Source organism: Podarcis filfolensis (genome assembly GCF_964270895.1).
Source record: "Podarcis filfolensis genome assembly, chromosome: 4".
Classification (NCBI taxonomy): Eukaryota; Metazoa; Chordata; class Lepidosauria; order Squamata; family Lacertidae; genus Podarcis; species Podarcis filfolensis.
Genome location: NC_139607.1, coordinates 84,839,825 through 84,911,913, shown reverse-complemented (window position 1 = coordinate 84,911,913; position 72,089 = coordinate 84,839,825). Strand labels below are relative to the sequence as shown.

Genomic DNA, 72,089 nt, shown 5'->3' with positions numbered 1-72,089 from the left:
GGGCAGGGGAAGGTGAGCACTGCCACTGCTCACTTATTCGGACTTCACCACCGCTCTGCTCCATCCTAGTCCTGACAGGTGGCAGCAGTGCCATGGCCAAGAAGTTCTCGCTGCTCCGTCTCACTCTCGGTGGCTGGATTCTTAAGCAAAGGTTGGAGTTTCGCCTCAGTGCTGCTGCTTTTCTAACTGACATATGATTTTATTCTCTGTTGTTTTTAAAACAAAATAAAAAAAATCCTTCCAGTACCACCTTAGAGACCAGCTAATTTTGTTATTGGTATGCGCTTTCGTGTGCATGCACACTTCTTCAGGTACACTGAAACAGAAGTCACCAGACCCTTATATATAGTGAGAAGGTGGGGAGGGGTATTACTCAGAAGGGTGGTGGGAATGGGGGATTGGCTGATAGGTGTGGTAAACCTGTCCTGTTGACGACTGTTAATGACTGCAATAGTCTTACAGGAAAAAGCAAGGGGTGAGATGGCCAAAAATAGCTTTATCATGTATAATGAGATAAGAATCCAATGTCTCTAGTCAGACCAGGTCTCTCCATGGTTTTAAGTTTGATAATAAGTTGCAATTCAGCAACTTATTACCGAACGATTGCTGTTTATACTGTACGCTGCCCTCTAGTTCGATCTGGAGGAAGAACTCTTGAAAGAAATAAAAGCAAGCATCTACGTTATTACCGTAAAGGGCCTGGATCCCTTTCACGTCATCTTTGGGGAGATGGAAGCCATATGGATGTTGGTATCTATATGTTGGATACATCAAAGCTGACGGGTCGGCCGAATGGGCAAGGCCCAAGGCGTGGCCAAATTCATGAGCCGCCACAGTGAACAGATTAAACCCTATACGATACAAAACAATATATTTCATATAAGCAATGGTGAGTTTCTCTCTGATACATATTCAGTTGTCTGTGCATTCTGCCATACGTGATTAGCTGGGGACAAATTGCTTTCTTTGGGTGCTTTCGGGTCATTGTGTGGCTTTGCACCTACCATTCATTCCCATTGTCCACTTCTCCGCGTTGTCAAAATGAGTGTCTCCACCCAGTCCTTCCCCAGGTGCAAAAGCGTGGGCTAGAGTCCCCCGCGGGCCGTCAAATGGGTAGGAGTCCCCATGATCTAACACAGAGTACAAGGAACATCATGTGACTTTGCAATCATGGCAGGTGGTGTAATGGTTAGATCAGAGAGACATAAGTTGCACAGTGCGTTCCGTTGTGGTCTCAGCGGCTCCCACAAACAAGAGCATGTCAATGGAATCTGACACATATTGCAAAATCTCTTCCAAATCTGCCAGTGTCTGGGTACAAAGACCAAGATCTTGTATAAGTCACTATGTGATTGCCTGAAATGGTCATTTTTCATATACAGTACATACAAGGCTTTGAGGCCCCTAATGCAGAGGTTTTCAACCTTTTTGAATCCATGGCTCCCTTGACCAACTTCATTCTTTCTGCGGCACCCCTGTGGGGCTCAGGAGCCCACTTATGTCACCCCTTGCCTGCAGAGCTGGCAGCCTCTCACCCTTTGTTGAACACCCTCTCTTGTGGAGTGTTCCCTCAGCCTCCTCCCCCCTCTCCTTGGGAGTCCTCTGAGCAGCTGCAGCTGCCGCCCCTGGTCTCTGAGCTTCCCCCCTACCCCAAAGAGAGGTGCCTCTTCACACTGCCCCACAGGGGCCTGGGTCTTGTCTGTCCATTCCCAACAGCAAGGGCTGGCAGACTGGCTGGCTGGACTCCCTCACATGCTTGCTTGCTTCCTCTGAGGCCACCTCATCTCCTGGCAACCAGCCCCCCCTGGCCAGCCCCAGAGGCATCATCTGCTTGTAGCCAGGGCCGCTGCAACAAACAGCTGTGCAAGCCTTTGGGAGGCAGAGACGTGAGAGGGCATCAGAGGAGGGAGGGAAGGAAAGAGGGACAGAGGCCAGTGTTGCCTGCTGCATCGTTCAAGGCACCCCAGGGTGCCACGGCACACTGGTTGCACTTCTTTCAAATATTCCCTGTTAATATCTCAGGTCAACAGCAACAAAATCAAGGTCAGCTGTACAGTATACACCCACACCATTCCTGTTGTACTTCTTTCTCTCTTTCCCTACTCCCTGCCTCAATTCTCTCCCTAATGTCAAATTTTGGATTGTAAGCTCCTCGGGGTGGGTTCTTCTCCCTTTACTTACAAAATGCAGCTTACGTTGATAATGCCTTATGGATACGCTGTTGTTGTTGTGACGGCTGCTGCTGCTAAGAACTGAACTCTGGCCCTAACACTGAGTGAAGACTTGGAGGGGGTGGGTGGGAAGTAGCAATGCTACAGGAATTTGGGAGTTTGTACACAGGCAAACCACATGCAGGCACTTCCGTGTCACACAAACAGCACTTCCATATGAGCTCTGTGGCAGCCTTCCTGAAGCACATGCAGAACTGTGAAATGTGTTTGCCCATGAACATTTTCAGGGCAGAGTCCAGCTTTTAAAAATATTTAGAAATGTTTCCTTTTTGTTACAGCTGCCCTTTCACCCTCTAGCCGTTTTTGCCACTTTCCACTTTCCACTTGCCACTTCCCCAGGGATGGTTCCGTGCATCTAAACCAGCATAAATAAATCACCTTATTATTTTGCCCAGCTTAACCTCTTCACAATAGCGCAAAGGTTGAGCAGCTAGCACCGCAGATTTTAGCGATAACAATTACCTCCGCTTTGGAACGATATCATGATATCCGCTTCTCCCGAGGTGGCCTTTACAAAATTCAGAGGGGCAGCCGCGCTCCAGGCTTTCAACCCCATCTCCACGGCCTTGTCAACATCTGCGTGACTCAGGCTGGATGTATATTTTGTTACTCTGAGGAGGGAAATGACACATTTCAGGATGCAGAAAGAGTAATACTCTGAACTAGGAATGGAGGAACCTGCAATTTAAGTTTCTAATTTCACTCACATTTCTGCACTAGTTTGCACTTTTTTAAAAAAAAATCTCATGAAAATTCACCAGGATTTTATGCAATTTTGCCTAACATACACATTTCCTCCTAAAGAAATTCATTTTTGTATGTTGCACTTAAATGCACACTTTCTCCAGATATATGCATTTCTGGTTTGGAGAACAAAATTTGGAGAAGTGTGATTTTCGATGGATAGCTGGGTTATGGCTGGTGTATTGTTTTGGGAAGTGTGAATTAGGTACTTTTTTTAATGCAAAATGTGATCCAAACTAAATTTCCTAGTCTGATAGCAATCTTTGGAAAGGTAGACGAGCACTCCCATAAAACAGCTATGATAAAGGGCACTTTCCATGTAAAATGTTAGCGGACAACAAGGCTTGGGTGTATTTTCAATTCATTGCGGTTTAAGAACATTTGTTGAGAATATAACGCAATCTTTGTTGTGTAACAACTCCATATAGCAATCAGAATGAATGCTCCGTAAAGACTGGACATAGTCTAACTGCTGCAGAAACTTTGTGTGAGAAAATCAGGATAAATGCTTGATAAATAAGTTGTCATCCCACCCCCCATGTACCAGCTACATTCTACAGAGTGGTCTCCCACCATACAATTTGCCTCCCTAGTACTACAAGGTGCTTCCAAGGATATTAGGTAGGTCATGGAGCTCAAGGAAGGTCCATGCAGGATCCATAATTGAGTTGGCTGATGGTGAGGACATGTTGCCTTGCTGTCAAGCATCCTTCAGGTGGGGCCATTGTCATTAATAAGAAAAGGGAGTAACTTTGTGGTCAGCCCTCTATCTCATTCCAAACATGACTGATGCACCGCTGTTGAAAATCCGCATTTTCTAAATCTGTTTTGTTGATTGCAGCCCTCCATGGTTCCATACCAAGGCTGGTTGTTCACTGTTCTCATATTGCATTGTACTAGGGCTACCCACATTTAAGGGATGCGGGTGGCGCTGTGGTCTAAACCAGTGAGGTTCTTGGGCTTGCCGATCAGATGGTCAGCAACTCAAATCCAAGCTACAGGGTGAGCTCCCGTTATTCTGTCCCAGCTTCTGCCAACCTAGCAGTTGGAAAGCACACCAGTGCAAGTAGATAAATAGGTACCACTGCGGCGGGAAGGTAAACAGGATTTCCGTGTGCTCTGGCACTCATCACGGTGTCCTGTTGCACCAGAAGCAGTTCACCATGCTGTCCACATGAACGGGAAAGCTGTCTGTGGACAAACGCTGGCTCCTTCGGCCTGAAAAGCAAGATGAGCACCGCACCTCATAGCTGCCTTTGACTGGACTTATCCGTCCAGGGGTCCTTTACCTTTTGACTTTACACATTCTGCCAATTTCTATTCCACATCAAGAGTCATGTTGATGATTTTTAAAAACCCAACCATGGACCCTTCATAAGCAGTCTATAAGCACTGCTGAAGCAGCCTTCTATCTGTGTTTCCAGATAAAATAAGGAAAACACACACACTCTGCTTGATTCTCTCTCTCTCCCAATCACCACATATTTTTGAGGCATTGTTAGATGGCTACTACGCTCTGACTTTCATCCCCGCAACTCCCTAACAATGTGTTTCAGCAGTCAGAATTGCTATCTCACCCTGCTATCAGCTCTACATTTGCTCTGAGTACATTCATAGGAGAATGGCACATCATTTTTATTTTTTGGGGTGGGGGAAATATGTGTCTTACAACAGCTGCCATCCAGTGAATAAAGGAAAATCCAGCCTGTGTTCTTTATTGACTAACACAACTCACAGCACAATCTCAGGCATTCCTACTCAGACGTGCGCCCTATTCAGTGCAAAGGAACTTCCTCCCGGGTAAATACACCCAGAAAGGAGAAGAAGGTGCACCCAGAAAAGAATTGCAGCAACAGTGAAAAAGAAGGCGGGTGTGTGTGTGAGAGAGGACTGCATGACGTGGTTATGGGCACCAACGAGGAGGCAGGGTCTGAAAGCAGACAAACCCAATGTAATCCAAAAACCGCAATATGCCAAATGCATGAATGTAATTGTTTTAGAAAACCTTTTTGCACTGCTAGTGGTTAGGCAAAATGTGGGTTTTAGTTGCAGGAAAAATGACATGCCATCTGGATAGTGTCATGTAGTTCATACCCCCAAAAAAGCACAAACAGGCAACCCACAAGGCGAATTCTGATAAGATAAGCCCAGAGTCAGTCGGATAATTTTGACAGTAGAAAATGCATGGTGTATACAGGTGGCAAGCATTTTGTGTGGGGATTCGGTTTGCGGCCGACATGTGTGTCAGTGGAGCGTGCCCTGCCCCATCTCGCCCCAGTTTTGCCTTCTTCCAGGTCCCAAAGGACCTGTGCATTGGCGATTGCACATAAATTGGATACGCCAGGAAGAACCCAAAAGTGGAGCTATCCTGCCCTTGGTCCTCCCATTCTGCCCTGCCTCTGCAGGAAATAAATCTCCTATTTTGGCTTCTTGACCACTTGTTGTGGTTGTTTCATTAGCCTTTTGCCTCTTTACCTCTTCCTTATTTGTTTGCCATGTCATTTCCCCCCTCCCTTCCCTTTGTTGAAACAAACCAACCAACAAAAAAAGGCCCTAGATGCACATCCTAATGAAACATGCCACACTGTACACTACAACGAGTAGTCATAATCACCATCGTCTTTCAAAGCCGACCAAGTTGGTGGCCATTGCTGCATCTTGTGCAGATTGCCAGACAATGAGAAAAAAACTCCTGGGGAGAGGGGACAATCTAAAACATTTCAAGTACGCTTGATGTCAGCCAGTTTGTTACCTGTATGTCAATGTGTTCTTTTTCCACTTCGGTTCTCCTGGGAAAAGGCGATAGTTTGCTACGTCAGGGACGCCACACCGAGGCCTCTTCATGACTCCCATGGTGCTGTAGTCCAATTTCCCTGTGACACGTAAGCCAAAGAACGCCTGCATCTGCTGGACCTTCCTGGTCATGGAATTGCTACCGCTGGTCATTTCTCCAACGTGATGTTCTCCTTTTGGGGTGTAATATTTGTCCAGGTATTCCTACAGGCAGAGAGAAAGAGAAAGAAAGGGGTAAGGAAGACATTTTATCCCCACTTTTTTTTTTTTTTTTTGCTTTGATATCCATACTTATGAAAGGCAGGGCAGGGCTGAGATGTTTGGCTCCTGAGAAAGAAAGTCCATATTTTGGCTTCTCCGCCTCAGGTCAAAAGGAAAGCAACACCAACTTTGGGCAGTATTCAACTAACTCAATGCACAAATGAAATGACTTGCACGATGGGACTCCCCACCCACCAGCCATAGTATAACTGTGCTTTGTGAAGAAGGGCCGTTGTCTGTCTGTACCAAATCTTTGGCGTTCAATTTCACTGGGTGCCCATGAATTCCATGACATTGGGGGAATGGGGACACCTTTCTCCACCCACACATAAAAAGTGAGGGGCGATATTCCACTCAATGTAGTGCAGAAAATAAAAATCCCACCATTCCTAGCATTTCTACTCTGCCTGGAATAGTTAAGCTGGTTAGAGTGTGGTGCTGATCACGCCAAGGCTGCAGGTTCAATCCCCATATTGGACAGCTGCATATTCCTGCATTGCAGTAGGTTGGAGAAAATACCGTATTTTTCGCTCTATAAGACACACTTCCCCCCTCCTAAAAAGTAAGGGGAAATGTGTGCGTCTTATGGAGCGTATTATGGAGCAAATGCAGGCTGCGCAGCTATCCCTGAAGCCAGAAGAGCAAGAGGCTTTGGATTGCTTTCTTGTTTCTTGTTTTCCTCCTCTAAAAATTAGGTGCGTCTTATGGTCAGGTGCATCTTATAGAGCGAAAAATACAGTAACCCTCAAGGTCCCTTCTAATTCTATTATGATTCTACTTGCCTTTTCTCTAAACTAAAAAGCATCTGCAGCCTTTCCTCACAAGGAGATGCTCTCCAGGAGTGTGGTCCATGAGCTGGACCTAACTGCTGCGCCAGATCTAGGCTAATGCAGTGGTTTGCCTGTGCACCCGAACATCTTCCACCCTGGCTGCTGCTCTGCAAAGCCTTGCTGTGCTAGGAGGGACTTAGCATCACTCCCTAAGCCATTAAGATGTGCAAAGCACCACCAACCTGGGCCAGGTAGAAATCTTTCCAACCGGCTGTCCGTGGCAGTGCAAAAAGAGCAGGGGCGGCAGCTGAATACGTCAACGAAAGCACGAGAAACCAAAGTGGGCACAGCATCCAACAGAGCTCCATTTCTTCCTAGATGTGCAACGGGTGGCTTGAGAAGAGCAGGTAGAGGGACCTTGCAGCCCCTTTTATAGAGGGAAGCAGCTCTGGGCGCTCAGAGCCAAGGTGACTCATGTCTCAGAAGGTAATTACACAGCTCGGTGTTTTGATGAAGGGGTAACACAATAGCACTTAAACAGGGGGAAAGCTGGATTCCTCTCGAACTTATCCAGAGGACCAGCAAGAAAGAAACATTGTATAGTAGCCAGGGAGATGCAGCAGCTGGAGTCAAGAGCAGCGCTTCCACAATGGGGCTTTTCCACCTCTCTTTTCCTGAAACAGCCACTTTGGCCCCTCCCAAACAGCTGCTCCTGAGGGTCTTCCTGAACTACAGGTGTGGTGAACCTCAGGCCCTGGTCTTTTGAACTCTTCCCAGTCACACTTGCTTTCTATAGGCCACTCCCTCCATGAATGTTTTCCCCGGAATGTGCCCTGGAACTCTGATATTGATGAATACAAAAACTTAAGAAGTACAGTGGTACCTCGGGTTACATACGCTTCAGGTTACAGACTCCGCTAACCCAGAAATAGTGCTTCAGGTTAAGAACTTTGCTTCAGGATGAGAACAGAAATTGTGCTCCGGTGGTGCGGCAGCAGCAGGAGGCCCCATTAGCTAAAGTGGTGCTTCAGGTTAAGAACAGTTTCAGGTTAAGAACGGACCTCCGGAACGAATTAAGTATTTAACCTGAGGTACAACTGTGTGCAGAAATGGCAAAACTTACCGGAAGAATAAGAAATCAAGATAACAAACTTTTTATAAAAGAATGGAAATGGTTTATTGAATATTTACAGTTAAATTAAAAAAAAGATAAAAAGCATTGGCAGGATTATTGTAATAACCTGCAGTTTCACAAGAGTATATATTTAAAGTAGATAATTACATGAATTTGGATATGCAGAAGATATTTTAAAAATTAATTTAAGGAACAGCAGAAAGAGGGGGAAGGAAGTCAAACTTTGAAATCTTAAACTGATCGTAAAACTAATGAAATGCATAAACTTGAAAAGTATAAATAAAAACTTTTTAAAAAAGAAACTTTGATGTTGACTTTTTCCTGCCTGCATGGAGGCAAATGAAATTAAATGTAGGTGGTTGAAGGTTCAACCTCTGGTATATCCAGGTAAGCTGGTGAAGAGCTCCATGTGAAACTCTGGCAAGCAGCTACCAGTCACTATTTTGGAAAGGCAGCTTCCTATATTCTTCAGATAATGCACTTGCCAAATGTGAAGAAGCAACTATCTGTTGTTATAGGTGTCTTGCCTAAAACACACCATTTTGCAAAGCAATTTTCCCAAATAGATTCTGTACAGTCATACCTTGGAAGCCGAACGGAATCCGTTTCAGAAGTCTGTTCATCTTCCAAAACGTTCGGCAACCAAGGCGTGGCTTCCGTTTGGTTGCAGGAGCTTCCTGCACACAATCAGAAGCTGCGGAAGCCACGCCGGATGTTCGGCTTCCAAAGAACGTTCGCAAACCGGAACACTCACTTCCAGGTTTGTGGCGTTCAGGAGCCAAAGTGTACGAGTGCCAAGGCGTTCAGCTTCCAAGGCACGACTGTATATTTTTTGCTAATATATGCACTTTATAATAAACACTTTGCCCCAATATATGCATTTTTGTAACTATTACATGACTGCAGAACTGTATTAAAAAAATTCAGAGAAAAGCAGATTTTGAAAGATGATTGTGTTCTGGTTTGCATATTGTTCTGGAAAGTGCACATTAGGTAGCTCCACTTTTTAATGTGAACTGAATCAAATCCCTCCCCCATCCCTAATGGGTAAACAGAGGACCTTGTGTGTGGCATTCTGCAAGCATTTCACCCATAATGGAGACATCGGTTTTGGGCAGTGTTCTGCACATGACACATGACTGAAAGACACTTCACAATCACAACACATAATCAAGTTTGGTGAAATAAAAGGTTGCTTTCACTGCATGACATTGCATCTACACATGTCTGCTGCGTTGGAATTTCAGCTATCAGTTACTCAACAATATTCCAAATAGCACTTGCCTTTGCGGAGAAGGGTGGTAAGTGTGTTTGCTCTTTAAGAAATCTGAAGTCTGTTAAACTCCCGTTACTGTTAATTATCCTTAATGTAAGTTTACTGGGTTATATTCTGAAAGATGCCCATGAACAACCATTACAATTATAGCCGGGTTTGGGTGTGCTATGAAAGAAATCACATACTGGATGCATTGGCAAGCTGTCGGTTCATTGCACCGTTACCAGTCTCCTAAATTATAGGGTACTTTGGCATGTAAATCAGCATTTTCTCTAAGTGAAGTTGACATCTCTCCAGCTGAGTTTCAGCATCATGCTGGAAGAAACTATTTTGCAATAGCTCTTTATGGGGTCTCGAAAGCCCTGCATGGCCACGGTTACAATCCCCACTCTCTCAGGGTGGAGAGGGAGGTTGGGGTTTGTTGTTTAAGCACTTATCTTCTGAGTACCTCAGAAACAAAGAAATCCTGTGGTAGGAATATAATAACACCAGGGCACCGTAGGGGGTTGTTTTAAGAATTATAGTCATACCTCGGGTTACAGATGCTTCAGGTTGCGTTTTTTCGGGTTATGCACCGCCGAAACCCGGAAGTACTGGTACGGGTTATGTCAGGGAACTGCCATCGGAACTAGAGGAGGAGGCGAGGCTCCGCAGCGATGCTGGAGAGGGGCCAAGCAGGGAGAGAGGCAGGTCTCCGGCTGGGGAAGAAAATCAGCGCAACACCAGGGATAGAGGGGGGCCAATGGGGAAGCAGAGAGGAGGCTCCAGGACTCTTCTCAGGAGACCAGCGAGGAGAGCACAGGTCCTCCGCTGCCCACACCCACCCTGCGCAGAAGACTTCCGAGCAGGGAAAGTAGGCGGTGACTTGGCGTCAAAGAACTTATTTGCTGGAAGAGGTTCAAGAAACGCCCACTGACGGATTCTGCCAGCGACTGAACAGCCACGGAGTGGATGGCTGTCCAGACAGAAACGGTTTAACCAGGCAACCTAGCCCAGAGCGGCGGTAACTTACGCACGAGCAACCCCTAAAGCCATTACAGGTTACTTCCGAGTTTCGGAGGTCACCCATGCAAAGAAGCACTAAATCGTGCTTTGGGCATGTGCAGAAGCGCTGAATTGCAACCCACATGTGCGCAGACGCGCCGCTGCGGGTTGTGAATGTGCATCCCACATGGATCACGTTCGCAACCTGAGCGTCCACTGTAATGAGATAATGTTTGTCAAGGAGGTTGTGAGTATTTAGGACACAATTCAGTGCCTAGCTGATTCCTTCCCTCTCCTGTTACTCTCTAGTCATCGACTTCTGTCCTGTTGTTGTTGTTGTTTAGTCGTTTAGTCATGTCCGACGCTTCGTGACCCCATGGACCAGAGTACGCCAGGCACTCCTGTCTTCCACTGCCTCCCACAGTTTGGTCAGACTCATGTTTGTAGCTTCGAGAACACTATCCAACCATCTCGTCCTCTGTCGTCCCCTTCTCCTTGTGCCCTCCATCTTTCCCAACATCAGGGTTTTTTCCAGGGAGTCTTCTCTTCTCATGAGGTGGCCAAAGTACTGGAGCCTCAGCTTCACGATCTGTCCTTCCAGTGAGCACTCAGGGCTGATTTCCTTCAGAATGGATAGATTTGATCTTCTTGCAGTCCATGGGACTCTCAAGAGTCTCCTCCAGCATCATAATTCAAAAGCATTAATTCTTCAGCGATCACCATTCTTTATGGTCCAGCTCTCACTTCCATACATCACTACTGGGAAAACCATAGCTTTAACTGTATGGACCTTTGTTGGCAAGGTGATGTCTCTGTTTTTTAAGATGCTGTCTAGGTTTGTCATTGCTTTTCTCCCAAGAAGCAGGAGTCTTTTAATTTCGTGACTGCTGTCACCATCTGCAGTGATCATGGAGCCCAAGAAAGTCCTGTTAGGTTTCCCCTTTCTCTTATTGGCACCTCATGCACAGAGAGAGATACACAAATGGAAGAACTGCAGAAAAGGGATAGCCTGAATTGTACCCTAAAAGTACTATGATGGATCGGGCATACTTGTATAATGATGATATTGCCACTGGGGAGGGAATCTGAATATTCTTCCAACCACAATTTCACTCGCCATGGGCTTGTAGTTCAGTGATAGAACATTTGCTCTGCATGCAGAAGGTCCCAGGTTCAGTACCTGGCGTCTCTAGGTATGGCTGGGAATGTTCCTGCACCAAACCCTGGAGAATCACTGTCAGCCAGTTTACGCTATACTAAGCTAAATAGGCCAAAGAGAGGTCAGTCATACAGGCCTCTCTCACCCCATCAGTACCCTGCTCCTGTGACAAACTCCAGAGGTAAACGTTACTCCAGAATGACATCAATTTCCCTTCTGTCATCAACTGTGCAGCAATAGGTCCAGCACCGAGGGCCTTCTGGCGGTTCCCTCGCTGCGAGAAGCCAAGTTATAGGGAACCAGGCAGAGGGCCTTCTCGGTAGTGGCACCCGCCCTGTGGAACGCCCTCCCACCAGATGTCAAAGAGAAAAACAACTACCAGACTTTTAGAAGACATCTGAAGGCAGCCCTCTTTCGGGAAGCTGTTAATGTTTAACAGACCACTGTATTTTAATACTCTGTTGGAAGCCGCCCAGAGTGGCTGGGGAAACCCAGCCAGATGGGCGGGGTATAAATAATAAATTCTATTCTATTCTATTCTATTCTATTCTATTCTATTCTATTCTATTCTATAGGTGGAGCATTTCCAGAGGCCATTTGTGCAGAGCTGTCATTAGTACACCTGCACGAATTTGTGAAGGCTCGTGCATGCATTTTCTCCTTGGATTATTTGCATCCAGTTCAGAGACTGCAGCTCCCCCCCCCCAAATATATATTTTTCCTCTGTTGGGAATATTCCAACTGGTTCAGGATCTATGAGAAGAATCCACAGCATCAAGATGCATTTGTTGCTTATAACCTGAAACTCTCTTGATGACACCCAAGGGCATATTTTGACTTTCCATATGTGGGTATCATTCTTTCATCCGCATCCTAGCACTTAATGTACCATCTCAGCTGTTTCTGGTAGTGCATCTAAAAAAGCAAACAAATTGACAGGCTATCCTTCGCAGCGGTCCATTTTAGGCCTTGTAATTATACCTTGGGACATGTTTGCGTTTCTGAACCACAGGTTTAGTCACGGTCACGTGCCCTTCCAGAAACGCATGCATAGATCAAAATGATTCAGTGATGTGCTTTTCCCCCTTTATGCTACACGTTTTTCATTAGATCAGATACCTTTATATTAGAGAGCATAAACAACACAGGCACAAGGCCGTTATTTATGTATTTACTTCGAATGCTTGAATCCTAGTCTTCATCCCATGGACTTTCAGAGGCGCTCACATAAAATGGAGGAACGAAAAACCACAAGAAAAACAACATATTGAAACTGCAGAGCAGCATAAAATGAAATCCGATGCACAGCCATCATAGGCACCAACCCTCACTCCCCCCAAATGGAACAGGTCTGAGGCTTTCCCCCCCAAACTTTGAGGGGACGGGCCTCACCAAGTCTCGCTGCAGCTGCTGTGGGCCTTTGCCAAGCCTTGCTTGGACCCTAGGACCTTGGACCTGGCTTGGAGCTGCAGAAACTTCACTGCTGCCACCTGCTGCCTGGAGTTCCTTATTGCAACACACTCCGTTGGCTGCGGCAGTCTCTCAAATTGCAATGCTCTTGAATTTTGCATCGACTCCTCGGTTGCATCACCAAACTGACTGTGCCCCCTAAGAACAAAGATTTGCTTTGGCACAGCTGGGCCTTGGGAGACTCAAATATGTTTTTGTACTGTTCTCTATGTTCTCTTGTTGAACCCCTGTTGCTTGTTAGCTGAATAAAGTCATTGCTTGCACATAGCTTAAGGAATGTGTGTGCTCTGAGGGAAGGCTGCTCCTCCGACATCCTTATTGGAGTCTGAAGTTTCCTGGTTGGGGCTTGAGCCAGAAATTAATATAATATGGATACCCTCTAGACCAGTGATTCTCAACCTATGGGTCCACAGATGTTGTTGAACTACAACTCCCATCATCCCTGAGCTCTGGCCTTGCTAGCTAGGGGTGATGGGAGTTGTAGTTCAACAACATCTGGGGACCCACAGGTTGAGAAAGGCTGGCTAGACCAACCTTTCTCAGCCTTGGGTTCCCAGATGTTGTATGACAATTCCCATCATCCCTGACCAATGGTCCTACTAGCTAGGGATGATGGGAGTTGTAGTCCAACAACATCTGGGGACCTAAGGTTGAGAAAGGCTGTTCTAGACACTGACCCCAGACCTGGGGGTTGATCCAAGGGTTACATAGTCCTCCATGAAACTATATGCAGAGCAGGGACAAGAGATTTAAATAATGCCCATTCTCAGCATATAGGGGCAAAGATGGAAAAAAACAAACAATATGCTATCTGTCTGGCCACTTGCTCTTGAATGTGCAAAAAGTTCTTTATTTTGCAAAATAAAGAAAAAGCTTGCCTATGTTCCCTTAAAAGCACTTGACATGAAAACATTCACCGCAGAGAACCTCATTCCCATAACTTAATTACAGTGTTGGATTTTTGCTATCTCTTCTCTTTTTTTTCCTGTTGGCATGTTTATTTAAAAAGAATGCTGATCCCCGTATCTTCATTTCCCTTGACATGGACTTTTTCCACATAAGAAAACATTTGTAATAGTTGTTTGATAACATGTGATTTTAAATTGTTATGTGGTTTTTATTGTACAGATATAACAGTTGTAAACCGATTTGATCCTTTTTTAATGAAATTGCAGTGGGCAAGTCTTTTTTTAAAAACAAAATAAATAGAAGTAAATGAATGTTATTCACCTTGGGACCTCATGGAGAAGGATGGGCAAGAAATCTGAAGAAGACAAAGTCATAATACAATGTCCCTATTCATTGCAGGGGGTTGGACAGTTCTACAGTTCTATGACTTTTCGTTTGTTTGTTTCTATTCCTATGCAACAACATATCCGATCAACCCTACTTCAACGTTTGCAATCAGAATGCATTAGCAAAATTATATATTTACAAATACACCCAGACTGCATTCTTTTTTCTGATCACAGAGTGCAGGTTTTAAGAATCAAAGGTCGAGAAAGGGGAGATTCAGAAGTATCAAATTCCTGCCTTTGCATGGAACACATTTCAGTGGCTTAGACTGGCCAAATTATGAAAGAATTTTGGAACAAACAAGCCCACTAGGTGGCAGAGGAAGATCTTCATATAACACACAGAACCGGAGGAAATTCTTATTGGCACTGACGATGTCCACAGTGCTTTCTGAAAATCAACCTGTTTATTCTTTTGCAGGCTAAAATGCTCAGCGATGACACTATACCCTTCTAATATTTTTGCATGCTATATTTTTGCTGGGATTGTCTAGTCAGGCATTTATGTCCAAAAAAGAACATGGCTTTCCATCAAGACCAAGAAAGGCATTTGTTGCACAGGTTTCCTGTACTTTTAACAATTTTTATTTACTCATTAAAAACCCCGGAAACATTGATCTAGTGATCAGCACCACTGAAAACAACACACCACATATAACGGATGCAGCAGTAGTTAAATATTTCCCCTAGTCATGTAGATGATGGATGGGGAATCTGATGCTTTCCAGAAGCTGTTGGTTTCCAAAAATTCCTGGATACTGGGAATGCTAGCTAGGGCTGATGACAATTGGAGTTGAACAATGTCGGGAAGACTTTATCACTGGTATAGCTTATATAACGTTTCTGCAACTTTCTTCGGTTTTGTCATCCATTCAGCTAGGAAGGCTAAATGTAAAGGGAGGCAGAGCAACTGTAAAAGGTAAAGGTAAAGGGACCCCTGACCATTAGGTCCAGCCGTGGCCGACTCTGGGGTTGCGGCGCTCATCTCGCTTTATTGGCCGAGGGAGCCGGCGTACAGCTTCTGGGTCATGTGGCCAGCATGACTAAGCCACTTCTGGCGAACCAGAGCAGCGCACGGAAACGCCGTTTACCTTCCCGCCGGAGTGGTACCTATTTATCTACTTGCACTTTGAGATGCTTTTGAACTGCTAGGTTGGCAGGAGCTGGGACCGAGCAAGGGGAGATCACCCCGTCGTGGGGATTCGAACCGCTGACCTTCTGATTGGCAAGTCCTAGGCTCTGTGGTTTAACCCACAGTGCCACCCCCCGTGTCCCATCTGTACTCCCCATTAAAAATCTTTATGTTGTTGTTGTTGATGATGATATTGCATCCTTTCCCCCCAAAGAGCCCAAATTTATGGCACTGGCAGTTATGAAAAGCATGGGAACTGACTCCCCCCACCCCCCAGTGTTGTGATATGGCCATTTGAAGCTTCTGAAATTCCACCTGCTGCACCCCTTCACTGTTTTGAAGCACCTTTTCTCTCTTAGTTATGAAGTTCACTGGACAGGGTCATTCAGTGAGAATTTGGAGTGTGCATCAGCAGACCCTTCAAGTGTCCCAATTTTCCAGGGATGTCCCTGATTTGGAGAAACCGTCCTGGTTTCTGATTTGATCCCAGAATGTCCCTCTTTTCCTTAGGATGTCCCTATTTTCATTGGATAAATGTTGGAGGGTATGGAGTTATCCAACCCTTGAGCCGTCCGAAGACAATCCTGTATAGTGAAGTTTTTTAAAAAATAACGTTTAATGTTTTATTACATTTTAATATATGTTGGAAGCTGCTCAGAGTGGCTGTAGCAACCCAAATAAGATGTGTGGGGTATAAATAGTAAAATGATCATTATGGAATGGGACGGCCCTATTTTCATTGGAGAAATGTTGGAGGGTATGCATCAGTGTGGTGAATCAGGGTTGGCTCTCATGTTCCTGAGTTGGATCACACCATTAACAAGGTGTGTCAAGGTGGATCATGGAACCCCCAACCTTCAAATTATCTGGGTTGCCTCTGTTTCTGCAAGCAAGCAAACAAAGCAAACAAAACACACCTTTCCCCAACATTTGTTGTTTGTTGTTTAGTTGTTTAGTCGTGTCCAACTCTTTGTGACCCCATGGACCAGAGCACGCCAGGCACTCCTGTCTTCCACTGCCTCCCGCAGTTTGGTCAGACTCATGTTTGTAGCTTTGAGAACACTAACACTATCCAACCATCTCATCCTCTGTCGTCTCCTTCTCCTTGTGCCCTCCATCTTTCCCAACATCAGGGTCTTTTCCAGGGAGTCTTCTCCCTGGAAAAGACCCCAACAACCAGTTGGGGGCTTGGAGGGCAGCCAAAGGCAATGGGGCTGCATCCGGCTCCCTGTTCCCTCTCCCAGACAGCTAATCAGTACATAAGAACACAATAAGAGTCTGCTGGATCAGGCCAACAGCCCATCTAGTCCAGCATCCTATTTTCACAGGGAGCCACCAGATGCCTGTGGGGAACCCTCAAGCAAGACCTGAGCACAACAGCACTCTTAAGCCTGGATAGCTCAGTTGGTTAGAGAGTGGTGCTGAAAACACCAAGGTTGCAAGTTTGACCCCTGTATAGGACAGCTGCATTTACCTGCATTGCATGGGGTTGGACCAAAGTGATCCTCAGGGTCCCTTCCAACTCTAGGATTTTAGGATTCTGTGATTCCTGAGGTTTCCAGCAACTGGTATTCAGAAGTAGAGGCAGAGCAAAGCCATCGTGCCTAGTGGCCTTTGATAGTTGTCTCCTCCATGAATTGGTCTATTCCTCTTTTAAAGCCATCTAAAGCTGGTGACGCGGGTGGCGCTGTGGGTTAAACCACAGAGCCTAGGGACTGCCAATCAGAAGGTTGGCGGTTCGAATCCCCGCGACGGGGTGAGCTCCCTTTGCTCTGTCCCTGCTCCTGCCAACCTAGCAATTTGAAAGCACGTCAAAGTGCAAGTAGATAAATAGGTACCGGTCTGGCGGTAAGGTAAACGGTATTTCCGTGTGCTGCTCTGGTTCACCAGAAGCAGCTTAGTCATGCTGGCCACATGACCCGGAAGCTGTACGCCGGCTCCCTCGGCCAATAAAGTGAGGTGAGCGCCACAACCCCAGAGTCGGTCACGACTGGACCTAATGGTCAGGGGTCTCTTTACCTTTACCTTTAAAGCTGGTGACCATCACTGCCTCCTTGTGGAAGGCAGTTCCATCGTTTAACTGCATGCACTTGCAGTTTCGTTGGGCCCCAACAGACGGATTGGAATTTGTCGTGCAAGTTCCTCATCCACCTGAGCGCAAAGTTGGCTTCAACATGCACATGAAACACGTCTTTCCTAGCCCGGAGCAGTCAAAGTGACGACTGACTCCTGCATCTTGCCGGTTGCTTCACTCTTTTGACATCAACGTACATGTTTGGTCACGAATAGAAGCGAGCCATTTGCAGAGTGAGAGGGTTGTTTAAATAGCAATTGCTTACAATGCTATTTAATCTCCCCCTCCAAGTTGCTCCTAAACACATTTTTTTCCTTTAGAAAATAGCAATAGCCGTGACTCATAAAAAGCCATGACTGAGCTGTAATTGTATAGGTAATTGTTCTTTTTTAAGAGGATATGTCTGGCTAATCAAACACAATGTTTCATCTCGGAGTAGGCAGAATTACACCTTAAATTTATGTAAGATTACAATGACGGGCATGGCTGCAGAGGACCAGTGGCGTAGCGTGGGTTGTCAGCACCCGGGGCAAGGCAAGTAATTTGCGCCCCCTAACCCGTGGATTTGCGCCCCCTAACCCGTGGATTTGCGCCCCCTAACCCTAACCCCCAGATGTTGCGCCCGGTGCGGCCGGCCCCCCCTGCACCCCCCACGCTACGCCACTGCAGAGGACATGATGCCAGGGGATGTGGGAGGCTAACAACTGAAGAAGGGCTAAAGATTAGCCCAGCTCTCTAAGCTCTGCCCTGCAGATGCTGTTAAGATAATTCAGTGAAGGTGACAGGAAACACAGCACCCTCCAGTATCTCAAACCCAGTAAGTGGGTAGCTTGCCTATTATCATAGAATTGTGGACTTGGAAGGGATCTTGGGGGTCCTCTAGTACAGCCCCCTGCAATGCAGGAATCTTGGCTAAAGCATCCATGACAAATAGCCATCCAACCTTTGCTTAAAAACCTCCAAGGAAGGTGAATCCACAACCTCTTGAGGGAGACCATTCTACTGTAGAGCAGCTCTTACCACCAGAAAGTTCTTCCTGAAGTTATGATATATAATGAGTTGAAGAAAATGTCTAAATTAACATTTAAAAAAAACACCAGAAGCATTTTTGTTAGGGATTGTAGGAAAAGACCTGCCAAGGAAAATAAAGAATTTATTCATGTATGCGACAACAACAGCAAGAGTCTTAATAGCACAAGGATGGAAGAATGAGGAAACCACGACAAAGGAACAGTGGCAAGAGAAATTGATGGATTATGCAGAATTGGCGAAATTGACACACAAACTGCGAGACAAGGACAACTGTGACTTTAAAGAAGAATGGGAACTTTTTATAAACTACTTAAAACAACAACAAAATGAATTGAACTCCTTGACAGGTTTTGAATAAACATACACAAATTTATTGATTGTTAACATAATAGACAGATAATTTAAGGATCTTTACAATTTTACAATATGCAGAGAATAACATGTGCTGAAAAATCAGAGAGAGGAGCTGAGGGAAGTCTTGGGGAGGGTTTTTCTTAGGGAGGGGGAGGGGGGAAATGGGGGGGGGATGAAGATGATATGTTTTGATAATTTGTTATGTTGAAATTCTTAATAAAAATTATTTTTTTAAAAAGGAGGTTCTTCCTGAAGTTAAGTCAGAATCACCTTGTAACTTGAAGCCATTGGTTTGAGCTCTAACCTCTCTGAAGCAGAAGAAAACAAGCTTGCTCTATCTTCTATTGAGATATTTGAAGATAGCTATTGTATCTTCTCCCAGTCTCCTCTTTTCCAGTCTCATCCTACCCAGCTCCTCCAACCATTCCTCGTCACTTGTAACTTCGTTATAAGTACCGGTCCCAAGCCAGCTATAATTGGTTATGACAAAGTGCCTTTGAAACTTATTTTATGATTTATTATTACCCAGCACATTTTCAGAAATACACCGGCAAAAGGGCAGAGGTCCTTCCCTCGAGGAGCTTACAGACAATGATGAAAACAATAGATGGAAGGATAAATGAACAAATGCAGCCACAGCTACTTAACTGGGGATGATGACACTATGGGGATGAATGAGATCCAGTTGCTCAGCCACACTCCCTTACACCCAGATGAATTGTTGCCTGCCAGCTGTCAGCAACAGAAGCTGCTTCCATCATGGGCTGAGCAGGATCCAGCTGCTTAGCCTTATTCCCTTGCCTCAGAGGACCCCAGAGGGATGTGTTGATTGGCAACCATCAATTGCCAGCAAGGCAGATCCATCGCAGGCTGAGCGAGATCCAGCTGACTCAAAAGACTTTGGTAGGCGCCCGAAGAATCCCAGTTCCATATGGACACCATGCAGTTTCTGCTCCTGTGCCGGATCTGAGTGCAGTTTTAGCCTGGGAGTCTTTTGTAAGATGCTTTGAGAATCTCTCGGGGCCATTCTAACACAGGGATAATGCAGGAAAGCTAAGTTTTGTTCCATTGGTTCCAGGGGGAATAAGGCTCTAATCCCATACCCCACTGAACTCAACGGGGATTGGCTCTGGGTAGACGTGGGCAGGACTGAGGAAGGGAAGGGCCATAGCTCAGTGACAGAGTCCCTGCTTTGGATGCACAAGGTCCCAGGTTCAATCCCAGGCATCTCCAAGTAGATAGAGGGACCAATGGTCTAACTAGGGATAAGGCAGCATCCCTATGTTCCCATGAGTTGTGGCAAGTTTAGCTGGATTGGGACCTTGTTCCAAACTGTTGCACAACGCACAGCTGTTAACCACATGATATTTGGTTTACCATGGGGATTAGGTAATTTTCACTATAGCAACCCATTTTCAGGTGTTGAAAGTTTCCTAACGTATTGAAACACCTCACTGCTAAAATCATGCACATTTCGGGTACATACGCAGTGTTTGTTCTGAACTGTCTTTTCATCTTTCCCTTGTGTGTCTTCTCTGCTAAACTTTCCCAGTACAAACTGAATCACTTTTGACCGAAAGTTGTCCCAACCTCTAATTTCCTATAACCTTTCCTTTCTTCCCTTTGAACAGTTGCATTTCTCATTATGCAATGCAAGGATTCTGTGCTTTATCTGAAAAAGTTGTGCAATATGTCAGAGCAGTTTCGTAAACTGCTTTTCATTTTTTTAACCCCCCCCCTCAAATTTAGTACTTTAGATTTCCTCTTATTCAAAAAACATTAAACGTAGACTGTAACAGTGAACCGGTTTTATTGAAAGCCCATTCAGAATGTAAGCACATTAAAGATACAAGCCTAAACACACTGATCTTAAAGGAAGTCTCATTGAAATCAATGGGGTTTACTCCTGTGCAGATATGTAAAGGATTGCACAGCACATCTCAGGAAGATACATTAGAGCAATTACAAAAAGGCACTTAAAGTCTTGCCACTGTTTTATATGTATAGTGATTAAATACAGACTGTTGAAAAAGGCATTTTGTTTTGAAGACAGAATTCAAGATTGCATAGTTCTGGATGTCCTTGACTCTTGATGTCCTGGCAGAAATGTTAATGTTTTCTTCCCTTATAGGAAATGGATTTTAAAAATGCTAACAGCTAAACCAGCTGTTGCTGTTCATGACACAAATCACTCTTTTCGCATTCAGATCGAACTGCCACTGCTTCGACCCACGGAACAAATAGAAGGATCCTAGAACCAAACAGAGATTGTATTATTATAGCAGATTTATATTAAGGAGGGTTGGTGTCAAGACAGCAGAGACAATGTTCCAAAACACTTTTGGGGACCATGACAGAAGAAAGGTGGGGTTTAAAACGCAAGAAAATAGAATTTTGAACTCCTTGCAAATTGCTCCTGTTAAGTTGTGGGTGAACATATCAGACGACACAGCGATTCTTCAAACAGCTCTTGTTTATTCACAGGCCAGAACAGAACTGAACTGAAGGGTTCAACCAGCCTGCTTATATAGAGCTCCACTAGAACGCAACAGTAACCATTTTCTGTAACTATCCAATCACTGAACGTCACTTTCGATCCCTTATTTGCATATGTGGACCTGAACTAGCTACAGCAGGGGTGTCAAACTCAAATTCATCGGGGGCCGCATCAGCAGTTTGGTCACCCTCAAAGGGCCGGTTGTATCTGTAGGACTATGTAAAGGACATGTAAAGTGGAGGTTTCCTGTGTAGAACGGCCGGCGCCGCTAGAGGGCAGACGTTCTCTGGCTTGTAGGCTGCCGCGCATGCGCTGAAGAGGCGGCTTTCTTGTGTAAAAAAAAAAATGAGAATAAAAGGTGAAGGCTGGCGGCTGGCGGCGGCTACACGGGCCACATGACGAGGTCTGGCGGGCCGGATTCGGCCCGCGGGCCTTGTGTTTGACACCTGTGATCTACAGTATCCCCCTGCTGGCCCAGTGTGAGAACTTCAGTACATAACATCTCCTGTGGCTGTATCTGTGGACTCTACATTAGTAAAGAAAAAGCGCTTTATATGCGTTATAACACTGGGACACCAGATGGCACTGTGGAGTCCTGGCTTTCACCAACGTGATTTCCCGTAATAAAGTTTACAATGCATTTTCCTGAAATGCTTTCTTGATGTGTCTAGATCCAGCCTTTGTTTGTCTTCAGAATTTCCCAGTGCTGGAGAAGGTTGATGGATTTAGCAAATCAGGTTTCCTCTCCACTGTGTGGTGATGTTTGCCATGCAATTATCCCATGAAGGTGTCTGAAAACATTCAAGGCTGATGGGCTTTGATGCCACCAAATTGTCTGAATCAGCAAACCTGGTGTCATTAGCTTTTTTACTGATGACGTGAATGTCACTACAGAGAAGCAGCAAGGCTCTTATGAGGTCTCTCTCTCCCTAGGAAATTATCAACCAGCTCCATGATTCTATGCATGAACCTGTGTTAAGTTATGCAGAAAAGTCCCCTTACCATTGTGCTGAAAGGCAGCATCAACCTTCTGGCCAATTGCAGGAAAATCTTCTCTTATTTTTCTCGGGTAGCCCTTGTCCATGGATTGATTGTTTTCATCATATCTGAAGAAGACAATTTGAAAAAATGAGTTCATTCACATCAGGCAGGGAACCTGACCAAGGTGAGTTCAGCACATCATCCTAAAAAATTTGAATGAAAGGCATATAGTATGTAAAGATATAGCATTTTTATCATTTCTGTTTTGGCCACTATTTCCCCCCACTCCCCTTTCCTAAAACCCTTCTTAGCACAAGCACCGAAAACATGGTGATATCACTGATATATTCTGAACTATCCTCTGTTAGGACTTCGGAGAACATTCCCTGTGATAGCCCAATGTAACATCTGTCCATGCACTGTTGCAAAATACATTTCCCAGAGATCTTACCTCCAGTACTTGTTACCAACGAAGAAATAGGTTTTCCCAGTATTTTTATCCAAAGCAGCTGCATCAATTTTCTTAATACGTTGTGGGAAGCCCAAATGGTCAATGGTTTGGGGGTAGCCAGGCTGCATCTGTAATCCACTAAAGACCCAGAAGTGATTATCTGTTCAAACAGGTGGAAAATGCCGTGTGAAAGAGTTTCTGGTGTCATTTAACAAAGCTCACATAGATGTCAATGTCCTCATTGCAAAAAACAGTTCCAGAAGGTTTACATCTTCTAGAGAGCAAGGCTTATTCTAACTAACTCCTTTTTCCTGGGGATGTCGTACACACCAGTTGGTCTGCTGAGGAGAAAGCAAAGTTCTCCTGAGCATGGCCTGGAGAACATACATGGGAGATGGGAAAGCCCATCTCAAAATGAAAATTGAGATTTACAAGGCCCAGAATTCTTCTCCAGCTTGGATCAAAATCCAGCCTATAGAGAGATTCCCAGCTTCCCCTTCCCAACTCGCCAGCTGGGTACTTCCTCTCCCAACCTCAGATGTTTTGTGCTGGATCTGGGTCTTTATTTATTGAGTGCTGGGCACACACTAGGGAGACCTTGCCACCTTAATTTTACAATGATGCATTAAAATGAGCATATGCAAAGCTCACAGTCCTTTTCTCACCTACCTAGCAAAGTCCCTGCTTGTCACCTCCAAAAAAGAGCAGGAGACCTCAGGAGAACTCCCTGCCCCAGAGTCCTACCAATCACATTGCTAGTAAGATGGACAGAGGGGGCATAGGAGAATAAAACCTCCATCTCTTGCTTTCCTCCTTGATTAGCTGGTCCAGCTACTGTGAAAATAAGAGAGACTGGCATAACTCTCTACGTTTCAGGCAGAAAATGTTAGTTTGCCACTGAGCAGCTGCTTAGAGTCACAAGGCTCTGTTTACATTCCAGAGACAGTCCAGGCTATTGGAAGTCTCACGGGAGACGGATGTGACGTACTGGTTTCTCTGTTCCTTTGTTCCTTTGTGCAGTTGCTCTCTGCTCTCACAGGGAGAGGATGTATTTTTCTTTGCTCTCTACGTAGCTTAGTAATAAAGCATAGCATGTAGCCATAAACCTCATCACTTCTGCTGCTTTGGAAACTCTGCTGAATGGGGGAACGTGCCTGAGGCCTTATCAAAGGCTCAGGTCATTAATTATTTGTCAGAGGGCAATTCTGAAGGACTCGGCCGGAAGATGAGCTTTATCAGCTTGGCCAAGTGGAGATTCCGACAGAAAATCCTTTCCCAACTCAACCTGGAGATGATGGAAGTTGAAGCTGGAATCTTCTGCACACTAAACAGATGCTTTGCTGCTTAGCTACAGTCCTTACCGGTACTCCAGTCTAGAATAGTTCTCCCAATCAATGGCTGTATACCACTCCCAAGTTCAAGGGCAGCATGTTTCCAATTGGGCATCACAAGTAAGGAAAGGGCTATTGTCCACATGCCCTGCACCCTGTTGGTGCAGATCTCCCGTAGGCATCTGATTGGCCATTGTGGGAAACAGTGGCCAACACCTTGGAGGCTTCTGAATGCCAGTTGCTGAAACTACTTCCAACAAGACAAATAAGGATAATTTCAGGGTGGCTTACCTTTAAAAAAGAGGAGCTGATCTTTCATATTTTCATAAGCAGCTTGGATGTTAGATGGTAAAGAAGGCCAAAAGGTAGAAATCGATTCAAAATCAACTTCTGAATGACTAGGATACACTCTCCAGAGGTGCCTGAAATGAATAGGATTATTTTGTGTTTGTCTTGTAAATAATAAATTAAAAAATAGTCCAGTATCACCTTAGAAACCAGCCAAGTTTGTTCTAGGTATAAGCTTTCGTGTGCATGCTTATACCTAGAACAAACTTAGTTGGTCTCTAAGGTGCTACTGGACTATTTTTTAATTTTTTATTTCGACTTTGTTAGACCAACATGGCTACCTATCTTATTGATAATAATAATAATAATAATAATAATAATAATAATAATAATAATAATAATAATAATATTTTCTTAGTGAGGAGGACAACACAGATGTTTGGTGCTTCTGCAGCCCATCTGGCTGGCTCCTAGATTTGCTTTTTAAGGAACCCTCTTAGCAATGGAGTGTTGCATCATTGCACCTTTTCCTGCAGTCCATTCTAGAATGTGTGCCAGCGCTTTGAATCTGGTCCTTTGAGGTTGAGTGGGGGACATGGAATTATCAACTATTTCAGCAAGTCCAGCTTCCACATGAAGCCTTTGAGACACCAAAAATGCATTCTGTGAATGCTAAGTAGCTGTCAAGATTACCTGTCAACTTCCTATCCCAAGTCCATGCTCTAGTGCCATCAAGGGCAAGGAGGGGGTCTAGTCCCCACTCAGCTCTTATGAATGAATGAATGGATACAATTTATTCCTAAAGGGAAAGGGAAAGTACTTGGGGACATAGTTGCAGTGAGACTACCAGCTCATCCCTCACGGACAAGATTCCTGCTGAGTTGCATCTTCCGGGTGTGTGTGTGTCATTTATAAGTGCTTTTTCTTCATACGCACATACTCCATTCAACATAATTACATGCATTTCTATAATGATGATTTTAATTAGAAGAATCTCTACAGCTGTCCATCCATACACTTGTCTACATATTCAGGCCGCGGGGCAAATGCAAACTTCAGTTTTTAAACAGATACTAAGGGTGTTTGTACTTACTTGCCCCGTAGGAAAATGATTTCTCTTCGCATCGTAGTGACGGCATCAAACGTCATTTTCGGATCACAGGCCTTGGGGATTGATGGCTTCACTGGCTTTTTGGGTGGATTTCGCGATGGTCCTAAAAATAAGGAGGAGCATTTCAATCTCTTGCTGACAATACTTACCTCTCCTCCCAAAATTTCAAGGTGCTAGATGTGGTCCTCCTTCATTTTATCTGCACAAAAATCCTGCGAAGTAGGTTATGCTGAGAGATTGTACCTGGCCTGAGGTTCTCCAGGGAGCTTCGTCATGGGGATTTGAACTTGGGCTTATCCTATCACCTCTCAAGCAGGCAAATAAGTGCAGAAGGCTGGACAGTTGCAGCATCGTGACCAACAGAATTTGAGGTTTTGCACAAGGTGTTTCTATGGGATGCGGATGGCGCTATGGGTTAAACCACAGAGCCTAGGACTTGCTGATCAGAAGGTCAGCGGTTTGAATCCCCGCGACGGGGTGAGCTCCCGTTGCTCGGTCCCTGCTCCTGCCAACCTAGCAGTTCGAAAGCACCGCAAAGTGCAAGTGGATAAATAGGTACCACTTTGGCAGGAAGGTAAACGGCGTTATCGTACGCAGCTCTGGTTTGCCAGAAGCGGCTTAGTCATGCTGGCCACATGACCCGGAAGCTGTACGTTGGCTCCCTCGGCCAGTAAAGCGAGATGAGCACCGCAATCCCAGAGTTGTCCGCGACTGGAACTAATGGTCAGGGGTCCCTTTACCTTTACCATTGGTATGTGTTGCCCTCCACCCCAGGGTTGGTCAAAGGTGAATGCAGCCCTCAGGCTAAAGAGACTTAGCTATCCCTGTTCTAAGAGGCTGTTGAAGGAATAGTAAGAAAACCCTTTGAAATGCTTTATATTTTTCTAATGAGAAAAATGAGATAAGCACTGCAACCCCAGTCGCCCACAACTGGACCTAATGGTCAGGGGTCCCTTTACCTTTACCTTTACAAGGTGTTTTTAGCTCACATGCCGGACCACCAGCAGCTCCTCCTCTCAGATGGATTGTGGCTACGCGCATACTTTATTTTTATATATATATATAATTTTTTATCAGTTTTTTTTAACATATCATTTTCAACCGTAATTAAACATACTTTTACATCTTATTCAAATTTTTCACTTCCATCAATCCTGTCTGAAAATTTTCTAATCTAATCTCTCAGTATGCGTTTCTCATCTTCCCTATTACATTTCAAACTCATAACCAATATCTCTATCTTTTTCTGCTTTGTAACACTTCGTATATTTCTCCTTACAAAACTTCTTGTAGTCCTACTAGCGTAATTTATTGATTACAGTTGCTCTTCAAATAAGTCATAGGCTACGCTCATACGTTAAAGCACATTTTCTAGCTCAAAGAATTCTGGGCGCTGTAGTTTATACCTCAGAGAATTTGTGATTCCCAGGAACCCTTAACAAACTGCCGCACCCAGAATTCTCTGAGGGAAAGAATATCCTTCATAGAACCATAGAGATGGAAGGAACCCCAAGGGCCCAACCCCCTGTGATGCAGAAATCTCAGCTAAAGCATCCATGACAGATGACCATCCAACCTCTGCTTAAAAACCTCCATGAAAGGAGAGTCCACAACCTCCCGACGGAGACTGTTCAAACTGTGCTTTAAAGTTACAGTGTGCATGTGGCCATGTGACTCAGCTTGTGCAATGAGGCAGATTTCGGGCATTGTGGCCAGTTCTGCCACACTGGGCTCTGAGCCTAGGGGGCGCCACAGAACACCACAACCATGGCATAGTGAATTGAGAAGAATGGGAGGGTGGGGGCACTGAATTCTGGCCTTGCACAGGGTGCCGCTAAAATTCGAAAGATCGGAGTCTGCCCCTGACCATTTGGCTCAAACAGGCTACTTGCTACTACAGTGACTGCATAAGCCATCCACCTTAACCCACAAGTTTTCTTCCAATAGTGGAAGCAGGCTGCACAGAGCTTATATGAGGCCCAGGGTGGGAGTCTTGTTCTTGACATGACAGCGTAAATCCGGCAGGCCCCTGGGAGGGTGCCCAGGATTCTTTAGCCCTCAAAGAGCTAAAGCAGGGAGCCAGTGTGGTGTAGTGGTTAAGAGCGGTAGACTCGTAATCTGGTGAACTGGGTTTGCGTCTCCACTCCTCCACATGCAGCTGCTGTGTGACCTTGGGCTAGTCACCCTTCTCTGAAGTCTCTCAGCCCCACTCACCTCACAGAGTGTTTGTTGTGGGGGAGGAAGGGAAAGGAGATTGTTAGCCGCTTTGAGACTCCTTCGGGTAGTGATAAAGCGAGATATCAAATCCAAACTCTTCTTCTTCTTCCAAGACCTGGGCAAGTGTACCCATATGTCCTCCCCTCGGCATGGGCCTGAGTGGAAGTTTGTGTGTTTGTGTGTACACCGACACACAAGCACATACATACAAATACACACACACATGTGACTGTCCTTTTCAACTCACTGAAGAAAACACATTTGTACACGCAACTTAGGATTCTAAGCATACATTCTAACTTTAGAGATGTAGATTTTTTGCTCTTGTTTTGCACATGTTTTGGACATCTTCTCTTGTCTTACCATAGATGGCCTGAATGCCATCAATATCATCTTGGGTGAGTGGGAAATCGATGGGCTCCATGAGTTTGTAATTGGGGAACATCAGTGCTCTTGGGTCGCCAGAATGTGCAAGGCCGAGGGCGTGACCAATCTCATGCGCAGCAACAAGCATCAGGTTGAATTCTAAATGACGAAACAAGTGCGCAAAGACAAGTTACATGTGCAGCCTGACGTGTGTTCTGCCTCCCACTGAACTCCATGGGTCTTACTCTCAAGTAAGTGTGTCCACAATCGCTTGGATGAAGATGGAGAAAATAGCAAATATTTAAAATGTATTTATAATGCACACCACAACTTGCTATGGATTTGCATTCCAGTACAGTGGTACCTCAGGTTACATAGGTTTCAGGTTAAAGACTCCGCTAACCCAGAAATAGTGCTTCAGGTTAAGAACTTTGCTTCAGGATGAGAACAGAAATTGTGCTCCGGCGGCGCGGCAGCAGCAGGAGGCCCCATTAGCTAAAGTGGTGCTTCAGGTTAAGAACAGTTTCAGGTTAAGAACGGACCTCTGGAATGAATTAAGTACTTAACCTGAGGTACAACTGTATAACCTTTAACCTGAACTAAGGAGGGAATGAAAATTCTAAAGGTTCCTATTTGAAGGGTGTGCTTGGGTGCCCAACAAAATTTCCGTTTTTCTCATTTAAGTTTCACTTTATGTTTCTCTCAAGGATTGAAGAAAGAGGTACAAACAGAGAGGCATGGAAGGCTACACTGGGCCTCCAGACCTGAAGTTCCCCACCCCAAGGCCTAAATAAAAATCAACCCTACGTGGAGCCATCATTTCTGCAAGGGACCCTTGTTCAACTTACGGACTAAGCTGGCGGTCCAATTTTCGTCATCATCCAAGTGGACGTTTCCACGAAAGGGGTCACTGGGGGGGAACGCATGACCAAGGACTCCCAGAGGACCGTCAAAACGCCGAGGACAGTTGCCATGTGCTGATCGAAAGCATAGGGAGGAGTCATTATTCATGTACTGCTATAGCAATGGAAAGAGTTCAACGAATCCAAAGTCACAGGAGATCTTGAGAGAAATAAAACTATATCAAGTACAATATATGGAAATGATGAATCAGGAAATAGAATGGAAAATTAAACAAATGAGACAAAAAACATTTGAATCAGCTAATAAATGTGGGAAATTGCTGGCCTGGCAAATGAAAAAAGGCAAAAATTAAATACTATTACAAATTTAGAAGTGGAAGGAAAGAACATACATAATCCAAATGAAATTAGAAATTGCTTCCAGAGGTACTTTAAACAATTATACTCACAAGGGCCACAGAAAGAAATGGACATAGACTGATTTTTGAAGACAAATGGATTACAAAAAATCTCCCAAGAAAGTAAATTAACGTTGAACTATAAAATATCTGAACAGGAAGTAGAAGGTGCCATTCAAAATATGCAACTGGGCAAATCTCCAGGACCGGATGGGCTGACTTCTAGATATTATAGATCTTTGAGAGAGTGGTTAGTACAACCTTTGAAGGAAGTCTGCAATGAAATTCTGGAAGGGAAGAGGGCACCAGAGTTGTGGAAAGAGGCGTATATTACACTTATACCGAAAACAGAGACTGAAAAGACCCAGCTTAAGAACTACCGCCCTATATCGTTACTTAATGTGGATTACAAAATTTTTGCTGATATTCTGGCCAAGAGATTGAAAAAAGTATTGATGGAAGAGATTCATAGAGACCAAGCGGGCTTTCTCCCGGGAAGACATTTGTCTGATAATTTGAGGAACATAATTGGTATTTTGGAAAAATTAGAAGTGAATATAAACACTAAAGCAGTTCTGATATTTGTGGACGCGGAGAAAGCCTTTGACAATATCTCTTGGAGCTTTATGAAAAAGAACCTACAGGGGATGGGGGTAGGCCAAGGTTTTGAAAATGGTATAGGTGCAATATATTCTGAACAAAAGGCTAAATTAATTGTAAATAATGTGGTGACGGAAGAATTTAAGATAGAAAAAGGGACACGACAGGGGTGCCCAATCTCCCCATTGCTTTTTATATCGGTCCTGGAGGTTCTGCTGAATATGATTAGAAGGGACCAGTTGGTTAAAGGTATACAGGTCGGAGCCAAACAGTACAAATTGAGAGCATTTGCAGATGATTTAGTATTAACGTTACAGGAGCCAGAATCTATTACTAAAAGGGTTTTAGAACTAATTCAAGAATTTGGTCAAGTGGCAGGATTTAAATTGAACAAGTCAAAAACTAAGGTTTTAGAGAAAAATTTAACACTGACTGAAAGAGAGAGGTTTCAGAATGAGACAGGTTTGACTGTGGTTAAGAAAGTGAAATACTTGGGGATTAATATGACAGCAAAAAATGGGAACTTATTTAAAGATAATTATGAAAAATGTTGGATGGAAGTGAAAAAAGACTTAGAAATTTGGTCAAATTTGAAGCTTTCCTTGTTGGGTCGAATTGCAGCTATAAAGATGAATGTATTGCCTAGAATGCTGTTTTTGTTTCAAACACTGCAAATTGTGGACAAGATGGATTGTTTCAAGAAGTGGCAGAAAGATATCTCTAAATTTGTCTGGCAGGGCAAGAAGCCCAGAATAAAATTTAAGATATTGACTGATGCAAAGGAAAGGGGTGGATTTGCCCTGCCAGACTTTAAACTTTACTATGAATCAGCAGCATTTTGCTGGCTGAAAGACTGGCTACTTCTTGAGAACACAGACATTTTGGATTTAGAAGGTTTTAACAATGTTTTTGGGTGGCATGCATATTTGTGGTACGACAAGGTTAAAGCACATAAAGCATTTAAGAACCATATTGTCAGGAAAGCTTTGTTCAATGTTTGGACAAGATATAAGGATTTATTGGAAAATAAAACACCAAGGTGGCTGTCACCAATGGAAGCAAAACCTCAGAAAAAGCTCAATATGGAGGCCAAATGGCCGAAATATTGGGAAATCTTGGAACAAGATAGACTAAAATTGCAGAGTTTTGAGAAACTAAAAAACAAAGTGCGAGATTGGCTTCATTACTATCAGATAATGGAGGCATATAATTTGGACAAGAAAATTGGCTTCCAGGTGGAAAAATCAAAATTAGAAACAGAACTGTTAGAACCCAAAACTAAGATGTTGTCAAGGATGTATAACTTGCTGTTGAAATGGAACACTCAGGATGAAACGGTGAAATCTGCTATGATTAAATGGGCACAAGATGTTGGACATAACATTATGTTTGCGGACTGGGAACAGTTGTGGACCACCGGTATGAAATTTACGGCATGTAATGCCTTAAGAGAGAATATTATGAAAATGATATACAGGTGGTACATGACCCCAGTCAAGCTTGCAAAAATATATCACCTGCCCGATAATAAATGTTGGAAATGTAAAGAAACTGAAGGTACATTCTTTCACCTTTGGTGGACGTGCCCAAGGATTAAGGCTTTTTGGGAAATGATTTATAATGAAATGAAAAAGGTATTTAAATATACCTTCCTGAAGAAACCAGAGGCCTTTCTTCTGGGCATTGTCGGCCAATTGGTGCCAAAGAAGGACAGAACTTTTTTTATGTATGCTACAACAGCAGCAAGAATACTTATTGCAAAGTATTGGAAGACACAAGATTTACCCACTTTGGAAGAATGGCAGATGAAGATGATGGACTATATGGGACTGGCAGAAATGACTGGCAGAATCCGGGACCAGGGAGAAGAGGCGGTGGAAGAAGTTTGGAGGAAATTTAAAGACTATTTACAGAAATATTGCAAAATTAATGAATGTTAGAATGATGTTGGATAGAAATTAAGTGGTTTCCAGCTGTAATGCTTTAAGAATATGGAAGAAGGGTATAATTGGGTAAAAAAAAATAACTAAAATGGTGTTGGATTGGAAATAAGTGGTATTGGCAACAAAGTTAATAAGAATATGCAAAAATGAATTGATAATGTATGAAAATACTGAGTCATAAAATGTTAAGTTATAGAGATAAGATAAATGAAAGAGGGTAAGGATTTGCTGATTTGATTATTTAAATGGGAATACAAGAAGGGGAGGTGTGAGGAAGTCAAAGAAACAAGCAAACGAGTTTTATGTTATGAAAAATAATTGTTTTTAATTTTTCTTGTTTCTGTATGTTTTATTTATCTTTTTATTTTTTATTTTTTCTCTTTTATTATTATGTGTTTTTGTATATTTGTCTTTGTAAAATCTTAATAAATATTTCTTAAAAAAAAGAAAGAGTTCAACGAATCTCATATACTACCTCCAGTTACAAACACAATATAGAAATCTGCTGTCTCTTCATAAACCCTGCTGAAAGTCAGAGGAGTCACTGCACTCCAAATTTCAAACGCCTTTTGGATAGATGTGTCCACATCAGCTTGTTTCATATCAGGGGTGTAATTCACAATCCTAAAGGAATAAAATGCAAGAAATGGTTTCACCCTCATCCTTATCGTTGCTGTCACAATCCACGATGAGCTTTTAAGAACTGAATATTTTAATTAAGTTCAGAGATGGGCTGGAGAAGTTGCCAAGCAGCTTTTAATTTCTGCCAGATTTCACTTTTGATCAGTTCCAGAATATGGGCCCAATTCACATGACTTGTTGTTGTTGTTGTTGTTGTTGTTGTTGAATCAAATGTGATGAATTTAAGCTGATCTCCATCACCCCCCCCGACATTTTGTTGCAATTAACTGGTTTTGTACATGTTCCAGCTTTCTGTTGACTACGTCCTGATGCAGCCAGCAGGATTAACCATCTGTTCCTATGCATTTTTAATCAGATGAAAGTCCACATACAAAAGTAAATGTGTTTAATTATTGCAGTCTTACTAATCAATCTTATGACTATTTTTTTTAAAAAAAGGTAAAGGACCCCTGACAGTTAAGTCCAGTTGCGAACGACTCTGGGGTTGCGGTGCTCATCTTGCTTTACTGGCCGAGGGAGCCGACGTTGGGTCATGTGGCCAGCACGACTAAGCCGCTACTGGCAAAACCAGAGCAGCGCACGGAAACACTGTTTACCTTCTCACCAGAGTGGTACCTATTTATCTACTTGCACTTTGATGTGCTTTCGAACTGCTAGGTTGGCAGGAGCTGGGACAGAGCAACGGGAGCTCACCCCGTCACAAGGATTTGAACCTCCGACCTTCCAATCAGCAATCCCTAGGCTACCCAAGGAGGCAAAGTCAGGCAACCACAGGGCAGCAGATATAGATCTTTATTCCATCCTTGTTGCCAATGTAGATCTCCACTCACCCCTTCTTCCCTGGTGGGGAGGAAGGGGAGCCCTTTCGTAGTTTGTCTCAGATGCCAAAATGTCTTGGGCCGGCCCTGCTTCGTAAACACACTTACTGGAGAGTAAAACTCATCAAATTCAGCAGAAGTTACTTCTAACTAATAGGAACAGGTAGTTAATTAGTCTATGTAGGTGTATTCACAAGACCAGGTTAGCCTGTCAAAATCCACTGAAACAGAGCCCTTCTTCTGGGTTGATTCCACTATGGAAGCAATGATCATGGAAAGCAAGTCTAAGACTAAGGACAAGTTGTCTAAGAATCATTCCAAAGCAGTTTAAGTAGGGCACTGAAGGGCATCTTAAATACACAGGCCAGGTAAGGGCTGTGGCTCAGTGGTAAGAGCATTTGCCTTGCATACAAAATTCACAGGTTCAATCCCCAACATCTCCATATAGGACTGTAGATATAACATTCTCATAACGTTTAATGCAGTTTCCCTTTGCCGGTGGCTCGCTGCTCTGCAGCACCCTCTGGTGTCCCATTTTAATAACACATTTTAAACGTTCTAAACCACAAGTGTAGATGCGCCCCTGGAAACCAGGAAAGCCACTGCCAGCCAGTGTGGATGATCTTGAACTAGATGGGTTGATGGTCTGACTCAGTATAAGTCAACTCCCCATGTTCCTTTGGCTATTGTTCTTTACTCTGGACTCAGCAACATTTGTAAAAATAAAGCCCTTTATATGTGTTATACAGTAACACCGTGACACCAGATGGCACTGTGGAGTCCCGTCTTTTGCCAATGGGATTTCCCTGTATGATGTTTACAACGCGTTTAAATGAATCAAATTTTTTTGATGTGTCTGGATCAGGCACCCCCAAACTCGGCCCTCCAGATATTTTGGGACTACAATTCCCATCATCCCTGACCACTGGTCCTGTTAGCTAGGGATGATGGGAGTTGTAGTCCCAAGACAGCTGGAGGGCCGAGTTTGGGGCTGCCTGGTCTTGATCCACCCTAGGTGTGCATGTTACTATTCGGAATAAGGAATCTCCCACACCTCCCATGATTCATCCCAACTGCCACCCAAAATTGTTTGTTACCTGTATGTAAGCTTGGTTTTCTCCCACCCAGGAAGGGCCAGGACGTACTGTCCAATATCAGGTACGCCACATCTGGGTTGCTCCATCACTTTCATGGTGTCAGTGTCTATCATTCCAGTTACATTCAGTCCAAAAAATTCTTGCATTTGTTGGATTTTCTCCACAAAGGAAGATTTATTGCTTTTCCAGCCTCTTTGTTGTGGTTCATTTTCCTGCTCATAAAACTGATTTAGATATTCCTGATAAAAACAGATAATAGTAAATTTGCTACAGGACTGGGAAGGGGGCCTTCTTAAAATCAACCACCACCACCTGTTGTGATTTCTGCCTTAGAATATGAAGAGTTTTGCATTTTCCAAGGAACAAATAGCAATTTCTTAGGAAAAATAAATAAATAAATAAATAAATAAATAAATAAAATCCTCTTTAGTTATTATTTGATCACCTCTGCTGATTTTACATTATTATTATTATTATTATTATTATTATTATTATTATTATTATTGGAAGGAACCATGAGTGTATATCATTAATTTAGCTGGAAAAATTTTCTGTACTGCTAATGTTAAGAAAAAATACAGCATAAAACCAACAATGACTGCATGGCTGTTTAGGATCCATTTATTATTTATAAACATATTTATATATTTTATTTCATTTTTTTTTTAAAATCGAAGTAGTTTACAGCAACGGTACATAAAACTACAACAAAAATCATGTAAAAAAAGTTTGGGTTTTGGTCTATTATACCAGCCTTGCAAATGGGTACAAAAAACGGTTATAGCCTAAACGGTTGGGAGTCTGTCTCTCCATGATCACAGAGTGTGGGCGACAGGAGTCACCAGCAAAGTGGTTAATGGCTTACATCAGTCATTTATTCAACCTCCTGCCTGGTCGCTATAGGTGACTAGGAATTCTTTGCAGGTGAGTGAGCAGGATTGCCAAAAAGGGGGATATATTATGCAGTAATTATTTCATTTTTAACCTTTCCAATCTCCAAAGTCTCAGGGTAGGCAATAATATCAGAAAGGGTCCTGAGGCCAAGAATAATCACCCCCCAGTTGCATTTTATTTAGGCATTCCTCTCCCCCCCCCCCCCGCCAATCATTTAATCTAGGTGCAACACTGAGAAAATCTGAAATACTGAGAACCAAAGTGAAGCACACTACTGATCAGGTAGTAAGTGAGACTGATCTTTTGAATGGTGTTCAAAGAACTTACGTGTGCACCAAAATAATAACTCCAACCCACATCCACAGACACTTCGAGCTGAATCTAGCCCTCATCGTCCCCGAACAAAAAGCACAAAGAAAAAGAAGGGGAAGAACGAGGAAAGGAGAAGGGGTGAAAATAATGTCTCTACTTAGAAGTGGTTGTAGTGCAGATGATCATCTAGTGAGGATGGAGATTACAGTGGACTGATCATCGGCTGGATAGCTCAGTCGGTAGAGCATGAGACTCTTAATCTCAGGGTTGCGGGTTTGAACCCCATGGCCAGCAAAAAATTCCTTCAATTAGTTGACCCTTGTGGTCCCTTTCAAATCAATGAATCTATGATCTACCGAGATCATGAGGTTCAGGTGACATTTGTTGGTTTCTTCCCAATTTTTTTTATTAATTTTCCAAATTTATAACAAACGGATAGGAAAAAGGAAATAAAACAAACAAACAAACCAGCAAACCAACAAACAGTTATCCTGATTATAATAATTCCACTTTTGTTAACATTGTTAGGTGCCTTCCTTGAATCCCCCTGGCTGAGTTTCCATATAAATCACTGTAACAGTTTTCCAAAACTATTTTCCCATAAAATTTACTCGGTCAATTAACATCTTACTTTCTTTTCATTTTTACCTTTAACACAATATTTTACACATCACATTTTCAAATCCTAGGCCTATTTGGTACTCGCAAGTAATTCTAATTATATTATCTTAAGAGATTTAGCTAAAGAGGCTCAGGTGACATTTGAACCAGCCCACGCATCACCTTTCAGCACTTAGGCGCAAGTAAAGAAAGTCCTTCAGTGATTTCTTCAAATCAGCCTTAACAACATCAACAGATTACAATGCTGAGCACTTTCAGGGACTCACAGTTCAATCTCTTACAACAACTTTGCAGCAAATTAATCCAGTATAATTGTCATATTGCAGATGTAGGGAGCGAGACTGGGTGATAGTGGCTTGCTACAGACCACCTTCATCACAAAGGTGAGGTTTGAACCAGCGACCTCCTTATTCGCAGCTCCGTTTCTTAGACACTACGCTACCTCAAAAGAACTGCCATTCCTGATCGGCTACACAAGTCTTCGCCCCTGCCCCAAAAGACCTGCCAGAAGTATCCTTAGGCTCAAGCCTTGCCTCTGGAGGAAGGGCCCTGGAATTAGAATCGGAAAGGCATGCACTAGCAATGACCTTAGAGTTTCTCAGGGGCTGATCACGTTTGTTACCTGTGCAAGCTGTCTTTTTTGTTCTTCACTTTGCTTCCCTGAAAAAATGGGCAATCCGTACGAAAACGTGACCGACAGTAGGACAAGCAGGAGATTCGTCATCTTAAAGCTGGGTGGTCTTGCTTTGTGAGACAGGTCGGTGGCATATTCTGCTCCTGCAGTAATTCTGACTTTCAGGCTCCTTTCTGCTTTAGGTTTCATAAAGCCAGCTGTGGACTGACTCACAGTTTATCATGCTCTGATTAGCAACAGAAAACATAAGGCTCACTAGAGGGTGTCACAATGCAAGTAAACTCAAAAAGCCTGATTTTGTAACCCTTTGTTGCAGCTAATAAATGATGTTCTGCAAACTCCCCCACCCCCAAAAAAACCCCAACACATGCACACAAAACAACCGACTTGCTGATAAGCTTCTTTAGTAGCCTGACACAATATTGGCAAGCATATTTGCAATGAAAGAGCAGAGTCCAACTTTTGTGACACTTGCTAACAAGAAGGTATGCTTGGGATGAAGATGTAAAACAGGAAATGTTTCTGCAACTCTTGAGTGGCTGTTTTAACCCATAAGCAATCTAAGCACACTTTTTCCTACTCCTGTTCCTACATCATCATCGTGAAATGCCCCCCCCCAAATGTCACAATTAAAACAAGTACAATTTAAATCAAAGTCATAAAATAAAACCACAAAACGACCAAGGAAGCAAGCCTCTTTGTCCTGAAGCTGAGACTAGACGCTGCCACAAAAGCAAATGCTTTTCCTCCACTTGAAGATCTACTTCGAGTACAGATCTCATGATTGATACAAAGGTCAGACAATCAGCATTGCATACAGACTTGCTGTGAGAATGTTAAGTGGCTTCAAGATTGACAGATTGGCCGGACGATCAGTGCTCTGCACAAATGTCTTCTGAAGCAAACCAGGAAAAAACAGGTTTCTGGTGAAGCTGATATGGGGAAGAGGATGTGTGTCTAAAATAAGGTGAATTTCTGCTGCAGACTCACTTCTGAAACAATGTACTCTCTCTCTCACACACGAAAACTTGCACCTTGTATTCAAGGCCAGCCAATGGAAGGGCATACAAAATAGCATAGCACCCAAGAATGAGTCTTCATCCCAGCTTTTCCTCACCCATTACTTGTTCCTGTGCCCTACCATGTATCCTGTTCACCAGAGGTGGTCAACCTGGGGCCCCAGTTCAGCTTAATTTCCTATAAGTGGCAAGGAAAGGGAAAACAGTGGGAAAGGACTGGTAGAAGAGAGAGAGAGAGAGAGAGAGAGAGAGAGAGAGAGAGAGAGAGAGAAGGTGTGTACCATATCCACTGTTAGCACATGTCCTTTAAAGGATTATCCCCTGAGAATGTGCCTGTGCACCATAAGAAAAAGGTCCCTGAATGCTGTTCCACACTCAGGCTGTATGTGGTCTGAGACCAAAAGAGGGAGGGAAGGAATATGACAAAGGTAGCTAATTTTACATAGGAGACATGTTGGATTAGACCAGAAGTCCATCTAATCCCACAGAAGCTAACTAGGTGTCCTCAGTGTGCCCCTTGGAGGAGAAGACCTTTGTTCAGCTCACCTCCCACTTCAGGAGCTGGAAATCCTCCATCAACCACAAATTGCTGACATTTCCTCTGTTGAGTAAGTTTGCAAAACATGTTTCAAAACTCATATATTCCAAAACAAGTTGTTGTCAGCAGGAGGTTGTCTGTTCATGTACAGCAGGGATGGGGAACCTGAGGCCCTCCAAATGATCATAGAATCTCAGAGTTGGAAGGGACCCCAAGGGTCATCTAGTCCAACCCCCTGCAATGCAGGAATCTCAACTCAAGCACCCATGACAGATGGCTGTCCAACCTCTGCTTCAAAACCTCCAAGGAAGGAGAGTCCACCACCTTCCCAAGGGAGATCGTTCCACTGTTAAATAGCTCTGATTGTCAGAAAGTTTATCCAAATTTTTAGTCGGAATTTCCATTTTTGCAACTTGAAGCCGTTGGTTCGAAAATCTGAATTCATTTAAAGTAGCTAGGTGTTCCCTTACTACCTCTTTTCCTATCTTGGGCTGCAGCTCCCTCCTTACATCATTTATTCTGTTGTCGCCAGGCTGGGCATCACTTTTCTCCTGGGTGAAGACAGAGGCAAAGTAGCTGTTGAGTAGTCCTGCCTTTTCTCTGTCACCCAATAGCATTTCTCCAACTTCCCCATGCAGAGGACCTACCACTTGATGTTAGACTACAACTCCCATCAGATCAGACCATTTGCAATGCTGACTGGGGCTGATTGGAGGTGTAATCCAACAACTTCTAGTGGGCCATACATTCCCCATCCCTGCCTCCTATAGGTACTAGGAGGAGATGAAGTTCTTAGAACCTCAAAAGGATGAGGAGGTTCACCATCGTCTGCAAAACTGCCTGTTACTAAATTCCCTTGCTGCAACTTTCATCACCATGAGGCAACATCTGTGCTCTGTTTTAAGCTTCTTGCTTCACCACCATCCTGTTCCCGTGGAGTAGAACACAAATTTATCAGCAGAATGTGACTTGTTGTTTATATGCAGTAACGTATTTTGGGAACTGGTTTCTCCATTTGTTCTCCATAGCTTTGGACATCTCTTGAGATATCATTGCCAAACTCAGCACAAGGGGTCCTGAGGTTGGGGTAGTAGACTTCCTCACCCTTTGGATTCCCAGCGCCATTTTGAATCAAGATGGTGCAATGAGAAAGTCACTTTGGTGTGACTTTTGCTTTGTTTTATTTATTAAATTTGTATACCGGCCTTCATCTGAAGACCACAGGGCTGCTCACAACATAAAAATGGAAAATGAAAACACAAAATACGTAACAAAACAAAAATGAAACAAAGCAATAACTCCCCTCCCAGAGACACATTTAAAGTGCCATAGAATGTTAATCAGCCCAATGGGTGGTTGAAGAGAAACATTTTTGCCTGGTGCCTAAAGATATGTAATGAAGGCACCTGGCGAGTTTCCTCAGGGAGAGCATTCCACAAATGGAAAGCCACAGCTTAAAATGCCCGTTCCCCCACCGGTATGAAATTTATGGCATGTAATGCCTTAAGAGAGAATATTATGAAAATGATATACAGGTGGTACATGACACCAGTCAAGCTTGCAAAGATATATCATTTGCCTGATAACAAATGTTGGAAATGTAAAGAAAATGAAGGTACATTCTTTCACCTTTGGTGGACGTGCCCAAAGATTAAGGCTTTCTGGGAGATGATCTATAATGAAATGAAAAAGGTATTTAAATATACCTTCCTGAAGAAACCAGAGGCCTTTCTCCTGGGCATAGTCGGCCAATTGGTGCCAAAGAAGGACAGAACTTTCTTTATGTATGCAACAACAGCAGCAAGAATACTGATTGCAAAGTATTGGAAGACACAAGATTTACCCACCCTGGAAGAGTGGCAGATGAAGGTGATGGACTATATGGAATTGGCGGAAATGAGTGGCAGAATCCGAGACCTGGGAGAAGAGTTGGTGGAAGAAGACTGGAAGAAATTTAAAGACTATCTGCAGAAACACTGTAAAATTAACGAATGTTAAAATGATGTTGGATTGAAAATAAGTGGCATTAGCAACAAAGTTAACAAGAGTATGCAAAACTGAACTGAAAATGGATGAAAATATAGAGTTATAATATGTTAAGATATAGAGTTAAGATAAACGAAAGAGGGTAAGGATTTGCCGATTTGATTATTTAAATGGGGATACAAAAAGGGGAGGTGTGAGGAGGCCAAGAAAATAAGATAATGAGTTAGGGTTACAAAAATGGATTTGTTTTTATTCTTCTTTTTCTTCTTTTATGTGTTTTTCTATGTTTCTTTTATTGTATTTCTGTTTTTTTATATGATCTTTTAAATTTATGTTTTTGTAAAACTCCAATAAATATCTTTAAAAAATAAAAAATAAAATGCCCGTTCCCATGCTGCCACCCTGCGGACCTCTTGTTGGAAAGGCCCCTCTAGAACATTACAAAATGTACGTCTTATTATATCATATTATATTGGCTTTTAAGTGCATAAGAACATTGTGTTTGCCCATGAACATTTTCAGACTAAAAGTGCTCTGAAATATATGTATTTGTGTGTGTTCCCTGACCCTATGGCAGCTCTTGCTACGGTGTCATCATATTTTGTTAGGGTTTCTGGGCTTGACCCTGGCCAACCTTTCATTCTCCACTGGTTCTTCCATAAGAGCATAAGGAGAACCTGCCAGATCAGGCCCATGGTCCATCTAGTCTAGCATCCTGTTCTCACAACGGCCAACCAGATGCTTGTTGCAGAAAATGAGCACAACAGCACTGTGTTGCAGCACCCTTGCAACTGGTGCTGAGAAGCATTACTGTCTCTAGCCACAGAGGCAGAGCATAGTCACCATGACTTGTAGCGATTGATAGCTTTCTCTTCCATGAAGACTCCTCCTCTACTTTTCCCTTCTCAAGGTAGGCTCTTGCAATTTTTCATTAGTTTCAGGTCACCAAAGAGGCATGCCAGACACATGTTGAAAAACACATAGCCTCAAGAGGAGGTGTGCGCTCCATACTGATGTTTATCCCACAGTGGAAACTGGAAAGAATGTAAACTACTGACATGGAGCGATGTCATAATTGCTGCTTGTAAACGAGATAAGATTACACATCAGTGCTTCGTGTTGTGACATCGCCTTCCTACTGAAATGCAGAAAGACACAATTTGCATTACCAAATTCCCTTCCGCACTGTTCTTCCTTCTGATTCTCTCCCTCTGCCCGCTGGTTCTTTTCTAAGAAGTTGAGTCAGTCTCCAAATCTGTCTGGAAATGAACGTAACTGGGAGATCAGGGTCCTGGGAGAGCATTTGCAAAGTAGATGTAGTGGATATAGGAGATGTGAGGCCTCCCTTGCCCACCTTCAAATGGTCCCCTGTAAGCATCTCCTATTTTTTTCATTTCCATTATTTTAAAAACTGCTGGACTGGGACTGAGCAATGTCTTCATCCCCTCCCCCCCAGGCTGTTTGGTTAAACATATGAAATCCTTTGTGGGTGTGGGTGAATTTTTAGTGCCCAGTTGGAACACCTGAAATTCATGATTTGCCCACGGGTTTCCTCTCCCCCTTTCCCCCTTCCCTTTCCCATGCAGTCCAGCTACAAATTATGTTCTGCTTGTTATCTGCAGCCGAGAAAAGATCCCTCAGCCACTGTGGAGTAGTGGTTAAGAGCGGTGGACTCGTAATCTGGTGAACCAGGTTCGCTTCTCCGCTCCTCCACATGCAGCTGCTGGGTGACCTTGGGCTAGTCACACTTCTCTGAAGTCTCTCAGCCCCACTCACCTCACAGATTGTTTGTTGTGGAGGAGGAAAGGAAAGGAGATTGTTAGCCGCTTTGAGACTCCTTAGGGTAGTGATAAAGCGGGATATCAAATCCAAACTCTTCTTCCTCTTCTTCTTCTTCTTCTTCTTCTTCTTCTTCTTCTTCTTCTTCTTCTGACAGGGTGAGAGCACTCTGTCACCTCTTACCTTCCTCTTTAAGGTACAAGGTAATAATTTTTAACACACACCCCGCCCTGAGACGGTGAAAGCAGAGTGAGAACCCGAATTTGAATCTGGTTATGTACAAAGGGAGCTTTACTAGATCTGAATCGGATCCGCCCTATTTTAGGGCTGCCATACAATCGGAATCTCCCAGACATAGCCAGGATTCGTCCACCATAAATGGCGTTTGGGTGGAATTTTCGGAAATCGGTTTAAATGTGCGGAAAACCTGGGTGTATGGCAGACCATATTGGAAGCGTTAATTTTGGGGGGCAAATTTCCATTACAAATAGCTTAAAAGCTTCATTTTGGGAGGAGATTTTCACTTTTTGAAATATGGCAACCCTACCCCATTCCTGAGAGGTGAATTCATATTCCGGCTTTCCCCCGTCAAATGTTTGTCCCTCTACCCTGATCTTCAAAATGACGTTGCTTGTTATAGTAATGTCATATGCAAAAAAATTATAATATTTTGGTTTGGCGGGTAATTTTTTAAAAAAGAGTTATCAGGATCTGAACACACACACACAAACATATGGCTGTGTGTGCTGTCTGGGATTACCAAGTGCTGTCCTGGGTTGAATGGCATGCGCCATACACAACCATGGTGTGCTTTGGGGAAACCAATCCTTTGTACCCCCCATTCCTTCTGGCCGCCCAGTGAGATAGAGCAGCTAAACTGGGGAGTGTTGTATGACTGGTTCATCTCCCTTCTCCCAGAGCCTCTGGGTCTGTGGAAAATGGGTATATTAAATAGTACTTTGATAATAGGGAGAGTTCAGCCAACAATTCATGAAGGCCCCTGCAGAAGAAAACTATGTGTGTGGGGATGACCAAGTGTTAATTTGTGCCAGTTAACCATGCTGTCTTTTTCAGTATGAGGAATCAACCCTGAAGATCACATAGTTCAAGGGTGCCCAAACTTTTTTTCAAAGAGGGCCAGATTTGTTTAGGATTGAAGTTGTCGAACTTTTTTTTACCATTTTACCCCAAAGTTGAGCTTTTTTTAGGACTGAAGTTTACTCCGAGGTTGTTGAACTTTTTAAAGGATTTAACCCCAAAGTTGTTGAGCTTTCTTTACCCCAGGACATATACTGCCGTGGGGGCTGGATTGAATCGACATGCCTGACATAGAATAAAAAACAGCAGAGCAGTTGCTTGGGGAGTCTCCCTCACCAGCAAATATCCACAGGGTGTCCTCAAACTGTAGGGCTTAAGGAGAAAGGCTTCAAGAAGGAGATGGCCTTGATCAAACTGGAGAAAAATGTGGGTCTCGCTCCATTGCTGTCCCAGATTTCTCCACCTTTATATGTAGGGTTGTTGGTTTTTGATTCTGCAACTCTGGATTCTGGACTCTGCAAGAATGGAGAAACCCCGCATTTAAAGGAGGAAACAATGGGATGAAGAGAAAGTCATATGGATACTTCTACATCAATGGGGAGACAGGCAGGTGTGAATCCAGGAGAAGCCTGATGTATCCTGCAGTCACACAAATTTCTCCTAATAAGCATGTTTTTGTATGCAGTTTGGACAAACATGCACATTTCCACCTGTATGCAAATTCTTTTTTTGCACACTTTACCCCAGTGTATGCATTTTTGTACACATTACTTGGTTGTTGTGTGTTGCAAAACTGTGTTGCAAAATCCAGAGAACTGTGAGTTTCACAAAGTGCAAATTAGGTAGGTTCCTCTTTAAATGTGAACTGAATTGAATTTATCCCCCATCCCTATGACCACATAACACCGGTCTTGAAAGACCTACACTGGCTCCCAGTACGTTTCCGAGCACAATTCAAAGTGTTGGTGCTGACCTTTAAAGCCCTAAACGGCCTTGGTCCAGTAGACCTGAAGGAGCATCTCCACCCCCATCGTTCTGCCCAGACACTGAGGTCCAGTGCCGAGGGCCTTCTGGTGATTCCCTCACTGCGAGAAGCCAAGTTACAGGGAACCAGGCAGAGGGCCTTCTCAGTAGTGGCATCCACCCTGTGGAACGCCCTCCCACCAGATGTCAAAGAGAACTACAACTACCAGACTTTTAGAAGACCTCTGAAGGCATCCCTGTTTAGGGAAGCTTTTATTGTTTAATAGACTATTGTTTTTTAATATTCTGTTGGAAGCCGCCCAGAGTGGTTGGGGAAACCCAGCCAGATGGGCAGGGCATAAATAAATTATTATTATTATTATTATTATTATTATTATTATTATTATTATTATCATCATTATTTCACGAGTGAATGAGCCATCAAAGAGATAACACTACAGATGGCAATTCCATACTGAGTTATCCGGTGATGGTCAAGTGATGACCAATCCAGTGAGGCACATAAATGTGTGAATCAGGTCAAAGAGTTGTAAAAGGGTGAACTTCTTCCTCTCTGACTTCAGAGAGTTAGCACTGTTTTTAGTAGGTTGGTTGTGAATCTATATGTGGTGTTCGGTTCAGAAAATCACAAAGGAAACACACACAGTGATGTTCCTCATAACAAGTCTTTTATAGAAGAAGCAGAGTCAAATCTGTTACAACACAGTAGATTGCATAAGCACATTTAGGGCACGTTTTACTCAGCCAAAATTTCTGTACGTTTGGGTGAGAAGATAATTCCATGTGCCATTGTTGATTCATCAGTTGACAGTAGATAAAGGAGGAATTGCTGTTTATAAATTAAGGCTAGGCACAACAGGAGTGCTAACTAATAATTAGAAAGCACTCGTTAAATGTTTTAACAGTTCAGCCAGCTGTTGCTCTTTCGAATGGGCGGGACAACGCTTTTACTCCGAGGATCAAACTGAGTCACCCGTCTTCCCCGGAAGAAATAGATGTACCCTAAAAAAGGAGAAAAGAGATAGGGATAAATGAAAAAGCAGGATAACAAATCTCTTTCAGAAGAAGTGAGCTGTGCTTGCAAAGGAAAGAAAAAAAAGAAAGTTATGATTTCATGACTGTATCGAAGTTCAGGCAAAATTGTAAAATTGGAGAAAGTCCAGTCTTAGGGTATGTCTACAATGGTTCCTGCTGTTATTAAATCAATGTAGTGCTTAATGCCTGAATCGGCAGCTGAGTAAGTATGAGGTTGCCAAAGTAGAAATCACTAAAAATGTCCGGGAAAATTTGACGTCGGCAGTGATTTTACCCAAAAAAGCTCAACCAACTTTAAAATATACATCAAAACAAATCCATTAAAACAACACAACAATTAATACATTTTAATAACACAATATATGAGATCCTAGACTATTCTTTAAGCCATGCTGAGTTCCAGGTGAATCTTATTTCTACAATTAAAAAAAGGCACCAATTTATTCCTTTACTTACCATTTTGCTGTATAGCAGCATCAATCTTTTTGCCAACTCCTTTGAAATCTTGGGCTATCAGCCTTGGGTAGCCTGTTTCCATGGATTGTCTAATTTCATCATACCTGATCAAAGACAAGCATTGTTACTTGAAGCTAAAACAACCTAAATAGGTTTTATTCACAATTCACGGAAATACAAAGCTAAGGAAACTTCTCACTTCTATAAACAAGGCCATCAACTGGATTGATGGAAAGAACCATTGAAAAATGGGACAATGTATGAAAATAATGTATCAGAAAACATTGTGATTATGAAAATAGGCTATGATTCCCAGCACCCTTAGCAAACTATAGTTCCTGGGATTCTTTGGGGGAATCAAACTCAGCAGTGGCCAGAGGATTGGAGAAGATCAGTCTACATCCCAATCCCAAAGAATGCTCCAACTACCGCACAATTGCACTCATTTTGCATGCTAGCATGGTTATGCTTAAATTATACAAGGCAGGCTTAAGCAATATGTGGACCGGGAACTCCCAGAAGTGCAAGCTGGATTTTGAAGGGGCAGAGGAACCAGAGACCAAATTGCAAACATCCGCTGGATTATGGAGAAAGCTAGAGAGTTCCAGAAAAAACATCTACTCCTGTTTCATTGACTACGCAAAAGCATTTGACTGTGTCGATCACAGCAAACTATGGCAAGTTCTTAAAGAAATGGGAGTGCCTGATCACCTCATCTGTCTCCTGAGAAATCTCTATGTGGGACAAGAAGCTACAGTTAAAACTGGATATGGAACAACCGATTGGTTCAAAATTGGGAAAGGAGTACGACAAGGCTGTATATTGTCTCCCTGCTTATTTAACTTATATGCAGAATTCATCATGCGAAAGGCTGGACTAGATGAATCCCAAACCAGAATTAAGAATGCTGGAAGAAATATCAACAACCTTGGATATGCAGATGACACAACCTTGATGGCAGAAAGTGAGGAGGAATTAAATGAAGGTGAAAGAGAGAGCAATATATGGTCTGAAGCTCAACATCAAAAAAACGAAGATCATGGCCACTGGCCCCATCATCTCCTGGCAAATAGAAGGGGAAGAAATGGAGGCAGTGAGAGATTTTACTGTCTTGGGTTCCATGATCACTGCAGATGGTGACAGCAGTCACAAAATTAAAAGATGCCTGCTTCTTGGGAGAAAAGCAATGAGAAACCTAGCCAGCAATTTAAAAAGCAGAGACATCACCTTGCTGACAAAGATCCGTATAGTTAAAGCTATGGTTTTCCCAGTAGTATGTATGGAAGTGAGAGCTGGACCATCAAGAAGGCTGATTGCTGAAGAATTGATGCTTTTGAATTATGGTGCTGGAGGAGACTCTTGAGAGTCCCATGGACTGCAAGAAAATCAAACCTATCTATTCTTAAGGAAATCAGCCCTGAGTGCTCACTGGAAGGACAGATCCTGAAGCTGAGACTCCAATACTTTGGCCACCTCATGAGAAGAGAAGACTCCCTGGAAAAGACCCTGATGTTGGGAAAGATTGGGGGCACAAGGAGAAGGGGATGACAGAGGACGAGATGGTTGGACAGTGTTCTCAAAGCCACAAACATGAGTTTGACCAGACTGCGGGAGGCAGTGGAAAACAGGAGTGCCTGGCATGCTCTGGTCCATGGGGTCACGAAGAGTTGGACACGACTAAACTATTAAACAACAAACAACAACAACATGTGTTTTACATGTGTTTTAAATATATGGCATCTATTGGTTCATCCTAAATACTAGGATATGTTCTCACAGATCGAACCTGCAACCTTGGGTTTCCTCAATGAAAGCAAGAAAAAATATAAATGCAAGTAAAATTAATATATAGTGGCCAAACTTTAAGAGTGACACATTAGGAAAAGAGAGTTTTCCGTTTGTATTTTTAAGCAGGCCCCAACCTAATTTGTGCATCCTGGACTGATATACAGATCTGAATATTGTTATCCTTCATATTTCACGCTTCTCCAAATTTTTCAATAGTTTCAGCTCAAAAAAATGCATAAAAATGCATGTTTTAGGACAAAATGGGGTTAGAAAACTGTACACTGCAATTCCCATTCCTGCAATTTGTTTTAAATCCATATTTAAATATGTTGTGTTATCATTAAATACTTGTTTAAATATGCATTTAATAGGCATTTTGCAATAAAATACATATTTTATTTTGCAGTTGAATGTATTTTTTGTATCTATGCATTTTTTTAAAAAAGTCACAGATAGATGTGGAAATGGGACAGGACAGACTAATGAATAAATGCTGGCAAAATCGACCAGACTGAAAACATCGCTCATTTGGAACTTCAGAATAGTCAAGCCATACCTCCAATACTTGTCATTTACAAAGAAATATGTCTTCCCAGATTCTGGATCGCTAAACGCGGCATCAATTCTCTTCACAGTATTTGGGAAGCCCAACTGGTAGATGCTCTTAGGGTAGCCGGATTCAATGGTATATCCATTTAGTGCCCAATATTTGTTTCCTGGGGGGAAAAATAGAGGGGTTAACATTCCATGTAATTCAAGGGAAACAGTTTTGTTTAAATATTTTTTTTTATAGGGAAACCGTTTTATGTTAGATGCCTCAGGAAGGTTTGATAGAGAGTTAGGGTATATAAATATTTTAAGAATGAATGAATTAATGGTTACTGCTGGCTATGCTCATGTGATTGTATCCAAAGTGGCTTGGTATTAAAAGGTGATCTGAAGATCGAGTGCTAAATTATCGCTTTCTCCCTGTGTGAGAGAGATTGCATGGACTCTTCTGTCCTACTAAGCAGATGTGGCAAATATTAGAGGTTACCGCCCCCACACTTCTGCTGCGCTTTTCTGCTTGTGTGGTGGCACCTCGGTAAAACCACTTCTCACTGTTTGTAGCAGAGTTTTCTCTGGAGACAGAGGACAAGAAGAGGAGTCATACTCAAATTCACAGTCAAGAGCTTGACTGGTTGCACAAGCATTTTCTGTTACTATTACAGTGGTACCTTGGGTCAAATACTTAATTCTTTCCGGAGGTCCGTTCTTAACCTGAAACTCTTCTTAACTTGAAGCACCACTTTAGCTAATGGGGCCTCCTGCTGCTGCTGCACCGCCGGAGCACGATTTCTGTTCTCATCCTGAAGCAAAGTTCCTAACCCAAGGTACTATTTCTGGGTTAGCGGAGTCTGTAACCTGAAGCGTATGTAACCCGAGGTACCACTGTATATATAAGCTATTTACATTCCTTCTTTATCTCTCCAGCACGGTATAATCTCAATCCAGTAATTAACAATCCTGACACAGCAAAACTCACAGTATCAGCAGCACACATTGTCTTACTTCCAAATTTGTTGTCAGAATGTGTGCTGACAGCATGTGTGTGTGTGCTTTCCTTGTGCGGAAATTGCAGCCTGCAACTTCCTCCCTTTATTTGCACCTCTGGCTGACACCAATCAAGCCTAATGCGCCACTCCTACACACTAAAGAAAATTCTGGAACCCTCTTTAAAGCTTCCAGGAACTTTTATCTGTTTCTTAAATAATGTTTTCCTAACAACAAAACATTCCAACCCCCTGCCTTACACTGGGCTTGGAGAGGGTATTTCACTTTACTTGGTTCAAAGGAACATGGGGGTAGATATTGCCTTTCTTCTCAGTGGTGGATGAAGACAAACAGCAGCTATTTAACCTCCCTGAAATGCAGGTACAAACAACACTCAAGTGAAACATGTAACTCCTGACTGGAATGTGGAATGGTTCACCGCCCAAAAGTACTGTACTGTTCGAAAAGGTTTTTGGGAATGCTAGCTTTGATAGATGGAAGAAGCTAGTATTACAAAAACGATGGCCTTCCTAGCTTCCATTCTGCGATGTCGCTGAGAGTGTGTGAAGCCTTTGCTAAGCCTTGGCTAAGTCTGAAGGACATCAGCGTGGCAGAACTTAGAACATGAAGGCCAAATTATATGAGCAAGTTTCGCTTGGTCAGGCTGCAATATTACTTGGGGTTCAGTTCCACAGAACCCAACAGAACTTACTTCAGGGTAAGTATACAGTACGTAGGATAAGGCAGCCGATTAAATAAATACTGCCTACATACCCTAGGCTTTCACATAGCACCTTGAAGAGGCCATGCTGGCTGAGGAACACTGACCAAATGCATTTCAGTACTTATTCTGCAGCATAGTCCCAGCAATTTTGCAAGGAAATCGAAGTTTGCCACTCACCTTTAAAAACAATGAAGTTATCAGTTTCATAATTTTCATAGGCGGCTTGTATTCCAGATGGCAGATCCGGCCAGAAGGTACCGATGAATTCGAGCTGAACACCTGACTGGAAGTGTTTGCGCCAGAAATACCTAATTTGAAAACGTTGATGGAAACATGTGAGTGGCATCTCCAGAAAGAAAGACTCCAGTCTCAAACCCCGGAGAGCTAGTTAATGTGAGCAATACTGAACTACATGGTCCAGGGCTCTGACTTCGGTCTGATGCTTTTCTCTGCATTCTATGATTGCAGAATTCTATGATTCTGTTTTTGTGACAAAATGGCGGAATGAATCCAGACTATTAGCCGGATTTTGTGAGTTGTGGGGTGAAGCTGCCATAGACTGATCTGTTGTCTGTCTGTCTGTGTAAGAGAGAGTCACATAACACTGAATTGACCCATCATGGCACATACAATTGAACCGATAGGTATGTGGTGTTGCTGTTTTTATTGTCATTTGTTTATGGCTTCTTCTGGCTCATTTTGTCGTTACCTCGCCTCGAAATGCAGGGCTGAGAGTCTGAGCGCATGCTTTGGTACAGGTGGGGTGCTGGAGCAAGGCATTAGAGATGCAAGTCCTGTTTTGAAATTTTGTTCAAATTGGTGTTTTTAAGGAAGCAACTTACCTGCCCTTAAAGAACAACATTTCTCCACGTAAGGTGGTGACAGCATCAAAAGTGGTGCTGGGGGCACAAGCTTCTGGTGTTTTGGGTCCTTTTACTGGGATATCGGGTTTTCCTAAATGGAAAGAAAAATAAAGGAAGCCTCATGTCAAGTGGATAATTTAAGCAATCTTAAGCATATGGAAATACAGTAAGTAAGTAATTAAGTAATTAAGCATACAAGCAAGCAAGGTGATGTTCAGAGCAGCAGCATTCAGTGAAGGTTAAACTAAAAAAAAAAAAGCCTTTTGCTACAATGTAAATTTTTTTGGGGGGGGCAAAGCAAGTCTCATTTTGATGCAACAAGGCATATTTCAGATGTGGGCCCAATCTGTCAGAGATCTATGCAAACCCTATTGAAACGAAGAGGAACTATGGCAAAACACCTCTGAATTGCATTCCGTTTCCCTTGAAAGGTGCATCCATATTCCAGTAGGTTGGGGTCCACCCATCTATCCATCAGCTTTATTTATTTATTTAAAATAGGTTTACAACCACCCTTCATCAAAACATCACAGGGTCGATCTACGGAAGGGTAAATGAAATTACCTCGTGCAACATATAGATCCAATTTTAAACCATCACTGACCCCCAAAATGGCAAAATTCAAGGTTGTTTTTTTAAACCCCTCACAAAAAAACTATTTAAAAAAACAGAGCTCAATTCCAAAACTCAAAAGCCTATGTCCCTACAAAAATCTTCATGCAGCACCGAGAAACTTGAGGTGCTGGCAGCAAATGTGCCCCCATGCCAGAAGTCATTCCAAAACAAGAGTGGGAAAGGCCTTCTCCTTTGTAGAAGCACAACATCAAGACAGATGGATGGCCACCTGTCATGGATGCTTTCCCTGAGATTCCTGCATTGCGAAGTGTTGGACTAGATGGCCCTTGGATCCCTTCCAGTGTGGTGTAGTGGTTAAGAGCAGAAGACTCATAATCTGGTGAACCGGGTTTGCTTCCCCGCTCCTCCACATGCAGCTGCTGGGTGACCTTGGGCTAGTCACACTTCTCTGAAGTCTCTCAGCCTCACTCACCTCAAAGAGTGTTTGTTGTGGGGGAGGAAGGGAAAGGAGAATGTTAGCCACTTTGAGACTCCTTAGGGTAGTGATAAAGCGGGATATCAAATCCAAACTCTTCTTCTTCTTCTTCTGACTCTACAATTTTATGATTCGATTATTCTTCCCTCTTTTGCAGATAGAATTATGTCACACTTTCACAAAGGAGAGCAGCAGTGCCTCTCCAGAAGACCAGAAGACAGGGATGGGGAACCTCAGTCCTGAAGGCCAAACACAGCCTTCCAGCCCACTCTTGGGACTCTCCCCCCCACAAGCTACACCCCTTACAAGCCACCTCCTCTCTCCCTAGACCAGAACCTCCTCTGAGATTGCGTCACATCCTCCTTGAGCAACTGGGACTCATGCTTGCCAAGATGAGAAGATAGAGAGGACCAATTCTACTTCACCAAGTGAAAATTTACATTCTTTCACCTCTGGCCACCAGTGCCATGCTGCCCCCCCCCAAAAAAAGGTTGCCAAGAAGTAAATGTCGTTCTTGGAGTGGCAAATGTTCTTCACTCCCAACTTAAGGTACGGGCAGGCAAAACCAATTCCTTCATTTAAGAACACAAGCGTTTCAACTTTATGGTGATTTCTCTTAGCCTTACCATAGAGGGTTTGGATGCCATCAATATCGTCCTGGTTGAGCTGAAATGTGCGGGGGTCTGAGTATGTGTAGGAGGGATACATCAGTGCCCCCTGGTCAGTGGAGTGAGACAGACCCAGAGCATGTCCGATCTCATGGGCAGCGACAATGAACAAGTTGTGCCCTGAAAGGAGGTCATAGTTCCATTAGGGGGGAAACTAGTAGAAAAAGGGTCAGAATATAGATTCCAGGCATGCTTTCACTAGGGGCTGCTGCTCAGAGGATGAGTGCAGGCTCTGCATATCAAGGTTGCAGAATGTGACCCAGCCACTGTGGTCTAGTGGCTAGAGCGGTGTTTCCCAACCCTGGGGTCTCCAGCTTTTTCCAGACTACAATTCCCATCATCTCTGACCACTGGTCCTGCTAGCTAGGGATGATGGTAGTCCAAAACAGCTGGAGGTTGTTGGGAAACTCTGGGCTAGTGTCGGACCAGGACCTGGGAGACCAAGGTTCAAATGCCCGCTTGGCCAGGAAGCTCACTGATAGGCTGATGGGAGTTGGAGCCCTTGGGCCAGTCACTGCCTCTCACCCAACGCAGGGTCACTTTGGGCATTACCGGTAAATGAGGAGGGGGAGATTCACGTAAAGCACCTTGAGCTCCTTGGAGAAAAATAAAGGAAGGAAGGAAGGAAGGAAAGAAAGAAAGGAAGGAAGGAAGGAAGGAAGGAAGGAAGGAAGGAAGGAAGGAAGGAAGGAAGGAAGGAAGGCCAAGCTACATTTAACATGTCTGGCTTCCCCAGTGAGGGGGGCACTGCTCAGGATTGGGACCACGATGCATAGAGATGCTTTTTGACCCTTTCCCTGCTCCACAGTCCTGATGAAAATCACTCCACCCCCTTGCTATTTGGCAGAAGAGGGAATCTCCTGCTGCAAACTGCCCTATGAGGAAGGGCGGTGGATGCATTTAATAAATAAAATAAAATAAAAAAATAAAATAAAAATAAAATAATAAAATAAAATAAAAAATATTGTGTTTGATCCAAAGGAAAATTTGATTGTAGGGCAGTTTACAGGGAGGAAATATTCATCAGAATGCCGGGGGTGGGATGGGGTAAGTGGGGAACTTTAATTTCCAGCATGGCCCAGCGCTAATTCTGATATCCCCCTGCGGGTTTGTTTTTAGGCAGAAGAGAAAGCCAAGTCTTGTACACATTACATTCATGAATGCATTTAACACTGTATGTAATTTAGCCTCAAGTCCTACTGGGATGTGAATTAGTGCGGCTAAGTCCTGTTTGCATTGCTTTCAATGGGACTCTTGCTGCTGCGGATAGGTAAGTTGCATAGGAGGGAAAGGGCTGGGCTAGAGCCTCAGTGTGATGGCCTGGGATTCGGACTCGGATGCTGAACCTGAGGGATCCCAGCCTGCACAGGATTCCCCGCTTCCAGAACCAGCTGAGCTGGGGCTGGGGCCTGAGCCTGAAGGGTTCTCACCTGTGCTGGATCCTCAGGTGCAGGCACCAGCTGAGTCTGCTCTGGCTCCTGAGGTGATGGAGGACCCATTGCCTGCAGGTGCTCCACTCTCAGCCCCGTCAGAGGAAGCTGAGGTTGCCTCTGGGTCCGGTAACCCTCCAGCCTCTCCTGAGCTGCAGAGGCTCAGGGCAGAGAGGCGGAGGGAACTAAGTTCCCGCAGGAGGAGTGCTCGCCTCCAGGCCAGGAGGGGCGAGTCACCAGAGGATCAGGGCCGCCCTATGCCTCGGAACAGATAAAAGCTAGCTAGCCCCAGTCCCAAGTTGCGGGAGCAACATTGTTGGTTGCTAGTTCCTGCCTAAACCCTGTCCTGCTTTCCTGCCAGAGCTCCTGACACGCCCTGGTTCCCTGCTTGCAAGCCTGTTCCTGACTTCACCCGACTCCCTGCCCTGCACCCAGCTTCAGCTACTATGGACTGCCTCCATTTGTACCTATGTTGCTGCTCTCATTCATAGAAATGCTTTATGTAGTGAAGAGTTCAGAATGAGGACACACTGTGCTCTGGAAGGATATAATCTGTTCCGCCAATCACCTTTGCCTGCCTTCGGGGACCTAGCAAAAACCAGCTGCTTATATCCTTGCGTCACCTATGCGCTGCGTTGTCTTTTTATACAGTTCAGTGCTGAGAAAGGAAGTGTTGTAAAATGGTACCTTGTGGGCCCCCTGCAGTCCAGGTTTCATCCTCATCAAAATGGACATCTCCTCCAATGTTGCTCCCTGGCTGAAAGGCATGTGCCAGTGTCCCACCAGGCCCATCGAAAGGAGAATTATCATAGTGGTCTGAATATAAAACAATACATCATCATCATCATCATTATTAAAATTTGACATATGGTGACTTTGTTCTTGCACTGTAGGGTTACCTCCACGTTGAAAAGAGAGCTCTATATCTGCCACTTTATCCGTGACTCTTTTGAATTCCAAGGGTGCTGCCTTGCTCCAAACTTTAAATGCTGCCTCGATTGCCTTCTCCACATAGAATTCGTGCATATCTGGAGTATAGCTTACAATCCTTTCAAAACAAACAAACAAAAAAAGGCGCAAGGTCATTCCTTTAGGCCAGTGTTTCCCAAATGTGGGTCTCCAGCTAATAGCTAGGGATGATGGGAGTTGTAGTCCAAAAACAGCTGGAGACCCAAGTTTGGGAAGCACTGCTTAGGCAACCAGAATATAGAACGAAACGGTATGTTGGACAGACAGACCACAATCCCCAACCAGGTGCCATCCAGTGGTTTCGGATTACAACTCCCATCACCCCTGATCATGCTGTCTGGTACTGATGGGAATTGGAGTCCAGCCACATCTGGAGGACATCAGATTGGGGAAGGCTGGTGTAGAGACACATTTGAATATGTCTTTCCATTTGACTTGTACATCAAAAGAAAGCAAAGCAAATACAAATAGCAGCCCGGTGGATGAGTCAAGCGAGTGGAGTCTGGTTATAAACACACACACACACACACACACACACACACACACACATTAAGTGCAAAGACATGCCTTTCTACTTTGGCCCCAAGACAGGCATGTCTTTAAAGAAAAAAGAAAAGATTTATCACCTGAGTCCGCTAATTGCATATACTAGGGACATGCAGTGAACACAAGAGTCACCTTGTATCTATACCTGTAGCCTTTGGAAACATCCCAATCTTTTTTCAAATCCACTCTGTGTCTTTTAGGTTTGACTCATTATTTGGAACCCAACTCGATCTGTTAATCTGAAGGAGTTTTTTCCCCACTGACCTCAATGATGCATCTAAGAATGGCTGTAACTTTCCCCCGCTTTTCACACAAGTGGATGAAATTTGCAGGCAGCAGAGCCCAAATCTCCCTGATTTGCTGTGTGAGGGAGGGTACATGCACATCCCTAACACACACACCCCGCTCTCAATTGCAGTGGCAGTGTGAATGAGTGTGTACTTTCATGCATTCACACTGTTTTTGCGGAGTGTGTGTGTGTGTAAGCCTCGTTGCACAGCTCTCACAACCATGGTCATAGGCTATCATCCTAATACATGTGCTGCAATGGTTCTATGAAAAATCAGGTCTTGCTGAGCCCGGTGAAATCTATAACCTTAAGCAAGCTGAACTCTGCATAGAGCAGTAGGCAGAAAGTCCTAAGTTTATTAATAGGATTTGCTCCTGAGCAAGTTCACTGAGGACTGGAGCATTTCCTTATTGAAGCCGCCCACTCCTAAGGGAAACTCACAAACCTTTACCTGTATGTGATGTTCTTCCTGTCCCATTTGGGCTCCCCTGGGTTGAGGGTGAATTGCTCCACATCAGGGACGCCACACCTGTCCCTTTTCATCATTGCTATTGTTTCAGCATCAATCTTCCCAGTCACTCGTAGCCCGTGAAATTTCTGCATTTTCTTGAGCTTTTCTGTTACAGCGACATCATCATCCATATTGATTGTGGCCACGGCCTCACCTTCAGGGCTGTAGAATTTACTTAAATAGGACTGCCGGGGGGAAACAGAGAAAAGGAGGGAGGGAAGGAGGGAGGGAGGGAAGGGAGAGAGGGGCTTTTAGACCCTTTGTGTTTCCAATGTGAGATAAAAATGTGAGATAAACAGAGTGGAAGTAATATTCAGCAGCCAATTCAGTCAGGTTCTAGATGTGGAATGGGAGTGGCGCACAATCTTGGCCTTTTATGCAGACAACAGAATATTTCCTGATATCACAGGCACATTGTCCTACCTTTTAAGCCCAGAGATTTATTTTTTAAATGCACAATGAAAATCCAAGCCAGCTAAATAGGTATGACTCTTAGAATCAACCAATACCTGACTTTTCCAAGTAGTATGTTGATGGGAGTGTCAGATGCTGTGTTGTGTGTTTGTGCGTGCACTCTACTATTGTGGGTGCTGCAGACCCACCCAAGTAGGTGATGAATCATTGCCAGTGGTCCTTCTGCTGGTGACAACCAATGACAAGGCCCCCAAATCCCTGATGTCTATCATTAGCATTAGGGGAGGGTTGGATGTAAGGGCCAAATGCCCCCATCACTGGAGGAATGTAAGGTGGCAATCTGTCAGGGATGCTGTTGTTGCATCTGGCACTCCAGACTGAGCAACAGGTGATCTAGATGACTGTCAAGACCCCCTTCCAGCTTACGATTCCATGCACAGGGAGGAAACTGTGTGCATGTTGTCCTGAAAGCCTTAGAAGAAGGGCTAGATTCGAACATAAGAAGAGTTTGGATTTGATATCCCACTTTATCACTACCCGAAGGAGTCTCAAAGCGGCTAACATTCTCCTTTCCCTTCTTCCCCACAACAAACACTCTGTGAGGTGAGTGGGGCTGAGAGACTTCAAAGAAGTGTGACTAGCCCAAGGTCACCCAGCAGCTGCATGTGGAGGAGCAGAGAAGCGAACCCGGTTCACCAGATTACGAGTCTATCACTCTTAACCACTACACCACACTGGCCCTCAATAAAATAGGAGCGCCAAAGAGCCCTCCTTTTTTAATTAGTCCTGGCAAGACAACAAGAAGCAATGGCACAGAAAAGTGTGTTTTTGCTCCATGAAACTTTTGAAGTGAATATTTACCTTAACAAGCCTGGTGTTCTCATCTTCATTGCCTTGCCCCAGTAAAGCAGCAAAAGTGGAAGATATAATGATGAGCAGCAGGAATGGAAGAAGAAGTAGATTCTTCATCCTTACAGCCATGGTGGAGTCTTCCTTGCCTGTAGAGAAAATTGTTTCCCTTTGTTTGTTTGTATTATTAGCGGGATCTCCCCAATTTATATAGCAGTTCACAACTTCCCTCTGCTCTGACTCATCGTCTGCTACAACATCCTCTGATTAGCAACCGGAGAAGGGCTCATCATTGAGCAATGGTACCATCATGGCTGTTTTCACAATGCCTTAGACTGGGTAATTTTTAAAAAAAAAATTAAAAAGAAAAGGGAAGATGTTTTGCTCAGTGTCAGAACATGCTGTGATGATCAGATATTTCTGTTGCATTTTACTCCTCATTTTTCCGGCCAAGGTCATTTCTCCTCTTTCTGCATCAGTTTGCATTAAAAAAAAAAAGAGAGGTGACCACAGATATTTGACTGCATTTTAACCAACATTTTTCCTAATATGGTTCCTAACATAATACACGTTTGCACATTATGTTCATTGCAGGTGCATATCACACTTTGACAATGCATTTTTTGCGTAGGTTTTCATTGTTGGAGAAACTGCATCAAAGAATTTGGACGAGTACAGATTTTAAAAAAACCCAGTTGCATTTCAGTTTCAGGAGGCATGAATTAGAAAAATCCGCATTAAATTCCCCATCCCCCATAGGACAGTTTAATGACAGGAATTGGCATGCCTCATCTCTCATCTTTGACATAGGGCCGGCACACCTGTGAGGCAAGGTGAAGCAGCTGCCTCAGGCGGCAGGCTCCACAGCGGCAGCCAATCCAGCCTCCAAGGAATGCTTTGCCTGGTGCTCCTGCTGCCGCTGTGGTAGCAGCGATGGCTTTGGTGCACCCCTTGGAGGTTGGATATGCTGCGTGCTCAGCAGTCCCACCAATGCCATGTCTACAGAGGCCTCTTGGTGAATGGGAGATGCTGCTGGTCTAATCCCATCCCTAGGGAGGAAGTGGGGGGGGGCTGACCTCTGGAGTCTCGTGGGGTCTGTATCCACACATTATGATCCAGAGTGGGGCCCTTTCCCCTCCACAGCAGCCTTTGATTCCCACTGCAACCATCTGGTCACTGGCAGAGGAAGAGGACTGCGGGGGGAGCACACCACCCCCGGCAGCGCAATCCCGGTGGGGTGCCATCACAGCACGACACGCCCCCGGGATGCATGACATGCCCCTGCAGGCGGCGCCCCCCCACCCCCGGGATGTGCACCAGCCCCACCCCCTCCTGCTCTCCACCCCCTGGAGATGCTCCGCCACTGCATCTGGTAAAGTTGATTTGATTCCACCCCTTGTTCCTGATGTGGATCTTCACTCATCCCTGCTTCCCTGGGGACCCCACACCATTTTGTGGGTAGCCTCAGGTGCCAAAATGTCCTGGGCCAGCCCTGCTTTAACATGCTAGCTTTCTATGTGCAGAGGAAGCAAGAAGCATTAATGCATATGATCTGGCTGCAACTGTGGCCTGCAACAAAACGCTGCTGTGCCGAGGCGTCCTTCATGATATTCCCTTATTCCTTATGACTGTTATACAGTGGTACCTCGGGTTAAGTACTTAATTCGTTCCGGAGGTTCGTTCTTAACCTGAAACTGTTCTTAACCTGAAGCACCACTTTAGCTAATGGGGCCTCCCGTTGCTGCTGTGCTGCCGGAGCACGATTTCTGTTCTCATCCTGAAGCAAAGTTCTTAACCCGAGGTAATATTTCTGGGTTAGCGGAGTCTGTAACCTGAAGCGTATGTAACCCGAGGTACCACTGTATTCAGTAAGCATGCTCAGTCCACAGTGGGCTATTTTGAAGTTTTCCCCATTAGTTTTCTTTTCCTTAAAAAAACATTGTAAATATAGACAAGATGCTTGGCCTTCTCCTAAGTCTTCAGATGCCTCCTTTGTGTGGGGTTGTGCAATTTGCCTACGTAAGCAATGCCACCCATGCCTGAAGTGTAGAAGTAAAGTGTATGTTTAACTAGATAGGGACAAGCAGTGGAATGTGGCTGTAGGGAGATATTCTAAGAGGCACTTAAGGACATGACTTATTACTGTTCTGTTCTTCATTTTAGTATAAAAATGTACGTATGAGAGAAGATAAGAACACCACCCCCTTTAAAATATTGGGCTGTATCCAGTGCTAATCCTACTTGGAGTACATAGAAACGGAAAGAACTCTACAAACAAAGGAACAAATGTACTGGCAAAACGAGTGGCAAAAGATGGATGTTTTTCATTCTTTCAGCACTTCCAAGGTGACTGTGATTAGCCTTGCTCTAGGTGCTACTTAGGCGTGGGGTGACTTGGTCTGGCGGAGTGGGGCCCAGAGAGTTGTGAGGAGGTGCAGTTGCATCTTCTCTTGCGGGGTGGCATTTTCTGCAAGATCTTGTGAGAGGAGGAGGTGTGAGGCCTCTAAAATGCCTCATCCATGTGGCATCCCAACCATCCCCCCTCAGTATTAGAGCCTCACTGGGCTATTGGTAGTCAGAGCTGGAAAATATTTTTCTCTCCCAACCTTAACTGGTCCCTTAGTCCCATTTGGTTGAGCTTTTTTTGGCAAAATTCTTGAGCTTTTTTTTTTTTTTTTTTTTGCAAAACTGCTTTCAACACTGCCTTCAGACTGCCGGCTATGTCCAGGAAATTCCTTTAGGCGGGTTTGTAAAGGGACCTGACGGAAGGATTGACCATAGCATGCCCTAACCTTGAATCTCTCACCCTGATCACCCAGTGAGACCCTGGACACCTGACGTGCACCATGTCAATAGCACTGGCTGATTTCCATGAAAGGGGTTTTGGGCACTTCTGAACCCTGGCGGAGGGCCATTCCATCAGCAAGGGTGGGTGGATTGTGAAACAGGATCCTTGCCCCGTTGCCATGCCAGCCCTGCTTTCCAATGAAGGCAATAAAGATTTGGCCTGAGTCTTAGCCAACACAGGGCCACAGATTTCACCTGCCTGGGCAATGGAGCCTGGTGCAAAAGTAATAATAAAAGAAGCAGACACTGTCCTGTCACCAGTAATTTTAAAAAGTACTTTCTTAAACAGGCAGATCTGAACTAGTTTCAACACAGAAAATTACAAATGCTTGTTTTAGCACTTGGGTGCTATTCCGCCGAAATGTCTGAAAACGTGGGTGAGCAAACAATGCCATGCGTCATCTTTGAACACCCAAGAAAACTATTAATTGGAAGTTTTATCTGTCCAGACAGTTGCACCATCCCAAACAATCATTTCATTAGAAGAGTCACAGTGGATCAGCCTTACTCAGTGGAGGAAATGAGATGTAACCTTGTAATAGAAAGAGACTTAAATGAAAGGAAGTGGGGAGAGTTTTCTTCCAACAAATCGTATTTGGACAGCCAAGCCAAGCCACCGCTGTGCAGATGTAGCTGCTAGGAAGATTATGATGATGAAAAGTTACCTCACCAGTACATTTAACAATTAAAGGTGAAGCTGCAGAAACACGTTTGGTTTTAAACTGGTTTGTTCTTAGGATATATATTTGTTATTCCACCCCATTCATTTCAGTGCAAGATGGCAGGGAGAGTTCCCAGATTTGTTTTGGGTGTTTCGGAGCCGCCCTGACCTAGGAGCAGGGCCTTTTTTCAACTGGAACTTGCCAGAGCCCAGTTCTGTCACCACTCGGGTGGACGCCATTGTCATTCTAAGAGAATGAGGGAGTTGTTTATGGTGAGCTTGGGCAGCTTTTTTCTTCTTCTAGAAAAATAGCATTGCCCAGGAGTGACACAACCTGGATCTGGGCCCCAAACTGAACCAGGGACCTTCCACATTGTCTAATTAAGATTTTAAATGTCTCTTTCTCTGAATTCAAGTTTAATCAGGGTTTCCTTCTCTCCCTGCCCTTGCCAACTCTCCAGGTGGACCTGATCTGACCTGCTGCAACATCTTGAGTTGACCTGACTTGACCCAATTCTTTTCAAGATTCAGCCAGAGCAGTTGCACAGTCCTAACACAAGAAGTACCAACCGTGGAGGAATGGCAGATGAAGATGATGGACTTTTTGGAGCTAGCCGACCTGACTGGAAGAGTCCGTGACCAGAAGGAGGAGGAGCACCAGGAGGAATGGAAGAACTTAAAAGATTATTTACTGAAATATGCTAAGATAAATTAATTAGAAATACTTGCAAAAAAATTAGATAGGCTAAGGATTTAAATATGTGAAGTTATAGAATATTAGAATAAAGCAAAGATGAAAAGAAACAAAGATGTTAAGAGGATTAAGTAAATTTTATGAGATTTTGTTTTGGAAAACCGTTACAATATATATATTGAAATTCAGTCAAGGGAATTTGAGGAAGTATCGTAACAATGTTATTAAGATTGGATTAAGCACAGTTATGATGTATGTTTGTTTGTTAGTTTAAAATTTTGGAAAATTAATAAAAAAAAATGGGGAAAAAGAGCAGTTGCACAGTCCTAATCTTTAGCATGCATCAAGTTTATGGCATATATCCGTTGCTGGCAGGAAAAGCATTCTACATGGGGAGTTCTGCAGCACTAAGGGCCATGCCACTGCCAGGTGAACATCAGCAACGGAAAGTTCCATTATTATTGTTATATATTTATTTATACCCCACTTTTTCCCTGACAGGGACTCAAGGTGGCATACCGATAAAAAAGGAACAGCTAAGAACAATCATTAAAAAGACAATTAAACATTAATAGAATTAAAACGGTATATAAATATGAAAGATCTATAAAGAAATACCGTTCAGAGGTCCTCATCAAATGACCTCAGTGACCAGGCTGGCCTATATTGGGGGGGTGGGGTAGGGGGTTAGTGAGGTTGACCAGGTTGGCCTTCTTGAAACCCTAAAAAGTTAATGTTTCAGCACTGTTTCCCACCCCCAAATTAGCCTTCTTTCCCAAAACATAGCAGTGATGTCATCTCTTAGGCAATCAGATTGCATGGCAGATATGAGCTCATTCTGCATAGCCTCATTTGGTATTGAGGAGGAAACACGGATTGAAAGCATGTGGGAAAGAAGTTTTTAGAAGCCACCTACAGTCCATGCAACAGTAAGCTGCAGGCCTCACTGTTTTTAAATGCCATAGTGGCTGGTGTTGCCGGGAAAAGCCATGGAGCCACTCATCCAAAAGCATAATCGCTGCAGCTTCCTTGGTTGGCGCCAGATTTTCCAGAGAACCCAAAACTTGCTATCCCTCTGCCTCCCCCACCCCAGGTAAACTGGAGTAATAATCCTGATTTAAGAGAATGGGAACAAAGCACAATAATTCCAATATATAAAAAGAGCAAAAAAAGTTTGTGTGTATGTGTGTGTGCTTAAAAAAGATCAGTAAGTTTTCTTAGAAATAGCAACTAAACTTTATCCAGTTGGTTTCTGTTAGTTAGATTGGCTGAATATCAGCTGAAGAGCAAGCTAGTTTCCAAAAAGGGAAAAAATGCATTGTAAGCCAATTTTTCAACAAATGTCCTTTGACACACACACACACACACACACACACACACAATTGGCCAACTAGTTTTTGTGGCATTTATAGGCCTGACATCTCCTTGCCTTTGATCTCGGGTATAATTGTGCATTATTATTATTTTTTGATGCAAATCTTGATAGGTAACTTTTGTTCTTGGTTGACATCCTGTATGCCAGAGATGGGGAATCTGTGGTCCATCAGACATTGCCATCAGCTGTCAGCCCCCTCTAGCATTGCCAGTGGTGGCTAGAGTTGGTGGGAGACCACAGCATCTGTAGGGCAGCATGTTGACTTCCCCCTGTTTTATTTTAAGGACTCTTCTCCTGTGTCTGCCCTGAAGAGCAGCAGCTACAATGCAGGCATGTGTCCACAAGCGAAGGTGGGAGGGAATTTCAATTCAGTTCTCATTTAAAAGAGCACTCATCCAGTGACCTGCGAAGTGGACCTTTTAACTAGAGTAGGCAAAATTATATGAAGAGTTACAGGAGGCCTTGCATAGCCATCTACTCCAGCACCCTGAATGATGAAGGAAATCCAGATCTAGAGCATCTTCTAGTGCAGTTTCTCCTTGAAAACCCTTAATGAAGGACAGTACATCAGCCTTCTAGGAAGGGGTGGGTGCATTTAAAAGCAAAGCTATCAAATTTGCCCTTTCCAAAACAACACACAAACTGAAACATGGCCATCCTTTGAAATTTGCGCTTATCTGAATTTTGCAATGTAGTTCTCCAGCCAAATAACATGTACAACTGTGCTAGGGTGCATAAAAAAGAAGGTATTAGTGGAAATAACATCTAAAATGCACTGTACTAGGTGAAATTGTTTGTGAAACTCTGTATATATTTTTTCCCAAAACTGTGTATAAATATGTGTTTATTAGGTAAAATTCGTACTAAGATGCTGATTAATTTTTACAAGGATTTTTTTTTAAAAAATCAGATTGCTGCTGGAATGTGGATAACTGAATTTAAGATTGGAAAAAATGAGAAGAAAACTGAGAGAACTGGAATTGACAGATCCTTCCATTCCTATCACCAATTATTCTTCTTTTACCAGTTAAAACTATGGAAATTATTGTAATACTGTTATTCCCTCCGTTTAAAAAGCCCCTCTATGGAAGCAACAATCGCTGATCTTGAAATCAAGAGGCATGGTTGTTAGAGTATAATGAGACAGTTGAAATGTTGCTTGATGCAGGAAATTAGACAGTTGGAAAACTAATGAAAGACAGATACTTTGGCAAAGACAGCTTTCAGGATTTGGGGAGCATTCAAGCAACATTTGCCTTTTACAAAATAGCACCATCTTTTTGAAGAAAAGAAAAAATCACACCCAGAAATTATATCCACACAGATTGATGTCTCCTTTATTTAGAAAACTGTTTGCGTGGCTGTTTTTCCAGACAACATTTTGCTCTGTTCCAAGAAGTAGAGTTTCTTTCGCAGAAGACATCCTTCCATGAGCCCAACTTTCCTCCAAGTTAGAGAATGAGAAGTTAAGCTCCAAACCTATGCCTCTGCAGTAACTCAAGGGTAAAACATTTCTTTGTGAGCAGCTAAAATATAATTGATCACACCATCCAATATATTATTTCCGGCTTTTTCCTAGGCTAGCATGGCTTTCTTTAAAAAGCTTTGATTTCTGCTATCTGACTTGGAAAAGCTTGTCACCTACAAAGATAGTTTGTAGAAATAAGTATGTTAATTTAATTGCTTTCCTATGTCATGAAGACCATTCAAAATATGCCAATGTGGGGATCTTCATTGGTCTTCTGCTGAAATTATAGTGTGGAAAAATGCATTTTACCTAACAAGTAATTGGGGGAAATGATCTCAGAATACTTCGAGATCACACTTTATCTATGTCTTGAGTACTTGTTGTTGTTGTTTAGTCGTGTCTGACTCTTCGTGACCCCATGGACCTGAGCACGCCAGGCACTCCTGTCTTCCACTGCCTCCCGCAGTTTAGTCAAACTCATGCTGGTAGCTTCGATAACACTATCCAACCATCTCGTCCTCTGTCATCCCTTTCTCCTGGTGCCCTCCATGTTTCCCAACATCACGGTCTTTTCCAGGGAGTCTTCTCTTCTCATGAGGTGGCCAAAGTATTGGAGTCTCAGCTTCAGGATCTGTCCTTCCAGTGAGCACTCAGGGCTGATTTCCTTAAGAATGGATAGGTTTGATTTTCTTGCAGTCCATGGGACTCTCAAGAGTCTCCTCCAGCACCATAATGCAAAAGCATCAATTCTTTGGCGATTAGCCTTCTTTATGGTCCAGCTCTCACTTCCATACATCGCTACTGGGAAAACCATAGCTTTAACTATACGGACCTTTGTTGGCAAGGTGATGTCTCTGCTTTTTAAGATGCTGTACTTAAGATGCTGTACTTGAGTATTTAGTGCCCTCTAAATGATGTGAGCTAAAACACTTAACATCCTTGACTTAGGAACTGACCTGGACCCTGCAATCACCATTTGAGGCCCTTCTTTGCCTGCCTCCTCCACAAAAGCTCTGGAGGTGGCAACGTGGGAATGGGCCTTTTCTGCAGTGGCTCCCTGTTTGTGGAATGCCCTCCACAGGGAGGCTCGCCTGGCACGTTCATTACATATTTTTAGGCACTAGGCAAAAACATTCCTCTTCTCCCAGGCCTTTTTTTGCTGATTAAGCAATTTATGGCTTTTTAAAGTTGCAGGGGGATATTGTTTTGGTCTTATGTATTTTTGTGTTTTTATATTGTAAACTGTTTTGTGTTTTTATATTGTAAACTGTGATCCTCAAGTGAAGGGTGGTAAATAAATTGAATGAATAATAATTAATTATCTTCTAGTCTAATGCAGAAATCACAGCTAAAGATAAGTCAAGCCACCAGCAATCTCTCTCTCATGACGATTTCCTCCAAATGTTTTTCCAGATCTGATCTATGGCAAATAATGTATCTATACATTTTGGTATACTGCTTAGAAGTTGTTGGTTTTGTTTTTTTAAAAAAACAAACCAATCAAGCGTTGTATAAATTTTGTATAAATAAATATTCATATTTTAACTCTGCCTTTCTGCTAGTGAGTTCAGGATATGCCCTGCTTATCCTCAAAACCACCCTGTGGAGTAGGTCAGGCTGAAAGATAGTGACAGGTCTCAAATCAGCAGTGGGTACAGTGGTACCTCGGGTTACAGACACTTCAGGTTACAAACACTTCAGGTTACAGAATCCGCTAACCCAGAAATAGTTCCTCAGGTTAAGAACTTTGCTTCAGGATGAGAACAGAAATTGTGTGGCGGCAGCGGGAGGCCCCATTAGCTAAAGTGGTACTTCAGGTTAAGAACAGTTTCAGGTTAAGAATGGGCCTCCAGAATGAATTAAGTTCTTAACCTGTGGTACCACTGTACAGCTAAACTATTGGTGTTTTGCGGGATTCAGGCACATACAGTACTAGGAAATTTTGGGTTGTATCAAGACATTCTGTGCCATCACAAATCCACTTTTTAAAAAAGCAACAGACATTTTGTGGTTAGGCAAGAGATGGGGCAATGCATTGAAAAGTGTGGGAAGAAGCAGTGATTAACAGGAAATGTACCAACACCCTCAAGTAATTCAGGATGCATGTTCATTGCCACATAATGTCCCTGCAAAAGTAATCAGAGCAAATGCTCAGTGAAGTCTGGATATAATCTTACCTCTGCATAAGTTTTGTGTAAGCAAATCAAGGTGAATGTTCAATTGATTGGTTATCTGCAGGAGCTGAAGGGAAATTTGAACCCAGGTCACCCTGGGTACAGCATCCCCATTACTGGACCACACAAGGACTATATAAACTTAGCTTCCTTCAGACTTCATCATCAGTCATTAAAACCATAAATGAGGGTGACAAATTTCTGCGAGTATCCTGATTTATTTCATCACTTTTCCTCTGAGCAATAACGTGAGGAACGGATGCCTGGGAACAGCCATGACAACCTTGTGTTTAAATTTCCGGGACCAAGCAGAAGTAGATGATTATGTATGTTCACATCATGGCCTTGAATACCCTCCATTTCCCCAAAAAGCTCTTTAAATCCCCTCTTCATTCAGTGACACTTTATGAATCAATAAAAATAGGTCTACGTGCACTGGAACACATCCCGCTGTTGCTCTCTGACTCAACAAAAAATCCCCCCCCCCAACTATATGCAAGGGGCGGGGAGAGAACTTTGTAAAACCCAGGGGCCAATTTTCCTTCTGTGCAACCTTCTTTGGGCCACCTGCCAGTAGAGCAGGGTTTCCCAAACATGGGTCTCCACCGGGTTTTGGACTACAACTCCCATAATCCCTGACCCCTGGTCCTGCTAGCTAGGGATGATGGGAGTTGTAGTCCAACAACAACTGGTGACCCAAGTTTGGGAAAGCTTGCAGTAGAGACAAAAGTGAGCAGAGCAAAGATTGTAAATTCACATAGCTCTTTCCATGCAAGCGAGAGACTTGAGCAAAGCTCATCAGCAAATACCAGCCAGGAAGAAATGCTTATGGAAGGTGCCAAGTGAGGGGTGTGGCCTGGGAAGTGGGTGTGGCTTCAGTTGAGCTCCAAGGGACAGATTGAGTATACCCCTCAACTGTTCTGCTTTAAGCCAAGAGTGGCTGGGGCAACCCAGTCAGATGGGTGCCATATAAATATATGATGATGATGATGATGATGATAATAATAATAATAAATGATAATAATTTTTTATTTATACCCCGCCCTTCCCGGTTCAGAAAACTGGGCTCAGGGTGGCTAACAACAAATTTAAAACACTTAACTGATGCTACAAAAAAACAGCATAAAATATGGTATAAAACGTAAATAACAATAAAATAAAAAATCAAAAGGGGAAAATCCATCCAATAAACATTAGATGATCACCAGGGCTAGCTGTCTAAATTAGTCCTATTTGGGCCAGCAAGGAGACCAGGGGAGAATTAGCTGTGGGATCCCAGAGCGGATAATCTTCATAAAAAGGGGAGGGGGAGGGAAGGAAGGGGAATAAAAGATCAGGCTAAGTTCAAAATTGAAAGCCAGGCGGAATAGTTCTGATGATGATGATGATGACATCCCAGAATTACAGAAGCTTCTGACTGGATCCTGGGATGTCATGTTTTGGATTCCACAAGAGCGTGCCTCACAAAGATACCTGTTTTTTTGCGGGGGGGGGGGGAGGGAGCGCAATCTCTCACAAGTTTCTTAGCTTCGGCAGGAGTGCTGTCCCCAAAGAAGCACATCCTGATTTTCTTCTTCGGCATGTTGGAGGGGGGGGGGATGATAGAGAGGTCTGGAAGGACGTATTTGGCCCCCAGGTCTCCGTTTCCCCACCTCGATCTACAATCTGGTAATCACACAAGGAAGTGTTTTTCGTTTTACAGAAAACATTTTTGCCCCACATGCCCCTAAGCAGGCCTCTTTCTCCCTAGAGATCTGGAAGTTGTAAAGTAAGTGCAGTTACACTAAATGTCACTGGTGTTATTAGAACTACATAAGATGTTCCAAAGCCATGTGTTCTTTTCTAGCCAACAATCGCGGAGTTCACATCTGCACCCACAACGGAACATCACAGTTTGGAAAAATCATTTCCCCAACAGGCAACAGAGTAAACACTCCTCTCCTAATCCTTCTTCTGCAGAGTGCTATATTCTTCTTTAACCCCACACTGTATTCCTGTTTTGCACGAGCTTTGCCATGATTACGATTTTAACAGTTACTCTGCAAATGACTGTGGAGGCCAATTCTAGATCCACGCATCCTTCCACAGTGGGGACATAGGTTTCCGGGCAGGAGTTGATCACTGTGAGGGTTTGCCAAGCGTGCCTTCCTCTTAGTACATTTCTCCATTTTGTCCTGAGTTCGAGCGTCTTCAAAGTCCGTGACACCTTTTGTAGAGGCTGTTCTCCAATTGGAGCACTCGTAGGCCAGTGTTTCCCAGTTGTCGGTGTTTATACTACATTTAAAGACCTTGAGAGAGCCTTTAAACCTCATTTGTTGACCACCAGCATTACGCTTTCCATTTTTAAATTTGGAACAGAGTCATTGCTTTGGGAGACGATAATCAGGCATCTGAACCACATGACCAGTCTAACAAAGTTGATGTTGAAGAATCATCGCTTCGACACTGGTGATCTTTGCTTCTTCCAGTACACTACCTTCTTCCAGTGTCGCACCTTTCCTATGTGTCATGTTCTGGATTGACTTAAGCCAAAGTTCCCAGTTATGTCTGATCTGTGGAACTCTGCCTTAATATTGGCTAAGAAAGTAAGCCAGGGTCACGTCTTGACTTATTTTCCTAGTTTGTTAACCGCAGTTCCCCATGCCAGGTTCTTGGCATGGAATCCAGCACATGGTGGGAGGGAAATCCTGAGGAAGGAGGGGGAAGGGGAACAACTCTGCCCTAATGTTTAAGGTTTCATAAATCATGGCTTATGAAGTCTTGAACCACCATCCGCAACAGGCCAATATATAAGCCCTTTGTGCTTTTGTAAAGCATGAACAGACAGCACGGGACGGATGAACTGAAATATGTGCTATTTATCTTAGGAGGCATTAACACATCATTGTGACATATCCCAGACTTGTGGGGAAGTCCAGTGCTAGCGTTCATTGGAAAGATCAGTTCAGGCTGAGGCTGGATTTTAAAAGATAGTAAACTGGGAGAAAATGAAGCATTCATTATTGGATAAGGCATTGTAGGATGATGAGCTTTTCTCAAAAGCAGCTGCTGCTGGGAGCAGACAATAGAAGTTGCTTTTCCATTTCCAGAGATTTCTAGAGACACATCTGGCTGACTATGGTTCAAAACAAAAGGCTGGACTAGGTAGACCCTTGGTCTGATTCAGGCAAGGGCAAACCTTATGTTCTCATGGGCGCAAGAAGAGCAGAGACAAGCAGTCTTCCCTTGCTAAGATGAGCATCATTTCTGCATCCCAGTGCAAATCCTGCCACACAGCTAAATGCGCTTCACAATGCACCATCACAAGCAAAGCTGGAGGTTTACATTGGAATATCTTTGGCCTGATCCAGCTCCTTGGAAGAAAGCTAGCATAGAAATGTAATAATAATGTGTGAGCGTCAGCCCATAGTTAAACGACGGAACTCACTTCCATCGGAGGCAATGATGCCAACCAACTTGAACGACAAATCAGACGCTAGGCCTGTTGGCGGACCAACTCTGCATTACAAAGATGTCTGCAAATGTGGCATAAAACCTGACAACACCAACCATGTGGGAATCCCTTGCAGATGACCACAGTGCCTGGAGATAGACAGTCAGGTTGTGTGACCAGAGGAGGAATGACCACGGAGAGGAGCGCAGTGAGAAGAAACACCATGGTGCATCTGCAGCAGCACAACCGAACGCCTTCATCTGCCCCAACTGCAACAAAACATGTCTCTCCCGCATTGGTCTCTCTGGCCACAGCAGGCGTTGCAACCTTCCCACTGTTTGACTTTAGCCCCAAAGCTTCACTCCTCCATTGTCTCCTGAGACAGACGGATGCCAACCAGGCAGACCAGTAATATCCAAAGGCAACACAATGACCAAGTACAACAATGCAATGTCAATATAAACTCTTTATATAAGCTATACAGAACATTGAACAGTATGAAATATATGAAATGCACTCTCTGCAAAACCTAATAAACAGAAATCTTATAAATCTCCGAAAGTCACAAAATATGCACTCTTGATGGATTCATGTGTACAGTTTATAATACTTTGAGTTATTGTAAGTTACCATGCATATGCAGGTCATTGTTTCAATAATTCATTTGCAGTTTATGAAGCATTTCTGTATCCTTCTGCTATGCTGAAGAAGAATTCCACAAAACAGTGGGTATATCCGGAATCACTGTCCACTACGTCTGTTTGCGGACTACTTCGGCAGGGTTGGATGTCATTAAAAAAAAGCTTTATGGCTTGTTGTCACCAGATAAAAATCTGACCAATTTCTTCTTTCAGAAACTTGCATAGTCTACAAAGACTTTCAGAGAATTATAAGACTTTCATTTGGTTCTATGTTTTCAAGAGAATCCACCAAGAGTGCATATTATGTGACTTTCAGAGATTTATAAGATTTCTGTTTATTTGGTTTTGCAGAGAGTGCATTTCATATATTTCATACTAGTCAATGTTCTGTATAGATTATATAAAGAGTTTATATTGACATCACATTGTTGTACTTGGTCATCGTGTTGCCTTGGATATTACTGATAACTGTTTGCAACACAGGGGTTTAATTGTTTGGTTAACCATGCAGACCAGGCTATCAAAGGCCACTAGCCATGATGACTATGCTCTGCCTTCACAGTTGGAGGCAGTGATGTTGGCATCTCTGGCTTCTGAATCCCAGTTGCTTGAAAGTGCAGGAGGGGAGATGGCTCAAGTCCTGCTTGCAGGTTTCCCACAGGCATCTGGTCGTCCACCATGAGATCAGGATGCTGGTCTAGATGGGCATGATCCAGGAGGGTTTTTCCTTTGCTCTTTAAAAAAGAAAAAGAAAAGGGTTATTTGATATAATTTGTTGTAGTAAACCTTGGGTACCTTTGTGCAAAGAAATGATTCATTATGTTTCCAAATGAATCACACCAACGATTCTATTTTTAGGAAAATGATTAATTGGGTACTTTCTTTTTAAAAACAAGGCACTATTGTTTTTGATGTTCATCCTAAGAGTAGTCACACCTTTACACTGAGACAGTATCGCCCGTGGGCAAAGAATACACCACTGAGTTATTATACAAACTCTTATCAACATAATTAATCTGCTGTAGTCAGAGAAAAACAAAACACCCGACCATCTTCTGACATGTTACACACCGTGTACACATCACTGACTTGCATCCAGACATGGCATCATTAACTGAAAGAAGCTGGATTGTTTAGAGTACAAAAATGCATATACTGTGGTACAGTGTGCATAGGAATGCATATAGTAGTGAGAATAGCCTCTACAAAGGCACTGTGGATTTTGAAGTAGCACAAATTCAAGATCAAAGGGAATAACAAGCTAAGAAGAAGGCGCGTTTGGCAAATCCTCACCGGGATCAACTCCCACCCAGAAACCTTTGTTCCCCAGTGTGGAAGGATGTGCGGATCCAGAATTGGCCTCCACAGTCATCTTCGGACACACTGCTCACATTGCTTTCATGGAAGACAATCTTACTCAACCACAAGTGATCGCCGAGAGGGAGGGAGAGAGGGAGGGAGAGAGGGAGGGAGAGAGGGAGAGACTGAAATCCAAAATTTCATTATATTAGGGGAAATTGCTTTGCAAAAATATGAATATTAGGAGAAATTC

General features: G+C 43.5%; 2 protein-coding genes across 2 annotated transcripts in view; both read right to left on the bottom strand.

Moving 5' to 3' along the window:
- Nucleotides 1-7,178, bottom strand: part of MMP20 (matrix metallopeptidase 20) — an 18,012-nt gene extending 10,834 nt beyond the window's left edge. The window contains exons 1-5 of the mRNA XM_083609962.1: nucleotides 7,042-7,178; nucleotides 5,728-5,972; nucleotides 2,694-2,842; nucleotides 1,005-1,130; nucleotides 690-851 (exon numbers count right to left, since the gene is read on the bottom strand). Coding sequence (XP_083466088.1) covers nucleotides 690-851; nucleotides 1,005-1,130; nucleotides 2,694-2,842; nucleotides 5,728-5,972; nucleotides 7,042-7,167 — 808 coding nt within the window. The 5' untranslated portion in view covers nucleotides 7,168-7,178. The remainder of the gene's footprint in view (nucleotides 1-689; nucleotides 852-1,004; nucleotides 1,131-2,693; nucleotides 2,843-5,727; nucleotides 5,973-7,041) is intronic.
- A 13,325-nt stretch (nucleotides 7,179-20,503) lies between these two features.
- On the bottom strand, nucleotides 20,504-57,439 carry LOC310761871 (uncharacterized protein). The gene is made up of 21 exons (XM_083612070.1): nucleotides 57,257-57,439; nucleotides 55,922-56,166; nucleotides 54,566-54,714; nucleotides 54,354-54,482; nucleotides 52,195-52,356; nucleotides 50,497-50,608; nucleotides 49,832-49,962; nucleotides 47,954-48,113; nucleotides 45,610-45,713; nucleotides 45,022-45,120; nucleotides 43,471-43,506; nucleotides 36,763-36,992; nucleotides 34,314-34,552; nucleotides 32,232-32,380; nucleotides 28,801-28,929; nucleotides 27,950-28,111; nucleotides 25,352-25,472; nucleotides 24,262-24,392; nucleotides 22,640-22,799; nucleotides 22,210-22,313; nucleotides 20,504-20,961 (listed from the first exon to the last, which is right to left on the bottom strand). Exons 1-21 carry the CDS (start codon nucleotides 57,374-57,376, stop codon nucleotides 20,861-20,863), a joined length of 2,973 nt encoding a protein of 990 aa, XP_083468196.1. The 5' UTR covers nucleotides 57,377-57,439; the 3' UTR covers nucleotides 20,504-20,860.
- Between the last annotated feature and the right edge of the window lie 14,650 nt (nucleotides 57,440-72,089).

Coding starts and splice junctions, on each gene's coding strand:
- LOC310761871 (XM_083612070.1), bottom strand. CDS start 57,376: ATGGCTGTAAGGATGAAGAATCTACTTCTTCTTCCATTCCTGCTGCTC. Junction 32,381..34,313: donor AAAACCAAGCTTACATACAG/GTAACAAACAAT, acceptor TTATTCCTTTAG/GATTGTGAATTACACCCCTG. Junction 25,473..27,949: donor TGGCATTCAGGCCATCTATG/GTAAGACAAGAG, acceptor CCTTATTTTTAG/GACCATCGCGAAATCCACCC.